The following is a 72,089-nucleotide window of genomic DNA, read 5'->3' as shown; positions in this document are numbered from 1 at the left end:
CCAGCGAGCCATTGAGACATGCCCCAACTGACTCATACTTAGTTATCAAATGTAAATAGTTATGTGAAACAAACATCAAACATCATATCCTTGAAATATGAGGACTCACCATAACAGAGGATGTAGAATAGTATGCCCGAAGAATCACTGTCGAACCTGGAACTGAGCACCTAAACCTACATTTTAAGAAATTGCAGCCCACATCCGAAGATGTGGGTCAGTACCATAGAAAGAAACTGAGTATATGCGGGTGTATACAGTTGTATAAATATTATCATCATAAAAATATGCAGGATGCATGAAAGACTGACATAGCCCAAAGAAAATCATCATAATCATGAGAGGATGAAATAAGTACAATAGCACATATGAGTCATCATATAATTTGTCAATCACTTTCAGTTTCTCAAGAATATCAATTCTCATAATGTAAATATCATTTAAATCTTTTGAAAGAATAACTTTCACAATTCCACTTTCAAATCACTTCACCATTCACCATAGACACAAGGAAACACACACACACTTGGAGATCCTATAATCGACATAGACCATGTGAGCTACATGGATTCCAACGTACAACCCACATTGGGGAGAGCCATTCTATCCTTGCCATCAGAGTAGGACTATCGATATCAAATCCACACAAACTAATGATCACTATATAAATCAGCCTCAGGCTCACTCTTATGGTGGTACGTAGTTCTAGGGAAATAAGGTCTCTATATTCCTCCCACTCGGTGCTAAAGATTTCTTCTGGACTTATCTCAGATTATTTTAAAGACAATCCACAACAAAATAATTTCAATAATATATAGAAATATACATCAGAAGGAATCATGCGTCCCATCTATCAAAATAACTACGTTGTGGATTTATTTCACACTCGAGTTCAAAACAATTCCATTAAGACCAAAAGGTCAAATCATTCAAAATATCTCAAATATTCAACATTAACGTGCTTATAACATACACTTTCTCAAAAAAACATAATTTCCAATGGGGATTCACGACCCAAATATTAAAATCATGATAAATATCATTCAAGATTCGTGCTTTATATCTCCACACATGTAAATTTATCTTTCAAAATCATAAAAATCAAGATTTCATAATAATCATCATAAGATGTGGGTTCATGCTTCAAATTCGTAAAAATCAAATAAAAATCATGCCTTTGTGAAGAAAATTACTTTTGGGCACAAGAACGAAAGAGAGTTCTTGTTGGAAAACCCTACATACCTTGAACGATGAACTTTAGATTGATACTTGTTTTTGAGATGTTAATCGCGCCTTTGAATGATGGTTCTTGGAGTTCTTGAACTAGGAACTTGGAATCTTGAATAAATTTGCAAAATTAATGGTGAACTTTGGAGATTCTTGAAGTTGGATATCGGAGCTTAGCGTTTTCTTTTTGAGGGAATTTTTTGAAATATAACATATAATGCTTCTAATAGGCTTTAATATAGGGTTTGGACGTATTTTGGGTATGGGGGAATGACCAAAATGCCCCTAAAAATCAAAAAAATTCTCGAATCTGTCCTTTGGTAGACTGTTTTGATAGTGTGAAGTAGATCAACAATAACGTTTTACTCCGATGTCCAAATTAGATGAAACCAATTTAATTAGAAAGAGGACTCTCATATATTTTCGTTGATATATATTATCTCACCCAGATCATTGTGTACGAGGAGTTATGATCATTTGAAATTGACCCAAAAATTTACTTTTGATAAGCTAAAGTAGATCGACCATAAGTTTTTACTCCGATAGACAAATTGGATCAAACTAATTTCATTGGAAAGAGGACTTGCAGAGATTTCCGTTGATATATAGTAGATCACACAGATCAATATGTAAAAAGAGTTATGATCATTTAAAGTTGGAGCCAGGCCTCAGTACTTTTTCCTGCATGTTTTACTGTTCACTACTATTCACGGTTCAATCAGAATGTTCATATCTCATCACTCGGGTGTTTGTTTTGGGTGATACTTATATAGTTGGAAAGATAATTCAATACTCTATGCAATGGTGGGTTATAATCTAAGATATTCAATTCAAAAAATTTATAATTAATTCTAGAAGATAGAACCCAACACGTTTACGCATAAAATTTCAATGAAAAATTTCTCGGGGTATTACAATATGCCCCAAATAAAGAAATATAGCTAGGTAGGGGTCCAATCTGTAACCCCAATTTTTAGGGTGTCAATACCGCACCATTGGTAAAGACAAGTAATGGGTGACCCTCATCTAAAAGTGTTCCCAAAAAATAACGGTGTGACCCTCATCTGACAGTGTTTACCACTTCATCAACCCTCATCTGTCAGTGTTGATGTTTCAACCTATACTGGACACATAGTTTTGGAACATAAGGATTGTTTCTATGGATCACACCCTTAATTATCAGCATGTGTGTCCTCATCCTTGGGATAACTCAGTGCTAAATCCTACTCTCATCTGAATAGACACTGAACATTATTAACTGAATTGAACTAGTATAAGTTCATTGAGTTTCATTGACTGATGGAATACTAGTGAGATTACTGAAGTACTAAGCTTTCTGAGATTATTGGTATTACTGAGTTTATTGTTTTTTCTTGAGTCACATGACTGATTGAATTCTACTGAACATAGCTTAACTGAGGATATTGTGAAAACATGACACTGGCTCTAGGCAAATAGCTAAATTATTGGGTATTAAATGCCCCAGGATCGATAGCATAATATGTAAATCATGACACAAAGCCCAATAATGGCTATATACTCATAATTCATTCATTAAGATATTTCAACAAAGACTTGGGGTGTATCACTTGTACATGAATAGGGAATACATAATTGCATAATATATCATGCCATTAATCCATTCTCGTGGACAATTTATCATACACTTGCACATAAGCTAATCATAGCATTTTTTCTTCTCTTATTAGTCGCATAGGCAATTCATTAGGAACATAATGAACATAGTATATGTAGACAACATTGCACAACAAGTAAGCATCATGATTTAATTCTAATTTTACAATTCAAGGGTTTAATCATGGGTTCACATGAATCTACTCATATAATTACTAACTCTAGATAAAATTTATCACCAAACATGGATTAGAATTCAATTGGTCATTCAATATGAACAAAAGAAACCTAATATGGGATTCATAAAATTCATATACTTGAACTTTGAAAAGAGATTCTTGAGCTTCATGGGTGAAAGGGACCCATGAATCAACACTTGACATGCATTGATTGTAAGTTTCTTGAAGTTCTTGGAGAGATTCTTGGAATTGGCATTGATTTCTTGAAAGCTAAGATTTTATTTCTTGGGAGAGAATGTTCTTGATTTGGGGAAAAATTAAGTAAATAATGATTTTAAACATTTTTAGGGATTAAATGCTGGACCTGGATGTGTTAAAACCTTGGAAAATGACCAATTTATCCCTGGATGAAATATTTATTTTTCATCAAAATTTCTTAATTTGGCAGGTTGGTGTGGCGCGGAGCTATCGCTCCGTGTCATTGGGAAATGGAGAGATGGCGTGAAGCACAGCTATTGCGTTGCCACTTTGTTTGCGACCTGGAAGTTTGGTGCAACGTGGAGACATCACAGAGATTTACTGGGAAAAGGACAATTGGGATTTAGTATCCTTCCGTGATGCGGTGTAATTATGGAGTCTTACTGGAAACTGACAAACACCATTTTGCTTATAGCGCAACATGCCACTGGCTAAAATGATGGTGTTTTATGACTGAAACTTTAAATCACGTGAACTTCTTACCCCGTTATCGAATTTAGGAAAATTTGGTATCAATAGAAAGATTATTCAATTTCCCACACAACAAAAAGTAAAAATATTGAAAAGTCCACATATATAAAATTGTATTCATCTTTAAATCATGTCTTTGACATCTTTGGGATAAATTTAAGCTAGGTAAAAGTATGGGGTATTACAATTGGTCCAGATAACCACGTACTTAAGGGGTAAAAGGGAATACCTAAAGTATTTACATGTACATATGTATCAAAAAAGGTGAAGGTTATCAGAGAATCCCCGGCCATATATGGTATCTCTATTTTATACAGCTACATATACTGGGGCCCATCTAGGGGTTAAACTAGACTCATATACCCTATGGGTAGGTTATAACGGTAAACAAATACAACCTAGGTTAAAGATTCTTAATGCATGCTAAACTCGGTTCCCCTTTTCGGCATGATATATATGTATAAATGTATGTGATTGCATATGGTTATTTCCTTTGGTTTTTAATAATGGCATTACTTTATCGTTATTCCTGAGTATATGCTAGTGTTCACCTACTAACCTATCTTTGAATGTATATCCTAACGCGATGCAGGAACCAGCCATACTATCATACCTCCTTCTCAGTGACTTAGTGATTCAGGGATAGATCAAGTCATATTGTAGTGGTGAGCTTTGATTCTTCTGAAGGACCATTTTATGTTATGGTTTATCATATCCGTTTGCTATTCCTCTGACATTTGTTTTTGGCTATGGTGGGGGCATGTCCCGACTAGATATTCTTGGATATTATTTAGAGGCTTTGTGTAGAAAACTATGGACTTGGGTAATGGATGACTTGATATGGATTTGGGTTATTGTTTTGGTTTGTTGGCTATTGGGTGGATTGACTTAGTTGGGTTGGTCTTTGATCCAGACTTTTCGCAAAGTCATTATATTTTCAAATAATCTATCTTGTTATATGTTGCACCCTATTTTCTCAAAATATCTAAATAATTGAAATTTATCTGACTCGGGGTTTATGTTGGTTGGTTGGATTTGGTATATGGGGTGGTATCTGATCCTAGATGGACTTGAGATACCCCATACGGCAAGTCCCTAGTTAAGGTCATGTCAAGTTGGTATTAGATCTTGGGATTTTGTATCATAGGGGTGCCTACGTATCTATCATGCCACACTTATAAAAAAATGGCTAAGAGACATCTAAGAATGTTCCACTTTCTTGTTGTTATGTTAGTGGGCTATAGGGTCTAGGGTCTTGAACTCTCCCCTAAATCTTCTTTTTTCCCTTTTCATAACATGACTTTCCAATGATCTGAAGCTCATGAAAATCATTCATCCCACCCGAGGATGACGTAGATGGATCTCGTTCAGCACATTGGGTAAAAACCCAGTCAAGGGTTACTACTTTTGATTTTCCCCATTGAGTTCCACCGTTCTCTACTTACCCTATTCCGAAAGATGACACTAATTCTCAATTATATTAAGGATATTTTACCAATACCAAGTTGTAATGTTTTATTTATTTATTGACCTAGATAGTGGCCTCCATATCATGCCAATCTGGTCCTATTAGTGTGATAAAGAATAAGGCAAGGTTGAGAAATAGATAGAACAAAAAGTCTCAATATTTAGATTAGGGGAGAGGATAGAGAAATAGTTTTTAGGTGGTGGCCAATGGTATGAGCAAGGGAATCCAGGGAGTTCCCATATGGTTGTCAATATCCCCTATCCTCAGTCTGCTAGTGAATATTTTTTTAGACCGGTGGAGTTTTGTTAGCCCTACCCTATCTTCCCTGTCAGTTTTATGATCTATTGTACCTTGGTTATTTTTATAAAAGAATGAATTAGTGTTTAAGTTGTTGTCAGTTTGGTCACAAGCAGTGGGAGTTTCCCATAAATATTGCCACTATGACAAATAGGATACCGATTTATATCTGCACTAAGGGGTGCTACTTTGGATCTCAACACTAGACGTAACCGTCCTGATATTCTCAATATCTGTAGGAGTCTAAGGAATATCTTGATGTCATGATAGGTATGTTAAAACTTTTTTACCCTGATGTGGACTGCTCACTTGATCTGGGGTCCACTCTATATTATGTGACCCACTTTGTGGCCGTACATTTTGGGTTTGGTCCCGAGTGTAGTTTAGATCCTTTTTCTATTTCTTCCCTAGTAGGTGACAATATGATTGCTAGAATAGTCTATGGGGGGGTGGTATCTATCAGTAGTAAAGAAACTATAGTGGATTTGTTTGAATTACACATGATAGATTTAAATATCATATTAGGGATGAATTGGCTGTACTCGTGCTATGTATCTCTGTACTGTTGGACCCATATGGTCATTTCTAATTTCCCTAGCAAGCCGGTTACTGAGTGTAAGGGTAGTTCCGTAGCTCTTAAAGGGAGGTTTATGTCATATTTTAGTGCCTTGAAATAATTTTCAAAGGGGTGTCTTTACCATTTGATCCGAGTTAAAGATTCTAACTCAAAAGGTCCTTTATTACATTGTTTCCTCGTGGTTAATGGATTTCCTAAGGTCTTCCCTTATGACTTTCTTGGTGTCCTACCCTATGGGGAAATTTATTTTTGGATTGACCTCCTTTCTGAACACTTGTTCTATCCCTATCCCTATTTATAGAATGACTCTAGTTAAGTTAAAAGAGCTTATAGAATAGTCAAAGTATTATTTGATAAGGGTTTGTCTGCCATAGTGATTCTCTATGGGGTGATTTCATTCATTTGTGCATAAAAAGGATGGTTTCCAGTAGGTATATATAGGTTACTAGCGGGTGGATATGGAATTTGGGTTGACCTTCTTGTGGGGTGGACCTTATATGTATATTCTTTATAGGGTACTTGGTCTGTAGTGCATGATGGTAGATAAACACTAAGTTTGAACCATAGATATTTATGTTGGTGAAGGGAGTATATTAGTTCGAGAATACCTAGGTGTGAGTTGTAAGGGTAGGTTGGTATGCTTTGTGGGGTATGCTTAGGAGATGAGGTTGATGACTCAGGGGATATAGGAGTGAGAAAGTTATGGCATAAAGGCTGGAGGTCCATGTTGAACTGATCGATTGGGGCTAATTCATTGAATGGGTTGGGGCATGGGGTTTGTGAGGCTATGCTGGACCCTAGGTAGAATCTAGATAGATGAGTTTTAAGTATAAATATCATAGTGTCACTAGTACATGTCTGTAGTAATACCCATTAGAGGAAAGTATTGTGCTTGTAGGTGTAGTAAGATAGATATTGAAGGGCTATTCTTAAATTTTCTGCCAGCTATAGACTTCAAGGGAATGTTGGGGTAAATTTACTCCTATTCTAAAAATTCCCTTCTATTTCTATTAAGTGGGCTCTCTACAGTGATGTACACATTCTAATAGTTCTTATGCCTAAGGTCCACATTATATTTTCCGCATATGTCAATACTCTAGCCCTTGGATTAAAGGCAATATTGGTCCTTAGAAATTCGAGCTTCTAGGTCTTCAAGCTCAATGCAGTGATACTCATGATTCAAATATTCATGTCTTACGACATGTTTGGTTACAAAATAGTAGTTTCAAGAGGCAATCCTCGCTTCATGCCCTGAATATGAATCTCTCTTTACCCTACACTACCTATGATATTTGCAGTCATGTTTCTTCTAGTGCCCTTTTCTAAGAACTCATTTTACTTTGTGTTTATTTTGGAGTAATCCTTCATTTATAACTTAGGTGGTTGCATTGGAGTACCTTGTGTATATAGTTTCGTATCTCATTTTTGAAGCCTAACCTTTGGTAGTACGACAAATAGGAGTCATAATTGGGAAGTAATCCCCCTCCTTATTGATGTTGATACTCTAGATCCTTAGTGACCCTTCTTATGTTAGGGTGGTAACGTTTGTGGAGGGGTATTAATGTTTTGGACGAGGGAGTAGATGCCATTGATGGTGAAATCTTAGGGGTGGCTGCTAACGGTCAGATTATAAGAGTAGATGGAAGAATAAGATGAAATTTGTCCAATGAAATAGTTAAGGGGGGAAGCTGTGGTGAAAAACTTTTTAATGGTGATTGAAGTTTCAAATTTTTAGGTAGGAGATCTGTAAAGCGGGGGTAGCGAGGCAAGCTTGAATATTGGGGGTTGATAGTTAACCATCTGTTGTGCAATAGGGTTCTAGCTCCTTAATTAAGACCTAAGGTTTATTAATAATATTGATAGATAGGGAGGTATTATCGGAGTTGTGTAAAGTATAGGGTCCCATGGCTTATACTAGCACCTTTTAACTCCCAGCTAGTCTTTAACATGGGATGGACGTGCGGTTAAACTCAGGCCCTCTAAGTATGTTTATTTTTTTTTGGGGGGGGGGGGCAATTGAATAGTTGAGATGTAGAAGTGTTATCTTCATGTTGAATTCTCGGTGATTAGAGTTTCCGTATTTAGAGGATATTAAATTTTTTGATTGAAGAGGATGGAGCTACTTAGGATGCGGAAGAGGAGATGGAGTCCCATGTATTCTTATTTATTATTCATTCTTGAAATTTGTGCATAAGGTATGCATTCTTTATAACATCTTATTTTCTACCTTGGTTAAAGGGAGGTTTGATAGATAATAATGTTCATAATAGTGCTTGTGCATTTCTTTACCCATCATTTGAGGATGGATGATCCAACTAGGAGAGAATTAAAATACCCTGAGTTTGACCCCTGGAAATTTCCTAGTTTTTAAACTCTCTGGCAATCATACGACTTGAGCTTACTAGTCGTATGATGTAGGTACGACTTAGGAACCGAAGTTGTATGGTAAATGGTTTGTCCTATATCACTTATTATCCAAGGTATGACTAGACTCCATATAAGTTATTTGAAGATGGTATGAGGAGAGTAGAGCAATCATGTGATTAACAATGTCAGGCCTTTGTAGTACTGTCTAGGGTACAGGTTAGGGGTACCACTCATAAGATTGGGTACGAGTAAGGTTCCTAAATCGTATCCACCTACATTTATTTTTTAGTTGTTAAGCAGAGGGTGTTTAGGACATTTCCCACCCCAAAAAACTTAATACCCCACGACTTCTTGTAACACTTTATGGCCACTCATAACTCACTTGGAAATATCAAAAAACCCCTAAAACTCTCTCTAAACTCTCTCAAGAAAATTAGGCTACGATTTTCTACAAGTGCTCATCTAAAGGATAAATAGGCAAGTTCTTTTTATGAATCTTCATGAATAAGGCTTCTTACTCCTTCCTCATTGTTAGTTTAACTACAATCATGTTATGCTTAATTGTTTTATGGCATAATTGTGGATTTATGTTGGTTTTGAAATATTTACTGGGGTTTTATTACTAACGGTTGGATAATGTTTCCCTCTGTTTTTGTTATGGTTTTCAAGTTATAATTGTGGAATTGAACATATGGTTTCATACGAATGCTCATTTGGTTCTTGGATTTGGTTTTGGAAACTATATGCCCTTAACATGTTTGTTAAAATTCCTATAAGAGTGGTTTTGTCACATAGTTTGACTTTTATTGAAACTATTGCATTGAATAATATGGTTATGGAACCTAAATTGGTTTAAATGGTTTTAATTTATTTGGTAAGGCCTTGGTGGCCATGGTTTTGGTAAATTGGAAATCATGTGAGGTACGTAGGAATACCCTAAGTGTTGGCTAATAAAATTACTTGCAAGGTATAGTCAATATGACGATACCACTAATTAATACATTAACAGTTGACTTCTAGAATTTGTGGTTTGTTATGTGTTAAATGTTTTCAATTGGTCAATAATAGCCAGTTGTGATAGCTAGCCTAAAAGTGTGAGTCCGAAAGGTTGACATTTCAATCATGTTTGCCGACATAAGGATTGGTCTAGATGGCCCCATACTTATGGGGTACAAGGGAATCCCCGTAGTATATACACGTATATATGTATCATAGAGGGAGAAGGGTAAAAGGAAATCCCCGTCCACGTATGGTATCTCTAATTTATGCGGCTACACGCACTGGGGTCTATCCAGGGGGTAACACTTGAACCATATAGCCTATGGGTGGTTCATGAAAGTAAAGCTACACAAACCAGGTAAGATATTCTTAATGCATGATAAACCAGGTTCCCTTTCTCGGCATAGTATATATGTACATATGTATGTGATTGCATATGGTTATTTACTTTGATTCTGAATAATGGTATTAACTTATCCTTACTCTTTATTACATTCTAGAATTCACCCGCTAACCCATCATCGTATGTTGTATCCCCATGAGATGCAGGAACCAGCCATCTTATCATACATTTTGCTCAGTTACTTGGTGATTCAGGGACAACTTGAGTCAGATTGAAGTGGTAAGCTTTCATTCTTCGTAACGCTCATATCATGTTATGGTTTATCTTATGATTTTACTATTCCCTTGACTTTTTTTTGGCTATGTTTGGGGGAATGTCCAGACGAGATATTCTTGGACAATGTTTAGAGTCTTTGTGTGGACAACTGTGGACTTGGGTATATATATATATATGACATAGCTTTGAGTTATCATTTTGGTTTGTTGCCTATTTGGTGGATTGACTTTCTTGGGTTGGTCTCGAATATAGACTTATCCCAAATTCATTAAATTTTAAAATATTCTATCTTGTTATATGTTCGAAATTCACCTGACTCAGTGTATATTTTGGTTGGTTGGATTGTGCATATAGGGTAGTATACAGTCCTGGTCAGACTTGAGATTCCCATTATGATAACTCCCTAGTCTGGTTCATGTCAGATAATCAGCCTATGCATCAGGTGTCCATCGCGGATTCATAGTTCGCAGTTTGGGGATATCATGGACCCTTACTGGAAATTGCTATACAATTTTTACTTCCCTACTTCGTTCCATGCTTTTCAGACCTTTTTCTAGTGTCTTTGTCTTTAGCGTGTCACTACAAGTGCTTCCATAGTCCAAAATCTCTTTATTATTCCATCAAAGCACATCCAATTGTATCACCATTGAGCCCTGCAACAATGAATCATATCCGTTAGCTAGAGAATACAATTGCAGCTCAAACGCAATAGAATTAACACAATTTACCTTATAGAAAATGTCTAAATATGGATAAATATTGGTACTTGGATGTATAAATGTGCCCAAGATCATAAATAAATCATGCCAATTGTAAATCACATTGCAAAACCAATTATGCAAGTGGGTTGGAGTTCTAGCCAATTTTAAATACCAAAATTAAATTATTTGGCCAATCCTTGTACCCCTAATTACATTGTTCACAATTTTGGGATCCTTCTGCCCCTAAATTTATTCACCATTCCTATGAACCCCAATGAGTGTACAAACTGACAATTCAATGCATAATAAATTAATAGAAATCATGCTGACAACATTCAAATAATTTGTATCCAAAACACTAAAACCATAATTAAAAACCCAACACTAAAGCCCTATGAATAATAAACCAATTTTATGCCATTAAGATAATACAAGTGTAAAGAAAGAGAAACATTCCTTACTCACCAAGAAATTTGAGAGAGTGAAGAGAGTGTTTATATGTTAATATATTGAAGAAGACACTCCTTTTATTATTTATGGATGTGGAGTCTAAGTGGGGAAGGAGGGAAATTACCAAGATACCCTTAAAGAAAAGATGAGAAATCCATAACATGGTCGTTACGGGTCACCCTACGACTGGATATGATTCATGCCCCCAACTCATAGTCATGATAGAACCATAAAGTCCCTACACAAGTTACCTTACATAAGGCACATTGCAACTCGTAATGAGTCTATACGACTCTTTAAGTCTAGTAGTAGTGACATCAGAAGCATTTGATAGTACATTGGTTGGCCTACAATTTGGACTATACCAATTGTAATAAGTCCTAATGATTTATGAGGTACAAGTCATACTCCAAGCAAAAAATCCTGGAAATCATACTCAACAGGCTATGATTTGGGTCTCAAAACCCATATAAGTACCCTATGACTCATAAGGAGAGTCGTAATTAGCACGGTAAGCTCACAACTTAATATTTTTCATAGGCCAACACCTGGGGCATTACATTCATCTCCCTTGGGATCATTCATCCTAGAATAATGGGCCAAGGAATTTTTAGCAAAATTTAACATAGAGCATAACCACATGTAACATTAACAAAGACAAGAAAAAATGTTAAGGAAAACAAATATCTTAAGCACGATTATCTAGAATGGGGAACAAGAATGGATATTTTGACTTCATGTAATCCTTGGCTTCCCAAGTAGCTTCTTCAAACTTTTGGTTTCTCCATAGAACCTTAACTGAAGCCACATCCTTAGTTCGTAACAAAAGGACTTGTCAATCTAAAATCTCAATCGAGAATTTCTCCTAATAAAAGGGATCCAAAATATCCACGCTCTTCAAGGGAAAAACCAAGGACGGATCACCCAGGTATTTATTTACATTGAAACGCAGAAGACCGGATAAATTGAATCCAAACAAGAGTGAAAATCCAACTCATCGACAACATTACTCACTCTCCTCCAAATTAACTACAGACCAACATTAAGGGGACTGAGCTTCCCTTTCTTTCCAAATCGCATCACTCCCTTCATGAGAGACACCTTTAAGAACACCCAATTTACTACATCAAACTATAACTATCTTCGACTCACATCTGCATAGTCCTTTTGGTGAATTTTAGGAGTCTTAAGCCTATCTGAAATCAACCTCACCTTATCCATAGCTTGATAAACCAAATCAGGGCCATAAAACCTATTCTCACGAACCACAAACTACCCAATAGGATACCTACACCACCTACATATAAGGCCTCAAATAGAGCAATATGGATGATGGAATGATAGCTATTATTTTATGAAAACTCTATGAGAGGTAGATAATCAACCCAACTACTTCCAAAATCAATCAAACAAGACCTTAGAATCTCTTCCAAAGTCTGTATTATCCTTTCTTATTGACCATACATTTGAGGATGAAAAGTGGTGCGGTGGGTCACCTTAGTCCCCAAACATCTCTCTAATGAGGGCCAAGAGTGAGATAAGAACTCAATACCTCAATCAGATGGGATAGAAATAGGTGCACTATGCAACTTGACAATTTCCTGAATGAACAACTTTGCATGGTCCTCAGCAGAATAATTACTTCTTACAGGAAAAAAGTGACCCGACTTAGGATGCATTTGGTTTTTTAATATTCAGACTGAATCTGAATAAATATTTGAATGATTAAGATATTGTCTCTAGATCTGAAAACTGAATGATTACGAATGTTTTTTTTCAACATCTAAATGTACAAAAAAATTACTTTTTTATATAATAAAATAAAATATAAAATTCAAATAAAAAACTAATTATATATTAGAAGGTATGTAATTTAATACTACAAAATTATTATTTGATTGAAAAAAATATTTAGATTTTTTAGTGATAGTGGATATGGTTTATAATAGTTGTTGCAGTGATAATGATTGATGTTAGTTATTTGTAATGTTAGTGGTGATAATTATGATGGTTGATAGTGTACTGAATGTTTTGACAGTGGTGGTTGATAGTGGTGGTGGTGATTGTGATGTGACGTTGCTTAATGTTAGTAGTTGGAGGAGTTGATTGTGATGATTGAAAAATGAATGCATGATGGTTGGCGATATGTTGATGTTAGTTGGAGATGTTGTTAGTTGTGATGGTGGACATGGTTGTAAGCTAGGGAAAATGGTCATGGCCGCAGAAGAATGTGTGGAGGTTATGATATATTACTTATAGTTAGCGGTGGTGATAGTTATGATAGATGAGTTGGTCGATAGTAGGGATTGGACGGTAGTGGTTGATGATGGCGGTTCTATTATCGACCGTGGTGGAGGTAAATAATTAGAGTAATAGAGGTAGTAGGTATGGTAGTAGTTCACAATAGTGATTAGTAGTGATATTTGTTATTGATGGTGGAGGTGGTTGGTAGTGGTGGGTAGTGGCTGATAATGATGGCAGTGGAAGAGGTGGTGACTGATGATAATGAATAGAGTGGCGGTGAATTTTATCCAACACCAGAATACCTCTTTAGACCTATTAAGACTTGATTCAAAATTTGGATGATTAAGAAAATTTGGATGATTAAGACCTATTAAAAGGTAAAATCATAATAAAAAATAAATGCACTTAATAGTCTGAGTGTCTGAACCATTCAGATTCAGACCTCTATTAAGTGTAAAGAAATGAACCCTTTGTCATCCTATCCATAATGAACCAAATGGAATCACATTGATGGTGAGACCATAGAGGACTAGTAAAAAAGTCCATATTAATCACTTTCCATTTTGACATCAATAACTCAATCTCTTGAGACATGCCACCTAACCTCAAATGCTCAACCTTCACTTGGCCACAAAATTGGCGACACCCTTCTTCATGTTATTCCACTAATAGATCTCATTTAAATCATGCTACATCTTAGTCAAACTAGGATAAACTGTATACCTCAACTCATGTGCTTTAGCCAAGATTCTCTCTCGCAGCCTATCAATATCGAAAACACAAAGCCTTCCTTAGTGCCTCAAGATACCATAACCACCAATCTTAAAAAGTTTCATCTTCTGTTAACCCACATCATGCTTGATCTATATCAAGATCGGATCTAAAAGCCGCTTCTCCTTCACCTCAGCACAGAGAGATGAACTCCTCTATAATCCAACTAGTGAATATCCTTCAACAACCCTTACTTCTCCTCATCAATATTAGATATGCTCTCCATGGACAACCTTGTAAGAGCATCAACAACTATGTTAGCTTTGTCGGAATGATAATGGAGACTCATATCATATTCCTTGAGCAACTCAAGCCATATCTTTTGCCTGAGATTCAAATTCTTCTAGGTGAACACATATTGTAAAAACTTATTGTTTTATAAGATATCAATATGAACCCTATACATATAATGACGCTAAATCTTTAGGGGAAAAACCACAGTGAGCAACTCCAAATCATGAGTTGGATAATTATTCTTATGCTAATTCAACTTCTTAGAAGCATACGTAACCACCTTGCTATGCTGCATCAACACACAAACTATTCCCACATAGGATTGATCACAATAAACAAAAAAACCATTAGTACCCTCGAGATGGGTCAAGACAGGAGTAGAAGTCAACTTATCCTTTAGTTTCTCAAAGCTACCGTCACAGGCATCGAACCACAGGAACTTTAACTTTTTTTGGTGTCAACTTTGTTAATGGAGCAGCTATAGAAGAGAAAATCTCCACAAACCTCCTATAATAACCAACTAAACCTAAGAAGCTCTGAATATCGATTAGACTCATGGGTCTAGGAAATTTCTTAACTGCCTCAACCTTCCGTGGATCCGCCATGATCCCCTCACTAGAAATAATAGGACACAAAAAAGTATCAGTGTTCAACAAAAATTCATACATCAAAAATGCGGCATTCAAGTGATAATCCTTAAGGGTCTGCAACACTATGTGGAGATGATCAACATAATCTGCCACACTCTTTGAATACACATGAATATCATCCATAAATACAATGAAGAAAAAATCCTAGAACATACAGAATACCTCGTTCATTAAATCCATAAATGCCGCTGGAGCATTACTCAAACCAAAGGACATCACAAAAAACACAAAATAACAATATTGTGTACGAAAGTAGTCTTAGGGATATCTGTCTCCCTAATCTTCAACTGATGATAACCCAAAAAGGTTAATCTTAGAAAACATTCGAATAGACTCACCCTTCTTACACATGACCATTTTTAGACCATGGCAAGGAGAAATACTAGGGCAGATAAAACCCTTATCAAGGAGATCTTTCAATTATTTATTAAGATTCCTCAACTAAGCTGGAGCTCTTCTATAGGGAGGGATAGACAAAGGACAAGTGTATGAGAGAAGATCAATTCAAAAATCAATTTCCCTAATGGGAAGGACACCGAGAATATCATTAGGGAGGACTTGAGGAAATTCATTAATCATAGGAATGGATTGTAGAAATGGAACCTTCGAGTTATAATTTTTAACGCAGACCAAATGATAAAGAAACCCCGTTGAAACTAACTTATGGGCTCTAAGATACAATATGAACCTTTCCTTAGGCACTAAGGAACTCCTTTCCCATCAATAACCGACTTATTAATGACTTGTAAAATAAACTTACGGGCCAAATAGTCTAAAGAGGCATAGCATGAGTGGAACCAGTCCATCCCTAAGATGACATCAAAATCTACCATATCCAACACTATCAGATCTACCAAAGTAACCCTACCATGGATAAATACCGCATCCCTGATAGACTCTTCTAGCCATAATAGAGTTACCTATCGGGGTAGATACCAAAAAAGGGTTAAAAATATGCTCAGGACCAAAACTAAAATAAACAGCCACAGATGGGGTCACACAAGATAGAGTATACCCCAGATCAAGTAAATAGTACACATCATAGGAAAATATTTGTAACGTAAAAGTGGTGACATCAGGAGATGCCTTAGATTATTTGTAGGTGTCAAGAGTATCTATAGATTCCAACAAGTGACGGTAATATAAGTGGCACACTTTGGTACTATAGCTGATGAAACAAGACAATTTCACTATATATGTCTTGGTTGACCAAAATTGAAGCATCAATTCCTTTCCTTACCATAGAAACCATGATGTAACTGACCATAAAATTGACATAGATGATAGATATAGAGTTGTTTGGGCTTCACTGCACTGATATTGGGCACTCGATGCCCTATTCCATCACTGCTATAAAAATAGCGATCAACAGATGTCCTTAGGTATAGGGTACTAGCCATCGAGAAGGACCCAAAATTGATCAACTTCTTCTTAGACCATTTTTCACTATCTCTACCACTCTGTTGCTGACATCCACCCTTATCTAAATACCAAAAATTCCACCATCAAAATTTACTACAATTAGTAGGGTCATATAACAGAAATTTGACCCAGGGTCTAATAATGCATAAACATCAAGATGAAAGACATAAAGCATACCAGTGACAACATCAGGTGAAATCTTTTATTCCTAATGGGATGGTAAAGTATAAAACCTATTATGGTGTTAACCGCCACTGGTAATGAATTATGTGCCCTGAGGATGGATTGTGCGGCCTAGAGGAGCTAGTGTACTAGTAGCCTAAGCCTGGGGATGAAAATCCTTGTTTCCCTGCTTAGAATGCGGACAATCTTTGATTCCATGACCTAACTTACCAAAACCATAACAACCTTTTTGTCCTAATAAACACTTACCAAGATGATTTTTACCAAACATAGCACATAGAGGATATTGGGATTTGTACTCGCACTATTTTTAGATTTATACATAGAAGTCTTACCCCACTGCTCCTGTCTAGCTCTAGGGGTGGGAGCACTAGCTGAATATGGTATTGGCATTGATGGACGATTCTAAAACTACAAATGATTTCCCTTTCCAAACTTTGTCTAGCCATACTCAAACTTCCCTGTTCTAGCCTTCTTATTTCCCCTCTCTCTATTCTTCAAATTTTCTGCTTTAATCTATTAAGCATGAATCATCAACCTAACAAGATCCATGTCCCTAATAAGTATGACAGTCCTATACTTCTTTACTACCAAACCAGATACTCCAGTAACAAACTTACTTATACTCACCTTAGGGTCAGCCATCGTATTAGGGCATACTTAGACAACTAGTTGAACTTAAGACAGTACTTTTTTAACGTCATTGAGCCCTGCCTCAGGTTCATAAAATCCTATACCTTAGCTTCTCTCATTTCAGGTATAAAAAACCTATCTAGAAATGCATCCTAAAATACCTGCCAACTCATAGAAGCTGCATTCTCACCTTTACTATTTTTCCACATAACCACCCAATCATATGCCACATCCTTCACCCTATACAATGCCAACTCTACACTCTTTTTCTTAGTAATATGCATAATCTGGGTGATCTTCCTTATCTGCTCTGAATAAAGTTGTGGGTCCTTAACTGCTTTTGATCCAAAGAATTTAGGTGAATTCATTCTCATGAAGTCTCAAATTTTGGCTGCTACAAAATCCCCATTCTACTAAAGTGGGACTACCACCAAATGGTTGCCCTGAACATCGAGAGTTACAACCTGGGCTAATGCCTAAAAGGCTGCCTAAAATTCAACATGGGATATATTCTCATTCAGAGGGTCAGCAGGCTGGGAAGGCTAGTTATCATTTTTACATGCATTAGCTTGGCATGAAGGAATATTTAACTTTCACATAAGAGAATGAGTTAAAAGCAGATAGTGACACTATAAGTGCGATAGATCATAAATGAAATAGATCATTTCCTAAAAACATCATATAGACTTTTTCTCATAAATGTGGAGCGCTTCATATCCATGATCAAGACTATGCATAAAGTATCTTATCTGACTCCCTAGAACTGTTATAACCTTAGGCTCTGATAAAAAATTTGTAAGACCTCAAAAATGGGTCTCCAACTGCTAAATCTAAATTTCATAACAATGAAAATATAGATATATAATCAAAACTAAAATATGGAATTCTGAATGGGATAAGATGAAAACTTTTGAATATAATATCTGAAAATACTAAACTCAAGAGTCTTAACAATTAATCAATACCTAAATCTAAATCATAACTAGTAGCTTGACAAGCCTCTAATACTAATAACTAGAGATCCACTTGGACAATTCCCCAGCTGACTCAAACTGACTGAAAAATACTGAATCAACTACTTCAAATAACTTGAAAATTTGAATGACTAGGTCCTCGAACTATGAGGATTTACCAACTATCCAGATGTAGATGGAGATGCTTGAAATCACTCACGTGGCTGAAACTGAGCCCCTAAACCTACATTATAAGACAATGTAGTACATAGATGTATATGTGGATCAGTAATTCTTAATTGTACTGAGTATATAGGGGTGAATACATAAGTAAAGACAATATCTCAACATTAGTGTAAATTTTCAAAAGGATGTATGCTAAGTGTAGATAAAACACAATAGCTTGAACAACTGAAAACTGAGAATCATAACCATGAGTAGTAAAGCATATTGTATAAATCTAGTGATTCATAATACTTAGTTCTAAAAGTTGTACTTGTATTCTATTCTATTTTGAAATCATACTATCTAAGTGTTAAAAGGACTAACTTTTATATCTATAAACTAAAAGTTGAAAGGTAGTAGCTAATGACTTATATAAAACAATATCTAAATAAAATTATGAGCCTTTACACTTATCTCTAAAAGCTTTCCTATTGTTCTTTACCCTTTTTTTGTAAGCTATAGGGAGGTTCGTCTAACTAACATAAACCATGTAAGATAACATGAAGTCCAATGTCTACTTTCTTTATTGGAAAACCTTACGTTGGGGGGAGGTGTCATACTCTTTCCAACGAGTATAACTTAATTTAAGTGATCACATCTGTAAGTGTCATCCATATAGAAATGGAAATAATCTGATAATTTGTACCTACGTTTGCTCGTAGTTCTGAAGCATATAAATATACCAACTTGGTGGTAAATACTACTCCCTTTAATCTATATGCTCAGTTTGTAGGAAATCCACTTTAAAACTAGTATAATTATTTATAATGAAAATCAATTGTATATCGATTAATTTAAAATGTAACCAAAATGGTAAAGTTGATTCCATGTTTATAGAATAAGAAAATAACTATTCATGGGATTCTTAAAGCATAGTCATTCTTGAAATATCAACATTCAAACTAGGGACTACTAACCTATGCATCAAATTCATGTTTAATAATCTTAAAGTTCATGCTTGATAGTGAAAATATTGATAATTCAATTCTAAATCTGGAAATTTATATCATATGCATGAAAGTATGAAAATAGACATACAATTCATCATCTAAATCGCTTAAAACCTCATAGTCTTCAAATAGCAGTATTTAGGTATGAACTCTAAATTGAAATTCATGGATAATTATTCAAAATTATGTAACTTGTAATTAAAAAACTAGTTTTCGGCACTAGGATGAAAGAACTATCCTTGATCATAACCCCACATACCTTAATTAATGAATTGTTGAAGAAGCTTGAACATTGAGTTCCTGTTTGTGCTTTTGAAGATAAATTCTTGCATATCTTGAATTGGGAATTTTAAAATTTTGGTTACCTTGGAAAAAAAAGGTGGAATTTGGATTTCTTGGGGATAAAGATTTGAGTTCTAGGGTTTTTTTAGAGTAATTTTGATGAAAATATACATATAATGGTTAGAATATGATTAACTATCTGTTTTACATAGATTGGGGCTTGGGGAAATGATTAAATTGCCCTTTAAAAATTTAACTCAGAACTAAAAGTCTTGATTTTTTGTGCTACCGTGATGCACCGTTATTATGGCGGCTCACTAAAAAAGGGACGAGTTCCATTTAGGCCACTAAAGCGATGCGTCATAATCGCGTTGCACCACTAGAAAGGATGAGTTCTATTTTGCACTCTACCGCGACACATGTCTGTCCAATTGGGAATTTTAATATGATACTGGCTAATCACGGTTATCTACTAGAAAGGGATGAACGAGAACTAGAACTTCTCTACAATATAGGCTAATCACAGTGCTTCCCTAGAAATTGAACAATTATGAATTTTTCCTTCTTCGCGATGTGGTTTCTATCGCGGTATTCTACTACTCTTACTAAAATTTCCATAACTTCTCAACCGAGTATCAGATTGAGGTAAAATTGGTAATATAGGAAAGATGATTCAATTATCTACACATTGGTGGGTCTAGAGATGAAAAATTCTATGCATATTAAGATTTATACACTTTTGAAGTTAACCCTTTACATAGTAGCAGTTAAACTGAGCTAACAAAAGTATAGGGTATTACAGCTTATCCCACTGATTATCACTAGATGCTACATAATTTCATGATTTAGGATTTGAAAGGTTTCCTGTTTCTCTTGTGAAGAATTAGGTGGTGTGGTGTATTCATTGAGTTGCTGTGAAGTGGTGAGCTTCCATCCTTCAAAAGGCCCTATCATTTCACTGGTTTCTTTTATTGACTTATCACTATTGGATTCTTTTCTTTTCGTCATAGTTGGGGGCATGTCCCTACTTAGTTACTATTTTGTATTTAGGGGTTATTATGGACAATTGTGGGTGGATAGTTATTTGAATTCTTTAAGTTATTATTTGATTTATCTATTCCTATTACTATTATCTTTGGTTTGACTGGCTTCAACTTTATTTTTATGATTATTGTGCTCTTTAGGTTAGTCTAAGGGGTGGTCTCTAGTATATGGTGGGCTTGAGATGCCCGTTATGGCTAAGAACTAGTTAGGGTCATGACAAGCTTAGTATCAGAGCAAGGTTTAGGGTTGATGGGTGTCAACAAAGCCTTGTCAAATAAATTCCTTTTTATGGGTGTGTAGCATTCCACACTTAAGGGGGAGGCTATGAGGCATTTATGAATATTTCCCTTTTTTTTTTGTTCTATTCTTGGATATAGAGCCTTCTATTATGACACTTCTCTAACTCCTGGATTCACCATATTTCATATTATGCCTCCTCAATAACCTATTGGTCATAGAAATATTGTTCGAAATTCTATCCCACCTGAGAAGAATGTGAAAGGACTTACCCTATTTATAGAGTGCATACCTAGTCTAGGGTTCCTGCTCCTGACTATGTCATCCCAAGCCAGTGATACTCATGCCTAATCACCTCAGGTAGATATCTCTAATAGGGAGTTTGGTTAGTCTATTCATATGCTTACTTAGTTGGTGGAATTACAGTCCCATCAGTCTAACCATGTTGGTTTTGTTGCTCATTCGTCTGAGTTACGCGAGTTGTCCAGTTTATAAGGTTGAATCCCCCAACCATTACATGCTCTAACATTATGGAGGATCCACAAGGGCTCATTAATGAGATGGAGAAAATCTTTAGGATAATGCATGCTATTAATTTTAAGGGTGTAGAGTTTGTTGCCTATCAATTAAAAGATATTTCTTACCAGTGGTATGAGGAATGAGAATTAACAAGGGGTGATAATGTTATGCACGTGGTATGTGATAAGTTTTCAAGGGACTTTCCTGGTCACTTCTTTCTTAAGGAATTAAGGAAAGCTAAGGTTGAGGAGTTTGTTAATCAAAAGTAGGGTAAGATTAGTGTCAAGGAGTATTCTCTAATTTTTCAGCTTTTTGCTTGTTATGCTCATAGTGATACAAGCATAAACACCACAAAAGAGTACAAGGAATTATCAAACGTTCAAGCTTTGGAATTGAAATGTGATTAAAGGCCTTTTGGAGCATTTTGAAGCCTTGTTCAAGAGAAGTAAAGAGGAGGACTTATACACTCCATAGAAACCTCAAGTGAAGGGCATTTAAGACATTTTCACTCTAAAGCTACACTTAAGAGGCGTTTCTTTTGTGAGTTTCATTAAGGGAAATTAAGTCTTTTATTATGTAATAGTATAAATAGACAATTTTACTTCTCTTTTCATTAGACTTTGATGAATTGAAATTGAGTATTACCCTTAGTATAGTTTTTTTCCGTAGTGTAGGGTTTGGAGAAGCCATCTTAGTGTAGGTCTTGGAAAAGACGTCAAAAACTTTATAGTTTTATACAATTGATGGATTTCACTTGTGTTGAACATTTGCCAAAAAAGGTGTGATTGAAGAAGTATGAGTCCTTTGGTCCATCTAAGAGAAAGGTTTCAGCTTCTATTGGTGAGGTGTGACTGATGGTTTGATACACCATCTTTTGTTAATCACTTGGTAGTAGTAATGGTCTTTCTACTATCTTTATATTTTATGCATTCTTCTTTATCTCCCTTTCTTCTAGTTGCCATTTTTTGTTCTTGTGTATCCATTTTTGGTTTTACCCTTCCTTTAGGCTATCGAAGAGTTGGTTTCTAATATGAGGTCCCAAATGAGAAAGTTTTATTCTAGCTTGTCCATTGATTTGGTATTGGAATGTTAGGCTGTTATATTTAATAGTGATATGAAAATATCTAGTCTTGTGGTTTACATACAGTAGCTGAAGAGTGAGAAAAGAAAGCAGGTAGAGATAGGAGAGGGGCAGGATAAGAAGTTTAGATATTTAGATTAGGGTATAGGTCTCCAAAATAGTGAAAGAGATAGTAGACTATGGACTTAGAATAAGAATTAGGGAAATTTGTGTTACTCTGCAAATATGATGATCAAATATAGGCTAGTAGTTGTCCTAAGGCATAGGGTGCCCAGTCTCAGGCTAATGGAGCTTAGTGAGCCCCACATTATCCTCCTTGCCATTTTTATGGGCAGTTTTACCGTGGATATTTTAAGTAGTGGATAAATTAGTGCTATAATTATGGTCATCTTACTCATAGTGGTGAGATTGTCCTTTATCCATGGTTTACTCTTGTGCTTATAAAGTACCAGTTTCCACTATTTTAGATCCTACACCTAAGGGCACTACTTTGGTATCGGCACTGGCCAAAATTATCTTTATACACTTGCTACTTATCAGGAATATGAGGCATCCCCAGATATTCTTACTACTTTTTTCTTGTGATGTTTATTGTTTGATTGATTCAGGTTCTACCCTATCTTATGTGACCCTTTACGTGGCTTTGAATTTGGGTTTTGGTCCTAATTATATTTCTAACCCCTTTTCTAATTCTACTCTGGTCGGTAAGTGTATAGTTGTTAGAAAAATCTATAGGGGTTATGGTGTGTCAATCTTTCATATGAAGACATAAGTGGATTTGATTGAACTTGATATGGTGGATTTTGATATTATGCTTCTCTGGATTATTAGACCTAAAAGGTCAGTTTTCAATTTCCTAATAAGATGATATAAAAATGGGAGGGGAGTTCCTTAATGCCCAAAGGGAAGTTCGTTCATTATTTTAAAGCTCGAAAGTTGATTTCAAAAGTATGTCTATGTGATCTAGTTTAGGTTAAGGATTAAAATTCTGAAAGTCCTTATTTGTAATTTGTTCTCGAGGTTAGTGAATTTACTGAATTATTTCCCAATGATATTTCTTGAATTTCTCCTAATAGGGAAATAGATATTTGGATTGATCTTCTACCTAATACAGGTCCTATGTCTTTTCCTCTTTAATGAATGGATCCGTCTGAACTAAAGAAGCTAAAAAATATGACAAAGAATCTCTTTATAGGGGTTTCATTAGTCCTAATTCTTTTCTATAGGGTGATCCTTTTAATTTCGTGTGAAAAAAAATGGGTCCCTTCGGAGTGTATAGACTATCGTAAGCTGAATAAGGTGACAGTGAATAATAAGTACCCCTTCCTCAGATTGATGACCTTTTTGATCAAATTTAGGGTGCTAGATGTTTCTCTAACATTAATCTTTGTTCGGGCTATTATCAGTTCACAATTCAGGCGGTTTATGTTCCCAAGATTGCTTTCCAAACATGGTATGGCCATTATGAGTTTTTTTATATGTTATTTGGGTTGACTAATGCTCCAACTGCCTTTGTGTATCTTATAAATCGGGTGTTTAGGTTATTTCTGAATTTGTTTGTTATAATCTTTATTGACGACGTCTTGGTGTAATCTAAGAGTATGGAGAATAATTCCAATCACTTTTGAATTATACGGCAGACTCTTAAAGAATAGAAATTGTATGCAAATTTTGAAAGTGTGAATATTGGCTAAGTATTGTGATTTTTTTGGGGCATGTTGTTTCTACTGAAAGGATCAAGGTCAATCCACCAAAAGTTGAGGTAGTTAAAAGATGGCCTAGACTCACGACTCCAATCGATATTAGGAGCTTCTTTGGCTTGGCAGGATATTAGAAGAGGATTGTAGAGAGCCTCTCTTCTATTGTTTCCCCATTGACAAGGTTTTAGTTAAAAAAAAGGTTAAGATTTTGTGGTCCGATGTTTTTGAGGATAGTTTTGACAGGTTGAAGGAAGAGTTAACTTTCTCTCCAGTTTTAACCCTGCCGGAGGCTAGTAATGTTTTATTGTGTATTCTGATGTGTCTCATGTGAGACATGATTATGTTTTGATGCAGCATGGTAGATTTGTAGCCTATGATTCTAGTAAGTTTAAGGTTCATGAAAGGAATTACCCTACTCACGATTTATAGTTGGAGGTTATGATCTTTGCCTTAAAGATTTGGAATAATTATTTGTGTAGGGTGCATGTAGATATATATTCAGATCATAAGAGCTTTCAATATGTGTTCTCTCAAAAGAAATTGAATCTCAGGCAGAGGCGATGGCTCAAATTACTTATGGATTATAACATGCGCCTTTACTACTATCAAGGTAAAGATAATATTGTTGTCGATGCTCTTAGCAGGTTATCTGTTGGAAGCTAATCCCATATGGATAAGGAGTAAAGAGGATTGGTGAAATACATTAACAGAATGGCTAACTTTAGAGTTTGTCTTTTGGACTCTAAGGATAGGAGAGTGATTGTATAGGAAATGGTTAGATAATTTTTTGGTGTTGAAGTAGAGGATGAGTCGGCATTGGATCACATACTTATGCAGATTAAGGATAATATGGGTCAGCAAAGGGTTATGGCTTTTGAGATTAGGAGAGATGGTATCTTGAGGTATCAAGGTAGGTTATGTGTTCTAATGTTGATGGGCAGCGATAAAGGATTTTGACTGAGTCTCATGATTCCAGATATACAGTTCATCTGGGATCAACTAAAATTTATCATGACTAGAAGTAAATCTACTAGTAAACCAATTTGAAGAGACATATGGCAAATTTTGTTGCCAATATATGGTTTGTTAGCAAGTTAAGGTTAAGAATTTGAGGCCCGATGGAAAGTATTAAGGGATAGAGTTTCCTATGTAGAAGTGGTAGCTGATCCCTGTGGATTTCATTACGGGTCTTCTGCGGGCTCGCAATCAGTATGATTCTATTTTGGTAACTGTAGATAGAATGACTAAGTCTGCTAACTTTTTTCCTATGAGGACTAACTACTCAGGAGATGATTATTACATGTTATCTATTCAAGAGAAGTGTCCATTATTTCAGAATGAGGTATACAATTTTCTTCTCAATTCTAGCATTTATTTCAGAAAGGTTTGGGTACTCAAGTAAAGCTTCGCACCATTTTCCACCCTCAAATGGACGGACAAGTGGAATGTACTATCTAGACTTTATAGGATATTCTAAGGGTTTGTGTGATTGATTTTAAAGGTAATTGAGTTGACGATTTGGCTCTTATTGAGTACACGTACAATAATAGTTACCATTCTAGCATTTAAATGGCTCCTCTTATGTCTCTTTATTGTAGGAGGTATAGGTCTCTAATATGATTGATCGAGATTGGTGAGAGTAGGTTGTTTGGTCATGACTTGGTTCACTAATCCATAGAGAAGGTAAAAGTGATTAGAGAAAGACTTAAGACTGCTAAGAGTTGCAAAATTCTTATGCTAACGTGAGACAAATAAGTTGGAGTTTGAAGTAAGTGATTGGGTATTCCTGAAGTTGTCACCTGTGAAAAAATTCATGAGGTTTGGGAAGAAGGAGAAGCTCTATCCCCGTTATGTTGGTCTATATCATATTTTAAGAAGAGTTGGGAATGCCACTTATGCATTAGAATTTCCTGGATGTTTAGCTTCTTTCAACCGTATTTTTCCATGTGTCTATGCTAAAAAAGTGTGTGGGTGATCCTTCCTTAATTGTTCCTATTGAGGATGTTGGTGTTATGGATTCCTTATTTTATGAGAAAGTCCTAGTTGAGAGATAGGATAGATAAGTTTGTACATTGAGGACAAAGAACGTACCTTTCATAAAGGTCTTTTAGAGAAATAAAAAGGTAGAAGAGGCTATATGGGAAGCTGAGGAAGATTTGAAGGCCAATTATTTGTTCTTCTTCCACGTGTTAGATGAGTGTACGTAAGGTATGAGTCTCATTTCATTCTTGTGGCAATTCAAATTTGACATTTTGTTATGATGTATTCTTGCTATTCTTATGCTAAAAGTGTCCGAACTCATTATTTAGGGATGAATGATCCTAAGGGGGAATAATGTAAGACACTTTAATAATTTTGATCATTTTAATTTTTACCCTCCCGCATGTGTAATGTAGATTTTTGACTTGAATTATGTTTAAGGATGTTAAAAAGGTGTTTTGGGAAAGTTTCAGATTTTTTAGAAGGGGTTCGAGATCATTTGGGGACCCCGAGGTAGTAAGCCTCTATAATAAGACTGTGTCACGGAGGTTAACCTCAATGATATTGGCACAACATAGAAGTCAACCTCCGCGATAACAACGTGCTATTCTAATGTTTTAATTTTATCTAGTTTTTATTTTTTCACTTGTACTGTGGGGTTTTGGTCTTTTTACCCTTTGTATGACCTTATAACATAAAATAAACTCATTTCCTTAATTTTAAAAGATCAAATCATTCTTTTTCTCCCTCAAACTCAAAATCCAAGAACATTCGAGTGTTTTATAGTGAATTCATCATTCGGACTCTAAACTTCAAATTATTTTCAATTTTTTATGTATTTCAGGTATGTTCTTCTTCTCTAAACTTGAATTTTACATTGTGGCATTAACTGAGTGGATTTTTGTGTGATTTAAATTATGGTTTTTGAAATTGGGTTGAGGGGTTTTGGTTGTTATTGATTGAATAATTTGTCCTATGTTTTAAATTGATTATTTATGCTTTAAATTGATATTTTTGGGATTGAATTGGTGCAATGTTAAATGATTGGAAAGAAAGACAAGGGATTCCCCAAATCGGTTGAAATTTGGCTTAGGATTGGCATTAGCCTCAATCAATCTTATAATCTTGGTTTTAAATATTTATAATTTCATTGTTTAACTTGTTTTGAACCCATTACATCACATTAAAGGATAAATGAATGAAAATGATTTTGGATGACCTAAGTGGCCTTGGGTTTGGAATTTAAATTGAACCTGGAAGTCTAATTTGGTTGTATGGATTTGGTTTAGCAAAATTAGTTTGTCTTGGAATTATAATGGTATGACGATACTAAGTGGTAAATGCCCTAATAAATGACTCCTGGTTTAATTTATTATTTTATATGCAAATTGTTTTAATTTGGACATAAAGGGAGTTGTGTAGCTCATTCTGAAGCTCTAAGTCTCGGGGAACGAACACTAAAAATTTTCTAGAGTTGGGGGTCTATATGACCATGTTCTTGATGCACACTTAATGTATATATTTTGGGAAGGCTGTTGCCTTAGTGGATTTAGTTTTCCCTCAGTTCGTACGGCTAACACATACTAGTCATTTCAGTATGAGAAGCTTAATCCATATAGCCCTAGGGTGTCATTAGGACGGATCAAGCTACATAGTTCAGGTTAAATCTTTAAACTCCTATGTTCATGACCCTTGTCTCTATCCCAGTATCCTATGTATGTATATGAATGTAGTGCATATAGTTTATTACAAGATTTTTGTAATTACATTATTTTATCCTTTTCCCTGAGTTACATGCCAGTTCTTATCCCATAGACCGTCCCTGAATGCTACATCATTTAATGATGTAGGGTACACAGGGTTTAATGTTTCTCCTATGCAACATTATGTGTCATGGTGTGTTTGTTAAGTTACTCTATAATGCTGAGTTTCCAGCATTCAAAAGGCTCTATCATTTCACTAATTTCTTTATTAACATAATACTGTTGGATTATTTTCTATTGGTCATGTCGGGGGCATATCCTGACTTAATTGTTATTCTGGTTTTAGAGTCTACTATGGACAAGTGTGGGTGGATTGTTATTTCAATTTCTTTAAACCTTCATTTGATTCATCTATTCTTATTACTATTATCATTGAATTTATTGGCTTCCACTTTATTTTTATGATTAATATGCTCTTGAAAAGAGGATAAGGGGGTGGTCTCTGATCCATGGTGGGCTTGACTTACCTAACACGACTAGGCCCTTGTTTGAACTGTGACATTTTGGAGACTCTTTTTCTCTATTGCCATCTTTTACTGCATGTTTTCATTACACTTTTCATATTAAAGGGTTCAATGGTCTCTTTATCAAACTGATGATTAAGAAAAATATCTTTTAACGCTATTAAATAATTTTTCCTAAGAGTTAGATCTTATATATGATCAAACATATCCAAAAAGTCTTCTTCTATGTATTACTATCAATAATAACATTTATAGAATGACTATCATAGATGCAAATTGTACTGCTATAATTACAATGGTCTATTGATTCAATATTGTCTGAACTATATGCTATATTAAGTTGATTATCATCACTAAGACTTTCTTCAAAAAAAGAGCTATTTTTATTTTCATCAAGCATAGAATATAATTAATTTTTAACTTCGTCCCCTACTTCTAACATATTGATTTTGTCTTTCTTTTTATTTGGAATCTGACATCTTTAGCCCAATGACCTATTTTTCCACAGTTCCAACATGTATCATTAGAGTTTTTATATCCACCTAATTAGTGGCTTGTTTAGATCTTTTAATTCTTCTTCTATAATAAAGAGATTTTTCCAATTTATCCTTATAGCTTTTATGTTGTCTTTTAATTTTCTTGGAAGGTTCATTTGAAGGGGATAATAATTTCATATATCCAAAATCTTGACAAAATCTTCCTAGGGTGGTGATATTTTACTATCTCACTTTAGATAAATATATGATTAATCTGTACATAATTCTTGTCTTGTGACATTTATATAACTTATAATATCACCATAAGTTAAGTGATTATAAGGATTTTTTTCCTCAAATCTAACTTTAGTTTTGTTCTAACTTTTTCTGCAAATAATGTAAATAAACCGCTTATGAATTATTTCTTTCAATAATCATGATTATAGACTTCTCTAACTCTAAACTTTTTGATGAAACTATCTTTGTACCATCTAAAATTGTCTAGCTTTGGACATGAAAAATTTTATAATATTTCTAAACTTCTATCTTGAAAAAGTTGAGGTTCTCTTATAAAATGTTTAGCTATACTATAAATTAAGGTGGAGGTGGCATGTTCTAAAACATGATTTTTAGTTGTTTGTCCTGTCGACTCAGTTTTAATAGCTTGAGTAATAGTTGTGGCATTTAAGATGCTTTTCCTATTATTGAATGTGAGGTAGTTATCCCACCAATATTTTATGGTACCTCTAAATCTTGAAATAATCTGTAATAACCCGATTATTCCTTAAGCCTAATCTGTCTTTTTGAATGGATATGTATGACTTCCAAAGTGATTGATATTTAAACCATGTTGTATTTCGTTAATTTCCAGTTTTTTCATGTAGATCATTGAATAAGCTTTCCATCGATACAAATTTCATCGAAATTCGACATCGTATGAGTGAGTTATGGTCGTTTTACTGAATGCAATCGGATCGCCCTAGTTTGACGGTCGATCTGGTGGACCGTCAGGTCTTTGGTGGACCGTCAAGTGTCCCGTCAAGCCAAGGCAGTAGCTCCCTTTTTGGGATGTTGTGTGATGGTCAAAGTGGTGGACAGTCACAAAGTTGACAGACCGCCAAGGTATCCATCAGACCGAGACAGAATGTCTCATTTCTGGCCCTTAAGTGACAGACGACTTGGTTGGCTGTCACTTTTCTGACGGACCATCAGGTCAACCATCATGTCGAGACAGAACATTCCAATTTTGGTGTTCGAGTGACGGACAACTTTGTGGACCGTCAGTCCCTCTGATGGACCGTCAGGTTCTACCCTCATAGGCCCCGATCAACAATTTTCAACTCTTTTCAAAAGGGTATTTTGGTCATTTCTTCTTCTTTTAAGCCCTATATATATATATATGTATAGAAGAGAAGATCATTTTTCTCTCTTTTCTCTCTAATCTTCCAAGAAATATCTAGAAACCTAGGGTTTCTTCCAAGATCCAAAATCCAATCTTCTTCCAAATAAATTCAAGAATCCTCCATAGTGATTCAAAAACTGAGTTCCTCTAGTCAAAGGCATAAAGGATCTTGGCTCAAAAGTGTTAAGAAGAAGTTCCAAACAAGTTTCTACATCTTCAAAATCAAAATCCAAGGTATGTGGGGTTTGAACAAGAACACTCCTTTCGTTCTTGTGCCTAAAGGTTTAATTTTTACTACTGATTTACATGATTTTGTAAGTGGGTTTACACCCAAATTTCTTTAATTATGATTTATGAGATTTGACTTGAATAAGTTTGATATTTATGATTATCTCACCATCATCTTTCCTAAATTGAGGGTTTATTCCATGAGCGTTATACTATCATTATGTATTGATGATTTCTAAGTAATTTAACTCAAGTGCCATGAGTTGAATATTCTTAATATGAATTTATGATTTTGAACAATTTGAGACAAATGAGTTATGTCTTTCCATTAGAAATTTAACTATTGAATGTATATTGATATGTGAACTTGAGAATCAAGAATGAATATTGTGATGTTTCCATGAAGCTTTTGATATTTGAAATGACTTGATAAACAAATGTATTTGATGCCGAGAAAGATTGTGTTGAGTTGAGTTGATTCGAGTTAGGAATCCACAAGATTTTTATGATTTACAAATGAGATATATTTATGTTTTGGTCTTTATGATAGACCCATGAGTTGATATTGATTTAGGTGGATTTCCTAATGCATTTTGAGCTCAGTCTGGAAGAAGTATTTAGCACCAAGCGAGAAATATGGTATTTCCCTGGAACTACGTGCCATCATAGGATTGATGTTGATAATTGTAGGCCAAAGGCTGAGTATGAGATTGTGAAGATGAGATTGAGGTTGTACTCCCTGGAAAGAGTACAACACCCCTACCAATGTGGTGTTCTCTCCTTAGGAGGGCAAATCGTTGGGCTCCATGCGGCTCACATGGTATAGTCATGTCGGTTGTAAGAAACTCCCATGTCCATAATAATTCAAGTCTCTTGAGTTACCGAGTCACTCTAAGTCTTGAGTCAAAGCTTTTGAGTTGAGTTGAATGATTTATGAGATTTATGAAGCATATGTTATTAGTGATGATTAATGGAAATAATGTTTCAGATAATTCAAGCGAAGATAGTTATTATGTTCAGCATGCATGATTTCTCATACATTTATGATATTATTTAAAATGTTGCATCCACCCTTACATACTCAGTACATTCCTAAGTACGAACCCTCAAACTCTTTTGTATTTTATATTTCCTCGTTATATAGGTTCAGGTGCTCAGTCTCAACACTGACAGTGATCTTTGAGTACCTTCCTCTACACTTCTATAGTTGGTGAGTCGTATGGCTCGAGGACCTGTGTCTCCAATTTTGTCTGGTTTATAGATAGTTGTTTACTTTCAGTTCAGTACAAGTTAGTTGGGGATCTGTCCCAATGGCTCCTCATTCCTATGTAGTAGAGGCTTTGTCAGACTAGGGTACCAGTGTGTACAAAGATTTCTGTATTTTATTTGTACACGGCAGTATTATTTTATGTTTCAGTATGTTCATGACATGGTTATTCCTCTTTATCTTAGCATGATTTTTGCTATAATGAGTTCTGAAAATGATGACAAGTTTAGAGGGTTTGCTTAAGGCCACGTGTGGCCTTGAGCACCATGTGACGTCTCGGGATAGGTTCTTGGGGTGTTACATAATCATTGTAGTTGCTTGTTTATCTGTCATTTTATAAATTTTATATGTCATAATGGACATTTACATTTCATGTAGTTTATTATATATTTGATGTTCTGCTAATCCATCTATATACCATTTGGCAATTTCTTTTCTAGAATGTGAAGTATGTGATAAAAATTTATTTTCTTCATACTATATATCCGAAAATGCGTGCTTTTTATAATAATTACTTTTTAGTGAATATTTAGAACCTAATTTGTTAATTTCATTATCATTTTTCTCGAATAGAGTTCTTATAACCTTATCATTTGTAAATTTTAATTTGGATGTTAACCTTTCATTAATCTTTTCTAAAATATCATTTGATACTTCAAATTTAGGAAATTTATCTTTTGAGAATTTTGGTAATTTAAATACTTGATGAGTGTTCAACTATTTATCATGGTAAGAATAGCTTTGTTTATTGTTAAAAGTTGATTTATTGCTGGCTCCGAGAATCAGTTAGAAACTCTATGTAGTAGTTGATTTGTATAATTATTTTGTTGAAGTAGTCTATTTATATCTTTATTCGTAGGATCACCTCTAGTGTGTATTATATCTTATTTAAAGGGTGAGCAGTAACTACTCTACCATCTACTGGTAAGTTAATCTCTTCTAATGGGGGAATTATAGATTCAACTACCTTGTCACTAGTATACCATTTATGAACAATCATATTTAATGATTCCTTTTGATCATATAATTTTTCTGTATATTCAAACCATTTAAACAATTCACTATATTCATATCATTGCTCCAATTTTCTCTATAAGAATATCTTTTGCTTGATGAATATCTTGTTTATACCATTGCCTTTTGATTGAATTTTTTGGGCAAGTCCATAGTTTATCAAAATATTCAAAGTCAGGTTCAAATGCTTTATCTGACCTTATCATACATTGAGAATCCTTTACTCCAATCATTTCACTAGCAGTGGGACTTACTGATTTTTTAGTTTTTAAATTTCTAGATTCATATTCCACTTTAGGAATTGTTTCTGAGAAATCTACTCTTTTTTATTTTCTTTTTACATCTTCTAATGTTACTTCCCTTTTTTCTAATGACTTGGAGACTAGCGATAAAAAAAAGGACATTCTCCTACTTAAAGAGGCATGATTAAAAGAGTAGGCTCTTAGAAATTTTAAATTTATAGATTGATCTGGATATTGTATTACTCGTTCAACATTTGAATTGTCTTCTTCAATTTTTGACTTCGTTATGGAGTCAAAATACCAATTATCTTGTATTAATACATCATCCCATTTTATCATTTTCGGACACAAGTATTATTATGATTATGATTAGTTTCCATAAGAATGGTAGCTACTTTATTACTTACTATTTTATCCATAGGGGGTGATGTAGTTTTCATTAATCTATAATATACTCTATATATTATGGATATTTCTCTTATATTTGCCTTACCATTCATGTTTTTTATTTTAACATTTAATGTTAATGTATCCATAACATTTTTATCATTAATATCTTTTGTAAAATTAGGATAACAATTAAAGTATACCAGGCCATTGGTGTGGTTACTTTGTAATATAGCTAATAATGACTCATCAAATTTTAATAACCTGTTATCTCTTAAGAGAAGGCATATAGGAACATCTAAACCTCATCTATATAATGGTTTAACTACTACTTGTACAAGATCTATGTGAAGAATCTTATAATTTTTTCTATATTTGTTAATATCTTTAGCTGACAATAATTTAATAGTCTCAATGTTCTTATTAATAGCTACAGCAGATTCAGAAGTTTAAATATTATAATCTTTTACAAAATCAAAGTGTCCAATTTTGTAGACTCTATTAAAACATTCTTTTAGAATATTCCAATTCTGTAAATCACTTTCTATTTTAGCTATTTTATTAGAGGTAGCAAAAATATTAACACTATTTATTATGTTTTGGTTGTTGTAGTATTCTTTGGTTTTTTTGTAGAGAAAACACTATCCTAGGGACAGTATCTACTTTAGATGTTACTCCTTAATAATTATTTCTTTTTAGTAATTACTGATTTTCCTGTCCTACCACTCGTTTATTTTATTCCAATAGGCTTGGCGACGGAAAATCTCTCCGGGTTTGGCTCACTATTACACCACGTACTCAAAGCTAATCCAATGAAAAATTTAGATTTGACAATGTCTAAACAACTATTGAACGACTAACTAACTTAAGAAATAAAAGTAAGAACAGAGATTAAGAACAATAGTAATCATAGAAATGATTATTCTATGAGTATCACTAATTATAATAGGCTCTAGGATAACATAACGACTTAGCAGCTCATACTCATTCTCCTACTTCCTCTTGGTAAACTTGGCTCTGATACGAAAGGGGGACGGATCGGGGAGATAGGATAATTTAATGTACTTCAAACATGTATTTCTATGGGAAAGGTAGAGAATTTACTGAGGGAAGATGGGAAATATGGAAAGTAGTAGAGAGCATTTCTGAATGGGCATTTTCAAGATTCCCTCTACTGATACAAGTTGAAAGCCTTAAATAAACCTAAAAAATGCTTACTAATATCTAACATATACTATCTATTTTACAGCTGTATTAATACATGCTATTATATCTGAAAAAGAGTTATTTTCATTTTCATCAAGAATAGAATTGAATTTTTTTTAACTTCTTTCCCTAATTCTAACATATTTGTTTTATCTTTCCTTTTATTTAGAACCCGACTTTCATTAGCCCTGTGACCTATTTTCCCAAAGTTGTATCATTATATTTCTTATATCCACCCTTATTAGTGGCTTGTTTAGATCTTTTATATCATCTTCTATAATAATGAGATCCTTTAAATTTATCCGTAAAATTTTTATATTGTCTTTTAATTTTCTTGGAAGCTTCTTTTGAAGGGGCTGGTACTTTCATATATCTATATTCTTGACGAAAACTTCCTAGCTCATTTTTTGATATTTTATTATTTCTCTTTGATCATTTTTTAAGTTTAATATCTATACATAATTCTAGTCCTATGACATTTATAAAATTTATAATATCACCATAAATTAAGTTACTATAAGGAATTTTTCCATCAAATCTGTATTTTTATTTTGCTCTAACTTTTTCTGCAAATAATGTTGGTAAATCACTTATAAATTTTTCCTTCCAATAATCATGATTATAGTCTTACCTTAGCCCCTAAGGCTACAATAGTAAGTAATTAAGGAGCTATCATGCTTATGGAAGCTAATCATAATCACAATAACACTTTTGTTCCAAAAATCATAAAATGGGATGATGTATTGTTAAAACGTAATTAGCATTTTGACTCAATAACGGGGCCAGAAATTGAAGAATAAAATTCAAATATAGAATAGGTACTACAATATTTAAATGGATTTGTAGATTTAGAATTTTTAAGATCTCAATATTTTAATTTAGCCTCTTCAAGTAGAAGAATGTAATTTTCTAGACCGTTAGTCTCAAAATCTATAGAAGAAAGGGAAGTTACATTCGAAGATATAGAAAATAAATTAAAAGGGGTAGATTTCTCAGAAACAATTCCTAAAGTGGTATATGAACGTACAAAATTTAACAACTAAAAAATTAGTAAGTCACACTACTAGTGAAATGCTAGAAGTAAAAGATTCTCTATGCATGATTAGGTCAGATGAAATATTTGAACCCAACTTTGACCATTTAAATAATCGATGGACTAGTCCAGAAAGTTCTATTAAAAGGAAATGGTATAGACAAAGATATTACTTAAAAGAAAAATATTCTTTGAGAAAACTGTGCAATGATATGAAAAAAATAAGTTGTAATATTTAATTCTTTAAATAGTTTGAATAAAATGGAAAATCAGACTATCAATAGGAATCATTAAATATGATTCTTAATAAAGGGTATACTAGTGAAAAGGTAGTTGAATCTATAATTCCCCCATTAGAAGAGATTGGAATTGTTAGTGCTTCACTCTTTAAATTAGATACAATAGACACTACATGTGATCCTAAGAATAACTATATAAATAGAATACCTTAACAAAATAATTATACAAATAAACTACTACATATAGTTTCTAAACAAATTCTCAAAACCGAGAATAAAACAACTTTTAAAGATAAACCATGTTCTTCTTACCATGATAAAAAGTTGGAAACTCATCCAATATTTAAATTACTAGAATTCAATAAAGATAAATATCCTAAATTTGAAGAAAGGTTTGAAGTAATAGATGACATTTTAGGTAAGACTAATGAAAGGTTAAAACTCGAATTAACATTTACTAATGGTAAGGTTATATGAACTCTATCTCAGAAGAATGATAATGAAATTAACAAATAAAGTTCTAAATATTCAGTAAAAAAGAATTATTATAGAAAGCCCACATTTCAGGATATTCAGTATGAAGAAAATAAATTTTTATCTCATACTTTAGATTCTGTAAGAGGAATTGCCGAGTGAAATATAGATGGATTAGCAGAACATCAAATATATTATAAGCTACATGAAATAAGAATGTCCATTACAACATATAAAATTAATAAAATGACAAATAAACAAGTAGCTACAATTATTATACTAGGATTTAAATGTACCATACATATTGGAGGGATAACTACCTAACAAATAATAATAGGCAAAGCTTCCTAAATGCTACAATAATTACCTAAGCTATTAAAACTGAGTCGACATGACAAAAAATTGAAAATCAAGTTTTAGAAGATACCACCACCACCTTAATCTACTGTATAGCTAAACATTTTACTCTTTACTATTTTCAATATTTGCCATCCTCCCTCTGTAAGTTCTCTATATTTTCCAAATTATTAAGAAGTTTTTGTAAGTAAAAATATCTCTACTAGTCTCTACCAGTATCTTCTATTTTCCTTTTCTTTTATTTAGTCTGTATTTTTTATTTTAAAGTTGATTTTCAAAGTTGAAAGTACTTTGTAAATTACTTTAAATTGTTACTTTGGTATAGTTTTCTCGACCCCATGGGGAGATGATGGTCCTGATAAAAACCTTATCTATGAGATCTTTTAATTGTTCCTTCAACTCTTTAAGCTTCGTTGGAGCTATTTTGTAAGGTGGAATTAAAATAGTTTGGGTATCTAGAAGGAGATCTATTCCAAATTCAATTTTCTTGTTGGGAAGAACTTTGTGTAGATCTTCTGGAAAAACTTCTGGAAATTCATTTACCACTAGAACTGACCTAAGATTTGGAGTTTTAGATTTTGAATACTTAATTTGAACAAGATGATAGATACTTACTTTAAAGATCAACTTTCTATCATTAAGATAAGAGACAAACCTACCTATAAGTTCTGAGGTACTAACTCTCCGCTCTATGACTGGATTAATTTAATGTTGAAACTACACTACACTATTTTCAAAATCAACTGAGGCATAACAAGAGTGGAGCTAATCTACTCCAAGAATGACATTGAAATCTACCATGTCTAGCTCTAAATGATCAATCGAGGTGACATTCTGGGAAACTGTAACTGCGCAATCTTGGTATACCTATTTACGTATAACTAAGTCACCAACTAGAATAGAGACCGCAAAAGTTTCTAAGAGTAATTTGGAACTGATATCAAAAGTATACTGGTATGTATGGAATTACAAATAATTCATAAACATTAATATGGAAAGCCTGTAAAATACCTATGACTACATTAGGAGAATCTTCCTAATCATGTCAAGTCCAAAGGGAATCAAAATCATTCTAAGATTATTTGGCAGCTGTACTAGATGAAGCACCCTACTAAGTTGGGCAATCTGAGAGAACTTCTAAAGAATTTAACTCACTTTATACGCGGGCATCCCCATCTATCTAGAATGCCACATGATATTCCCTAAGCTTGGTGCCTGGTTCATACCCAAAGTGCCCATCACTATTGGCCATAAACTTACTCTTGTGGTGTCTCCCAATTTCATACATATTGGGTTAGCACGAAAAATGCTCACACTACCCCGAGACATAGAGCTGAGTGCCCTATCATGATGATACTACCTAAACTTCATTAGTGCACTAGCAGAAGGAGTGGATGGATGTAAAAATTTCTAGCAAAGCTAAAATTAGTTTCCATATCTCACCTTTGTTGAGAGAAATTGAAGCTACCTATTTTGGAGCTCTTACTCTCACTTTCCTTCTCCATAACTTTTTTTTCCTCTACATACTAAGAATGAACCATCAGTCTAGAGTTGTATACATCCTTCACCAATGTCATAACTGATGAGTAGGAATTTTACCACTCATCCACACTCAATATTCGTGTACATTACCTTGTTTTGAATTAATAAATGAGACATATTTGTGAGTAAATGCACTATTATCCACTCTTTATAGGCATAGAGTTGAAAAGATAGAAAGATATGGATTGGAGCTTAAAATGGTCAAAAGGAAGCAAGAAAGTGTAGCTGAAGACTTAGAATAGGAGCTAGCCTCAGTTACCGCGATCGCGATCACTTATGGTAGTCAAGAAAAAGTCAATCAACCGTGATCAAGGAAGATAACCGTGGTCACATAGACACAGTCGTGGCTACATACGCGCGATTACATCTTATTGGAAGAAAGCAGCCTAAGGGTAAAGCTAGAAATGCCCATGGCTGATCCCAATTTTGTCACAAAGACTCAAACCTTAGAATCATGAGGATATTCCATCTTCTCTAATTTTAGGTTTAGCTCTTGATTTTGTATCCTCTATACTTGGAGAAGAAACTTGTATAAAGTTTGGGTTGAAGAATACATTGGAGACTTTCTATGTAGAGGATTAGCTCAGTTCTATTGTTTATTTGTGGGAGTGCCAAGTTTGAAGTAACATTAACTTAATCTTCAATAAGTCATTTCAATGGAGATTTTGGGTATATCTATTCTTATTTATCTTATGTTAAGCTAGATCTTCCTGTTGGGGTTATGTGTGAATGAAGGTTAATAGTGTGTGTTGTTTATTATTGTTAGCTTCTATTTAGTAGTTCGTGTTTATGGGTTTTATCATTGCTATGCTAACTTTTTTGGGATTTATGGGTTAAAGCCCCAAATACCCACATGGGTTTGATAATTGAAAGCTCAAAACACTATAAAGCTCAAGGCCATCTTTGAAAGAAGGGTTTTGGGTGAACTTTAGGAACCTATATCATCCTTGAAAGAGGGATATAAAGGCCAAACCAATGATAGGCAATTATGTGTGTAGTTTACTAAATTTTATCTATCTTAAACATAAGGGTGATTGTGAAGTTCACTATACCATGGGTGTCATCCAAGAAATAGGGATGCCTAGATTGAAGTTGTGGTTACCAATTATTGAACACACCCGTTAGATATTTGAAAGAATCAATGGGTGAAAGTGTGGTGTTTTGTTGAAAGACTAGCATCAAAACCTATAACCAAACCTACCCATACTTGATCTACTAATAATGAAGTTATCTATTAACATCTGCCTGACACTTTCTTAGTAATGCATAATCCCAAGATCCGTGCATAATCTTAAAACTCTAATTAATCATATCCCCAAATTTATACTAGAAAAATTAAAAAAAAAACATTTGTGTAGACACTTGTCTCCCCCATTTTTATCTTTTTGTTCATTGATTTGAATTTAGCTTGCATCTATTATTTTGAATTAACTTGATTGCCACTCACATTGTTCCTCTTGGATTTGACCCAAACTCCAAAGTTGGGTAAATATATTGACGATGACCGCCTTCCACTTAAATTGACGTGTAAGTTGAGTATTATCAAAAATGGCATCGTTGCCGGAAAAAAATTTGGTGTATTAAGTTAGTTTGGAATTTTAGCTTACATGTTTGAATTCAGGCATGTATATATTTGTTTGTGAATTTCTTTGTAGGTAGATTTTATTTTATTTTTTACTTTTCGCTATGGCATCTTCCAACAAATATGATTTTGATAGTTGGAATGCCTATATTGATGGTCTATGTCTATATTATCATGGACCACACTTAAAGAATGATTGTAACTACGCTTCTTGGAAAGATAAGGATTCACCATCTCGATGCGATAGGGAGTATAGTTGTACCTCATGTAGCAGTCGAGATAGACATTAGGATGATTGTCCAAATTCCCCCTCCCCTTAGTATGCTAATCGGGTTGGTAGTTCTTCTTATGATCTTGATAGGTTTTATCATGTAAAGACGGAAGAGCAACATACCAATTTTAATAACTTTGACCCAAGGATACTAGCTATTTTGGATCGGTTGGATAAAATGGGGGAGAATCTAGAAGACATGAATCAAGAGGCATTAGGAAGGACAAGTGTCAAAATAGAGGAAATGAGCAAAGAAGAAAAGCTTGAAACCTCCACTACTTTGCCCATTATCCAAGAGGGGGTTCATCAAGAAGAGAAACCAAGCTATGATGATGAGCTTGGTTGAGAATAATCCTCCTTAACTTCCTAATCTAGCTAGACATATGAGGAAGAAAAAGCCCAATTAAAGAAAATGATACAAGAGTCAAAAGAAGATTCAAATCTAATCTCTTCTGATGACTCTAGCCCTTTTTGAGGTGAAAATGCTTTATAGGAGACAATCCCAAAATTAGGGGTTGGATATCAATCAAACCATTTCTCAACATTGTGCTTAAAGGATTTGATGAGAATCTATATACCTAGGCAATTGACGAATTATGGAGAAAAGAAGGACCATCCCTATATTTTGGAATTTGATATTCCAAAGGAGCATATAGAACCCCATCCATCAAAGTCCAAGGAACACAATTCCCAATGCACAACAATTGGCCTATTGATGTCCTTACATTTTCCCAAAGAACCAATCTAGAAATTTGATGTGAAGTTAGGTAAAAGGTTCAAGTCTTTAAAATTGTAAGATCAAAGCTTGCTCGCCATGTCCTCACATTTTCAAAGTTTCATCTTGGAAGATTTGAATCTTTGATCCCTCTACCTCCCATTTCATATTGAACAAAAGTTGGGACAAAGATTCAAATCTTCTAAGTGGAAACATAAAATGACATCGTGACAGTGTCGTTCCGTGATGTTAAACTAAGTGCTAGATGGGAGGCAACCCATCATGCCATGAAAATTAAAATGTATCCTTTTTATTTATGCATGATAGAGTAGATTTCATTTTTGTTTATTCATGGACAATCCATTAAATATTAGTGCTAAGAGAAATTTTAGTTGTATTTGAAAAGGGAACGTGTGAAATTGGCAATTTAGGCTAAACAAGAATGTACCGAAAACCAAATTGTTTGATCTCATTTACCATGATTGAGGTTCATGCCACCGCGATCGTGGAGGCTGCATGACCGCAATCGTTGAGGATGCATGACCACAATCACGTAACTAGGACCGCAACCGCAGTCAAATCAGTGTAAAAGACCATTCGAATGCCACTTTGCCCCACTCTTTTTTTCAATTTATTTCAAAATTCTCTTCAATTTTTGGCATTACATTGCATATCCAAGCGTCAATTCATCCCTTGCATCATCTAATTTGATAAGTTGTCTGAATTTTCTTAGTTTTTATATAATTGCATGCGTAGAACTCGTAGTATCGACAAAGGATTGAAATAGTGTTTTTATTACAAAATACATTCTTAGTAGTGATTATTGTTGTGGTTAGATGTTGTATTTAGTGTACACGCTAACGAGGAAGCCTTGAGTACCCAAACTTAAGCTTTAAATAGTTGAAGTGATTATGTACACCATGTGTTTGACTTAATGCCCCAAGAAGTTTAATTTGAATTCCTTCAAGTTTGGAGGCTGTAATCACACATTTTAGGCTTTAACTCATTATTTAAAATGTTTTCATTCCTAGATGAAACAATGGATTAGGGTAAAGGTGCATTTTGAGAACTATGCAGAAACTGTCAAACCTTGTCTCAGGTACTGCGACTGTTGTCTCGATTATCGTGATCATGGCACCACGATTGCAGTGAATACTCTGCGATCACCTTACTGGAGGGCAATTTTTAGCAGAAATAAAATTTTTGCACATTATTGGTTGCCCCCGAAACCTCCCACAATACTACTACACGAGGTTATCTATTTTATCTAGCATGTTTTGGTTATGATACTACTAATGTTGGTCGAAGTTTCATTGCTTACAGGTTCTCAGCCTCAAAGATGGGAGATTTTGATGACACCAGATTCATGGACGCACAATGCTAACACCTCTACTTTGCAGGTTTTCATAGGATAAAGCTACTACCTGTAAGGGGTATTATCTTAAAAAATATGGATGAGAAGCTCCCAGAATTCTATGCTAGACTCACTGAAACCTAGTGGATGTGCTTTGCCTCAAAACATTGCAATACTAATGAGTAGTGGGTATGTGAGTTCTATACAAACCTCAGCGTAGTTATTATCACAAACCCAGAGATGAAATTTTAGGTTAAGCAAGTGAACTTCGAAGCGGAGATGATTAATACGGTGTATGGGATCCTAGATGCTGACATGGGGCAGTTTCATGCTAATGTGTGCAAGCCAGGGACCTGGATGGCTAATATCTTATGTCCTGGAAAAGCAGTTCCCTGGGCAACCACCAAATGAGAAATTCTGATGAATGATTTCAAGGCTGAAGAAAGGTTGTGGCTGAATATCATATGTAGCAGAGTCTCTCGATGCACTCATATAACTATTTTCATAGACACGCAAGCTTGGATGATGGCTTGTATTCTATCTTGCATTGCTCTGAATATAGGAGATATTGAGATTTCAGAGTTATGGTACTTTAAGAACCATGGAGGTACTTATCTTCTCTTTTCTTCCCTTATCACTGTGATATGTAAAAGGGCAGAAGTAGAGGAGTATGCTACAGACACCTTGGCATGTCCAGGCTCCTTCATCTGCCCACTTAATGTAACACCCCGACATCTCATCCCAAGATGTCACATGGTGCTTATGACCCCAAAGGACCACAAGCTAACCCTTTATTGATATCTATACCTATACACTGCATAATGTCTAAAATAAATATAGAAACTAGCCATAAGGTTCAACACATCTATAAATACTCATAATATAGAAAACTGAATACTAAAACATCCATTTGAAAAGTCTCTAAACTGTCTGAACTGTGGAGTTGATGGGACAGGTCTCCAACTAACTCCGTCAACTGAAAATAAACAAAATCTAAAACAATAATAGTAAACTAAGATTCTTCCTCAAAAGAAGAGGACTCACTGCTACTGCTGCTGACGGGGACTGGACTGCTGAGGATAATTTGGATCCTGTGCCTCTGAACCTATGGTGTCAAATAAAACACCATAGCGCAAATGCGTCAGTACAAAAATGTACTTAGTATGTAGATGGGGTAGGCTAATGCAAGAGTTCATGCATCTGCAATATCTAAATTGAATCATCATGAAAATGTCATATGAGAACACATACATGAATGTACAGAACATAAACACAATTATCGCATCTCTAATAACTGAAACTCAGATACCACTTTACTACAGACTGAACTCACTACTGACACTGAGATAGTGAATCACTGACTCATCTGATACTGATAATTGAGGTTCTGGATGTGCTTACATCAAAGACTAAATTCTTGGTCTTACTACTTTTGATTGATAGTATTAGAGATCAACCTTTCTAACAGATGAATTCAGAAGCTTTATCAATGATAAAAATATGATTATATCTGAATCTGACAACAAGAATACTCAATAGAAATCTGATACTGTGATCAAGCTTGTCTGATGGCATATCTCTGACTATGATATCAAATAACTGATGTGATACCAATTCTATCTGATGGGATGGCCCATAAATCAATGGAACTATCTGAGTTCCTCATAATGATAGATGATTGTATCTGATAGTCCTGATTTCTAAATACTGATTCTAAAACTAAAACTGTGGTTGGTATTCACTTAACCGACATGCCCTGACCTACCACTGGTGGGGTCCAACCAGTACCCCAGTTGGAAGAGTGTCATTACTGCGCCACTAGTAAAGACAAATCTATGTGACCCTTATCTAGCAGGTCCTCAAGTGAGATCGGTAGAGCCCTCATCTAGTAGTTCATGCCACCTCATCTACCCTTATCTAGCAGGTATGATGTCTCTCATCCACCCTCAACTAACAGGTGTGATGTCTTAACCTATGCTGGCAACATAGTTCTGGAGCCCAAAGATTGCTTCTAAGAATCACACCCTCTACTAGTAGGAGAGTTCCCATCCTTAAGCTTGCTAAGTGCTAGTTTCTACTCCTAATTGGAATACTAAGAACTAAATTCTTAACTAAACACTGTTTTAACTAAATCTGACACTGATCATATTACTCAAAAGGTCTGACTGAGTTACGCTGAGATCATTTGGTTCCATATCTAATGGAAAAGATGTTGAATCATGGTAGCTGACTAACAATATAGAGCTTGAATAGATTAATTGAAATGCTTATGAGGTTAGAATTGAATCACTTGAATACTATTAGAACTGAGTTGATTGTAGGTCGGAGGCTATATTACTAGCGATACAAAGATTACAGAGATAACTGAGATTACTGAGCTTTATTAAGCTTCACACTTGTTTGAGGATACATAGTTCTATAGGTCACTGAGTTCTGAGAATCATGGATTGATTAGAATTATCGAGAAACTAACACAGGCTCTAGACAACAGCTCTATTTTTCGGGTATAAATACCCCAAGACTTGATAACATAAAAGTAAGACATAATCATTCTTCATCACAAATCATTAATGCATCATCACGGTTATCCATTCATTCATCGTTACAAGCATTCATTCATGTATTACAAGTATTCATTCATCATTACAATCATTCATATGTTATCACAATCGTTAAAGCATCACTTCAAGTAGTTGGGCATCATAACATACTTTCCCTCTCAAGATCCTTAGGACATCGCATTAAGCATTTAGGAAACATAGACCTCTATTCATCATCACAGCCACCAAAGGGTCACTCCAAACCTTTAAGGAGAATCAATATCGGTTCACCATCATATACTAGCCTAGGGAAGGCATGCTATTAGATTATACCCCATTCAATGAGATATTACATCAAGTACTTCATACCTATATCGGTCTCGTCATGTATTTAGATATCACTTGATTTGGGGAAAACTTTATACTAACATGTCACTATTTTCTTATTAACCACATGACATGTATTAAAAGCTTAGCATATATCAAAGAGCACAAAATCGCGGAATCTTACAACCATTATATCTCGACTTGTTCACTAGGGTCTTTCAACATCCACTAGACATGACCGATTTTACCCCTACTTGGGGATTTCATGATAATTTGCACATTTCAATCACTAAGGCATTTTATTAAACTCTAGGCATGCATAGGTTAGCTCACAATTTGGAGTTTCACCTTCAACATATTATAGTGTCTCTTATGTTTCAACTAATCTCTTTATTGAACCTATGGGAACATTCTTCACTTATTCAACCATTTCTATACCCAAAAGTCATGAACACATCACCTGAAAAAATAACAACTTCAAGAGGGTCTATCACAAACATCACATGAGTTCCACATACTAGGATCAAAGCTCATAAATCTTGAAGAAAAACATAAATCAAAACTCAAAAACACATTGAACATCAATTTCAACTCATACAAATTATTAAAATTCATAAACATAAAAGTCTTTGAGTTTTGAAAAAGGGTTTTGAGCTTCATGGATGAAAGGGACCCAAGAATCAACATCTACTTACCTTGACCTTTGAAATTGGATGAACTCTAATGTTTGAGACTCTATCCGTACTTATAAATAATAATTCTTGAAGCCCACACTATGAGAAACTTTATTCTTGAAGAAATATTAAAGAATTTATGGATGATTTTTGGAAGATTAGGGTTCTTGATTGAAACCCTAGTTATTTCTCTTCTCAAGAGAATTGAGAGAATTGAAAGAGAGAAATGTTGAAATTAGGTTTTTGGAAGAGGTTCCCATATTTATAGAGGCTCAAGAAGGGTGGAAAATGACCAAACTACCCTTGCAAAAATGTCTCTAAGTTGCTGAAAAAAAATGGCTGACGACATTTATGACAGGCCGTCAAACCTGTGACAGGTCGTCACAAAATATCATCACAAAAAGGGTGGATTTTATGATTTTCTACCTAGGGCTGACGACATCATCAGAAATGTCATCTAAATCTGACGACGTCATTAAAAAGGTCATCAAAAACGTGGTAGCACGTCAGAAACATCGTCACCGTTTTTCAGCTTGATAGGCTGGAGTAAAATGGGCATAACTTTTTGTTCCGTTATCGGATTTAGGTAAAATTGGTATCGTTGGAAATTTGATTCAAAGATCTTTCATTTGATATATAGAAAGACACCCATTTCTCTATATACAACGAGTTATGGTCGATTGAAGTTGACCTAAATTTTCACTGTCACTAAAACTTGAACTATAGGAAAGCTTTCAACTCGACCATTGGTTAGGGGACCTCTATGATCTTAATTCATGCTCAAATAGATTATCACACAATTCAAAGTATTTCATACTTGGGAGGATATTTTCAAAACATTTTGACTCGGATTTTCGCTTTACCAAATAGTTTCTAAGGCTTAGACTGGAAAAGGATTTTGTAGGGCATTACATTATCTCCCCCTTGAGAACATTCGTCTTCGAATGTCGTTTGATAGACTGAGAATATGGATCAACAAAACTTATCAAGAAATGAAAACATCTCAGATCAAGACTACGCAACTGGAATGACTGACTTATAGAGTTCTCACACTGGGCATCATATATGATGCATGGAATACTCGATTGATGATACTTATAGCTGAATTCTCATAATACACATGCATATATGATGCATGGAATCATAACCAGGTTGATCTCATGAATACACGACTGAACACACACTGACAAGCTGACAAGCTGACTTTTGAAAGCACGACTGACAATGCAACAATAATTGATGCTAACTTTATAAAAAAAATCTGAACATGTATCTAGATGAATCTAATGGCATGCAACATCATAATTACATGGGGTATCTCCTCCTTGGGACTCTATGTCCCTCTAAACACACTTAGCTAAAATACCGGAGTGGTGAGTGGGGCACCTACAAATTGGATCATAATTGACCGATCAAGATCTAAAACTTATGCATGTCTCATGAAAACATATAATCTCAAAATGAGAGAAAAGGATCTATCAATGCATAACATAAATATGAAGGGATCATAACATACCCGGGTCAATTTCAGGGGATCTTTCCTGATCAAGGCGAGCCTGAAGTGCATACAATTTATTATGAGCTGAAGGATGACTACGCTTACTTCGGGGACCTGGCTTAGGATAGTCTTGAACTTTGTGACCAGTATCGCCACATCGAAAACACACATCACTACCGGCTCAACATACACCCCTATGATTCTTACCACATTATTCACACAATGGGTAGGTAAAAATACCACTAGTACTACTCTGTGCTTTGGAGATTGGCGCTCCTTCAAATATAACACCCCCAAACATAGGTGCGAGTACACTAGCTGAAGATAGAGATGGGACTAAAAATCTCTGACCATATAGAGAACTACTACCACCTTGAGACCCTGCCTGCGAGAAACCATGACTACCTATCTTGGCTCTCTTACTCACTCTCTCTCTGTCCTTCATCTTATCTGCCTTAATTTGTTGCACATATATCATTAGCCTAGAAAGATCCATATCTCTATTAAGCATGGAATCTCTACACTCTTCAACACATAACTTAATACCGCAGTCAAAAACTTACTCATACTCGTTCTAGGGGCAGCTATCAAGTCGGCAGTATACTTAGATAATTGGTTGAACTTAAGACAATACTCTTTCACGGTCATAGAACCTTGCCTTAGGTTTATGATCTCTTCTACCTTAGATTTTCTCATTTATAGCGGGAAAAATCTATCTATAAAGGCACTATGAAACTCTAGCCATGTCACGGGAGCTGTATTTTCCTCTCTACTCTTCTCCCACATCACTACCCAATCATGAGCAATATCTTTCAGCCTATAAGATACTAAATAAAAACTCTCCTCCTCTGATACATGCATAATCTAGGTGATCTTGTTCACCTCCTCAAGAAATAACTCCAGATCCTCACCTACTACTGACCCAAAGAATTTGGGTGGGTTCATTTTCATGAAGCTTCTAATCCTGGCTGCGGAAGAATTCCCATCTTGCTGAGGTAGGACTGCAGCCTGACGGTTGCCATGAACATTAGTCACCACCTGGGCTAGCGCCTGGAAAGCTGGTCGAAACTCTGCATGTGAAACACTCTCATTTTCAGGATCTACTGGCTGAGGGGGATGATCATAAACCATATGGACAAAGACTGTGTGAGAACGCATACTTTGTTAATGAAAGAATGAAGTGGATTAGACTGAGGATCAACTTGAGCTCATGCTCATTCACACGAAATGATCACTGAAAGAAGAGGAACTGCTCTTAAGAACATCTTGTAGCCTCTTGTACATAAATGTGGTGTGCTACATACCTATGCACAAGACCTTACTAGATGTGTCTTTTCATACTCCCTAGGATACTCTTGAACCTTAGACTCTGATACTAAGTTAGTAACTCACTGAGATCTCATCCCCAGACGTCACACAGTGCTTATGACCCTGAAGGACCATAAGCTAATCCTTTACTAATATCTGTAACTGTACACTGCACAATGTCTAAAATAAATGTGGAAACTAGTCGTAAGGATCGACACATCCATGAATACTCATAATACAGAAAACTGAATACTAATTCATCTGTCTGAAAAGCCTCTAAAGTGTCAGAACTATGGAGTTGATGGGACAGGGCCCCAACTAAATCCATCAACTGAACATAAACAAAATCTAAATAATAATAGTAAACTTAGATTTGTTGTCGAAAGAAGAGGACTCACTGCAACTGCTGCTGATAGGGACTGAACTACTGGGGATAATTCGGATCCTGTGCCTCTGAACCTATGGTGTCAAATAAAATACCAGAGAGAAAATACGTCTGTACAAAAATATACCCAGTAATTAGACAAGGTAGGCTAATACAAGGGTTCATGCATATGCAATATCTAAACTAAATAACCTTGAAAATGTTGCATAAGAACACATACATGAATGCACAGAACATGAATAAAATTATCGCAGCTCTAGAAACTGAAACTCAGATACCACTTTACTACAGATTGAACTCACTACTGACACTGAGATACTGAATCACTGACTCATCTAATACTGATAACTGAGGTTCTGGATGTGCTTATATCAATGACTGAATTTTTGGACTTACTACTTTAGACTGACAGGATTAGAGATCAACCTTTCTAACAGATGATTTCAGAAGCTTTATCAATGATAAGAAATACGATTATATCATAATCTGATAACAGGAATACTCAATAGAAATCTGATACTGTGATCAAGCCTGTTTGACGGCATATCTCTGACTATGATATCAAATAATTGATGTGAGACCAAGTTTATCTAATGGGATAGCCCATAAATTAATGGAACTATCTGAGTTTCTCATAATGATAGATGACTGTATCTGACAGTCTTGATTTCTAAATACTGATTCTAAAACTAAAATTGAGGTTGGTATTCACTTAACCAACATGCCCCGACCTACCACTGGTGGGGTCCAACCAGTGCCCCAGTTGGAAGGGTGTCATTACCGCACCACTGGTAAAGACAACTCTATATGACCCTCATCTAGCATGTCATCAAGAGAAACTGGTAGAGCCCTCATCTAGCAGTTCAAGCCACCTCATCTACCCTCATCTAGCAGGTATGATGTCTCTCATCCACACTCAACTAATAGGTGTGATATCTCAACCTATGCTGGCAACATAGTTCTGGAGCACAAGTATTGCTTTAAATAATCACACCCTCTACTAGTAGGTGAGTTCCCATCCTTGAGCTCGCTCGGCGATAGTTTATACTCCCAACTGGAAGACTCAAAACTGAATTCTCAACTAAACACTGGCTGAACTAAATCTGACACTGATCATATTACTCAAAAAGTCTAACTAAGTTACGCTAAGATTACTTGGTTCCATATCTGATGGAAAAGATATCGAATCATGGTATCTGACTGATGATATAGATATTGAATAGATTACTTGAATCACTTCTGAGTTTAGAATTGAATCACTTAAATACTATTAGAACTGAGCTGATTGTAGGTCTGAGGCTAGATTACTAGTGATATAGAGATTACAGAGATAACTGAGATTACTGAGCTTTATTAAGCTTCGCACTTGTCTGAGGATACAGAGTTCTATAGGTCACTAAGTTTTGAAAATTATGGCTTGATTAGAATTATCGAGAAACTAACACAGGCTCTAGACAACAGCTCTATTTTCAGGTATAAATACCCCCAAGACTCGATAACATAAAAGTAAGACATAATCATTATTCATCACAAATCATTCATGCATCATCGCGGTTATCCATTCATTCATCATTACAACCATTCATTCATGTATTACAAGAATTCATTCATCATTACAATCATTCATGTATTATCACAATCGTTAAAGCATCACTTCAAGTAGTTGGGCACTATAACATACTTTTCCTCTCAAGATCCTTAGGACATCGCATTAAGCATTTAGGAAACGTAGACCTCTATTCATTATCACAACCACTAAAGGGTCACTCCAAACCTTTAAGGATCATCAATATCGGTTTAACATCATATACTAGCCTAGGGTAGACATGCTATTAGATTATACCCCATTTAACAAAATCTTACATCAAGTACTTCATACCTATATCGGTCTTGTCATGTATTTATATATAACTTGATTTGGGGAAAACTTCATACTAACATGTCACTATTTTCTTGTTAACCACCTGACACGTATTAAAAGCTTAGAATATATCAAAGAGCACAAAATTGAGGATTCTTACAACCGTCATATCTCGACTTGTTCACTAGGGTATTTCAACATCCACTAGACATGACCGATTTTACACCTACTTGGGGATTTCATGCTAATTGGCACATTTCACTCACTAAGATATTTTATCAAACACTAGGCATGGATGGACTAGCTCATAATTTAGAGTTTCACCTTTAACATATTATAATGGCTCTTATGTTTAACCTAAGCTCTTTATCAAACCTATGGGAATATTCTTCACTTATTCAACCATTTCTATACCCAAAAGTCATGAATGCATCACATGATGAAAACAAATAACTTCAAGAGGGTCTATCATAAACATCACATAAGTTCCACATACTAGGATCAAAACTCATATCTTGAAGACAAACACAAATCAAAACTCAACAACACATTGAACATCAATTTCAACTCATACAAATAATTAAAAATTCATAAACATAAAAATCTTTGAGTTTTGAAAGGGGTTCTTGAGCTTCTTGGATGAAAGGGGCTGAGGAATCAACATCGACATACCTTGACCTTTGAAATTGGATGAACTCTAATGTTTAAGACTCTATCCGCACTTATAATAAATAATTATTGAAGCCCACACTATGAGAAACTTTATTCTTGAAGAAATCTTGAAGAATTTATGGATGATTTTTGGTAGATTAGGGTTCTTAATTGCAACCCTAGTTATTTCTCTTCCCAAGAGAATTGAAAGAGAAAAATGTTGAAATTAGGTTTTTGGAAAAGGTTCCCATATTTATATAGGCTCAAAAAAGGTGGGAAAAGATCAAAATACCCTTGCAAAAATGTCTCTAAGTTGCTGAAAAAAAATGGTTGACGGCATTTGTGATAGGCCGTCAAACCTGTTACAGGCCATCACAAAATGTCGTCACAATAAGGGTGAATTTTATAATTTTCTGTCCAGGGCTGATGATGTCGTCAGAAATATCATCAGAATCTTACAACGTCATCAAAAAAATCATCAGAAATGTGGTAGCCCGTCAGAAACATCATCACCGTTTTCCAGCTTGACAGGTTGGAGTAAAATGGGCATAACTCTTTGCTCTGATATCGGATTTAGGAGAAATTGGTATAGTTGGAAAGATAATTCATAGATATTTCATTTCATATATATAAATCCACCCATTTATTCATAATCAATGAGTTATGATTGATTGAAATTGCCCCAAATTTTGACGGTCACTAAAACTTGAACTATAGGAAAGCTTTCAACTCGACCATAGGTTAGGGGGCCTCTATGATCTTAATTCATGATCAAATAGATTCTCATACGATTTAAATTATTTCATATCTAGGAGGATATTTTTGAAACATTTTGACTCAGATTTTTACTTTACCAACTATATTCTAAGGCTCAGACTGGAAAAGGATTTTGCGGGGCATTACACTTAAATTCATAGGCGAGTGTGCCCCAGGTCAAAGTAAGAAGAAGAAGATGGACATAGGAAAATTAGTCCTAGAGGACGTAGACTCTTGTATACCCTCATCAGCTACTATTTTTTATGACATCTCTATTTAGATGGAGGTGGTGAGGGAACTATTGTCCAAACTGCCTCAAGCACTGGGAGAGCCCTCCGCTACCCATCATTCATATGTAGCACAATCAGATTATGAGAAGTGTGTGACAGAGTAGTAGAATTAGGGTTCCATAGTAGTCAGTATAAGGAGAGCCTTTTTGGCCTTAGATTCTTCTCATAGGAACCTCAAGTACTCACATGAGAAGATGGTGAGAAGAGAGAAGTTTTTTAGAAAGATATGGAAGGGAGTGAAAGGCATCTTTAAGGTGCTCAAACCTCACCAACAACTACCTTCACTGAGGTTGTGTAGTGAGGATGAGGCCCCTACATATTTGTCAGCTGATGATGTTAGTGGTGGTGATGTCGAGTCATCATAAGAAGATAGCTCTTGATGCAGATCCAAGGAGACCCTATTACTCTTACTTTCTGGCACATGCAGTGAGGATACTACATTCTTTTTAGTTGGGGTGCCCCTAAATTTGTACTATTTTGGTGATGCACTGCTTGATATATCATTTTGAAGTTTACTGTTTTGGGGTGATATTTTAGATACTATTTTTATTTTTTTATTAAATGCTATATTTTTGGGTACCCGATTGGTGCCCATGTTTTATGGATTAAATTGTTTTTCTTCTAGTATTAGTTTTTCTCTTTTTAATTTAGCCTTTAATTTGATGTTGATGATTCATGACAAGCTTTGCCTTATGATGGATTTAGTGACAACATTATTAAGGGTAAAGCATCATGTTTGGGTTTAGAGACATAGGTGCAGGGGAATTCTAAGTACCATATCATAAATGTCATGAATACAGGGGAAGTCTAAGTACCTGTATCATTGTAAAGTGCATATTTGGGATCACATTATATGCCATTGGCAAAGTCTGAGTAGCCATGCGGTTAGTTTGCTCGTTTTGAGATAAAATGTGAGGCTAAGGCTTTGGTTGTACCATAGTTTATCAAATTATGCGTGGTGACAATGAAAAATGAACAATCATCTTTGTCTAAATTTTTTTGAAAATCAAGGGCATGGACGTGATCAATGTTGTAACAAATATTTTTCTATTTTTGTGGCTTCATTAAATTTTGATTTGTTAATATAAATATATACTCCAATGTTGTCTCTAGTAGGAGGGCATTTGATCTCCCTAGGCAAATTTTTCATGCCATGTATGGTGAGTTATTTACATTCATCTCTTGTAGACATATGTTATCTAGAACTTGCCCTGTTAGTCTTTCCAAGATAATTTTGGTTGTATGTGGTTGGAGAAGTAATCTTAGGCCATCTTTGTGAGTTTTGAAACTACTCTAGCCTAAGAATCCTACCCATGCATGATTGTAATCCCTACTTACCCACTTTGAGCCTTTGGACGCTTTTGTTGGCAAACTCATTACAAATTGTGAACCATTCTTTTTATCCCTCTTTTGAGCCATACGCTCCTTTAACTTAAAGATGCAACTTGAAGATAAAATCCTAATTTAGGGGTGATGAAATTTGATAGAAGGAAGTTTAGGGCCACAAAGTGTTAGTAAAATGCTGAATCTACCTATGTGTTGAAAATAAAGGAATACAAAAAAAAAGGATCCAATAATGGAACAAATTGGACGTAAATTGCAAGAAAAAGAAATAGAAATAAAAATAGGTGAACAAAGAAAGAAAAAATTAGGCATGCTAAAAGAGAGAAAACAAAGAGAAGTGGTCCATAGTCAAAAAGGAAGATTGAATAATGTTACATAAATGTTCAAGGAAGGTAGTAGCCATGTTGTTCTCCAAATAATATCCTACCCTGAACCTACGCTACAAGATTAGAAAGTCTTTTGAGATCCCCATCCATTTACTTTCTTTGAAGTAGCAAGTGAAAATAGGGGAAAGCCTATGGTATGACACTTGTTGCATACAGATTCTTTTATGAGGAAGAGAGTTTTTGCACTTAAATTTCCTTGTTGCATAATTGGTTGCTCGGTGTGTGGGATTTTCTTTCTTGTAAGGATTGGCATGTGAAACAAGTTGAGAAAGGTGATTTTGCCACCTTTCTAATAATGAGATAAAAGGATTATATCTTAATTGTGGCCAAAAGGGAGCCACTTCTAGAGAATGGGTTTTTCTTGCTTGGATGCTCTTTAAAGTCTTAAGTATCCTTGAATGTTGCATCTTATAACGAGGGTTTACTAGAAATTAACTTAGCCCATGTGCAATGAGCTACTTATGGTAGTGACTAAAGTTGGAGTCATTGTGATCTTTAAGGCATAAAGTTTGGGCATGGATAATTGTTGTCTCATGGTAAGAGGTAATGTTGCTTGAGGACAAGCAAAAGCTTTAAGTTGAGGTGTTGATGAGTGGTAATTTTACTACTTATTTGCACTCAACATTTGTGTATATTACCTTGTTTTGAATTAATAAATAAGATATATTTATGAGTAAATACACTAATATCCACTCTTTGTAAGCATAGAGTTGAAAAGATAGAAAGATGTGGATTGGAACTTAAAATGGTCAAAATGGAGCAAGAAAGTGCAGCTGAAGACTTAGATCAGGAACTAGCCTTAGTTACCGCGGTCACAGTCTGGTGACTGCGATTATGGCAGTAAAGTAGAAGTCAATCAACCGCGGAAGCGGAAGATAACTGCAGTTGCATATACGCGAACATGGCCATGCGCCCACGATCGTGGCTTAGAGGAAGAAAGAAGCCCAAGGGAAAAACTGGAAATGCACGTGGCTGATCCCAATTTTTATATAAAGACTCAAACCTTAGAATCATGAGTATATTCCATATTTCGTAATTTTAGGTTTAGCTCTTGAGTTCATAACCTCTATACTTGGAGAAGAAAATATTGTATAAATTTTGGGGTGAAGAATACATTGGACTTTTTAAGTTTAGGATTAGCTCACTTCCATTGTTGATTTATGGGAGTTCTTTAAAGTAACATTATCTTAATATTCAATAAGTCATTTCAATGGAGATTTTGGGTATATCTATGCTTATTTATCTTATGTGTATCTAGATCTCCCTCTTAGGGTTATGTGTGAATAGGGGTTAATAGTGTGCGTGGTTTGTTATTGTAGGCTTCTATTTGGTAGTTCATATTTATGGGTTTTATCATTGCTATGCTAACTTGGTTGGGATTTTTAGGTGAAAACACAAAATACACACATGGGTTTGATGAGTGAAAGTTCCATACTCTAGAAAGCTCAAGGCCATATTTGAAAGAAGGGTTTTGGGTGAACTTTAGGAACTCATAGCATCCTTGAAATATGGATGTGGAGTCCAAGACAATGATAGACAATTATGTATATAGTTTGATAAATTTTCACTATCGTATACATAAGGGTGATTGTGAAGTTAACTTTACCATGGGTATCATCTTAGAAATAGAGATTCCTAGATTGAGGTTCTAGTTACCAATTGTTGGACCCACCCGTTGGATATTCGAAAGAATCAATAGTTGAAAGTTTGGTGTTTTGTTGAAAAACTAGTATCAAAACATATAAGCAAACCTACCCATACTTGATCTACTAATAATGAAGTTAGCTATTAGCATCCTCATGTCACTCCCTTAGTAATGTATAATCTCAAGATTTTTGCATAATTGTTAAAACTCTAATTATTCATAGCCCTAAATTTCTACTAGAAAAAAACTCAGAAAGAAACATTACTGTAGACACTTATCTCCCGCATTTTTATCTTTTCCTACCATTGGTTTGAATTTAACTTGCATCTATTATTTTGAATTAACTTGATTGCCACTCACATTTTTCCTCGTGGATTCGACCCCGACTCAAAAGTTGGTTAAATATATTGACGACGATCGCCTTGACTTAAATAGACGTGTAAGTTAAGCATTATCAACAACCCAAAATTTATAGGTCATGATGGAATTTTTAATGGTGAACCTTTAGAAGTAAGCCTGTCACACAAACCAATACACGAAGGGTAAGAAGACAGAAATAACCCCATGGTATGACTTCTAAAATAAAACCGACATATGATATTCAAATATGAGACAAATTTTGTCTCTAAAAAGAAAGTAAATATATTGTCTATAAAGAAAGGTATCAGAAGACATCTGGACACCTAAAAATCATCAACTACCTCAAAAGCTCCAACAGTCGCCAGAGTCGAGCAACATAGGGTTCACCTAAACCTGAATTTACACCAGAAGGGTAGAGTAGGAGTGAGTACGGTCCACTTGTACGCAATAAGTATAATAGGCCGACCAAGCAAATTAGAAGATAAAGCATGCAAACTACACACAAAGGGCATGTCATCAACAATAAGAAAATATCCCATAACGGTAGCCCACACTGCTTCCACTAACAGTTCTAATATATAAAAAAAATACAACAACAATACAGTATGTAGAACACAAGTATACATAATATCACAAGAAAGTAGAAATAGAGAAGAACATGTATCTACAAGATAGTTTAGTATAAACAACAGGATATAGAGCAACCAGACATATAACAAGTCAATATGGCAATGCAATCACAACATCAATCACAATAAAGAAAATGCAATGTATAAATGATGATGATGATTATGCACGAGGTTGGAACACAACCTTGAGGTTGGAACACAACCTTGAGGTTGGCACTCAACCTTAAGATTGAAACATAGTCATTGCGTCTTCTCTAGCATAATGCTTCAAAGAAGGTCAATAGTATCCAATATTTGATACCAATATTCACTATTTTCTAGGTTTCTCATAATTCTAGTATTGTAATTATTTCTAGTGTTTCTAATATTTTCAATGTTTTTAAAGCACATACATACCATAAGACACAAATTAAGCACACATACATAGCAATAGGTAAAGATAAAGCAATAAAAAAATAAGTGAAATAATGTATATGATGATATGAGAATAATCATACAATGTTCACAACCAATCAAAATAAGTATTTCCACAACCAATATACATGTTGTATTTCCATAACCAATCCAATATGATATATTTTCACAACCAACCACAATGTTATAATTCCACATACACATGAGCCAATATTCATTCATTATTTACACAATCCATGAAGTTTCAATATGATTAATATGCCCACAATGTATGGATATATCACAATATGCTGAAGGCATACAACAGGCCATTCTAACTACACAATACAATTTTTTCCATGTATTCCAGGCTATAAGCATAACAAAAGACCCTACATGGTCGCACATATCACATGATATCTCAAATTCAATAATTATACTACATTTACTCCCCCACACAAGCACAATATATAGATAGCCATATTTCATTATTAGCTCTCTCCCTTAACATGTATTCTGGTATACAAATTAACTACCCAGCCCAGTATGAAGAGTTAAGCCATAACATACCTCGAATGTTGGACTAGGTCTGCTACACTTTGATTATAATGTCCTACTCCTCATGAACACTACCATAATCACCTAAAATAGAGAAATATAGAATCTACGCATCAAAACAAATCCAATGATACCTATATTGTCTACTTTTAGTTTGGATCAAAACGAACCCTCGAAATGAATTTTTGAAAAAGAAGTGAAAAATTAGAAATTTATTTCAAAAATGTGTTTTCCATACTTTTAAGAATCTACAGCTGAAAACTCAAGTCAAATCAAGTCAAAATGAGGTTCAAATTTAAGACAACCCATTTTAAATCTTTATCAGATGAAACCTTTGAAAATTATGTTACAAAAAACTTTGAAATCTGTGTTAAAATCAAGAATCGAAGTTGTTTTGAATTAAAATAAAAAACCAAAGTTGTTTCAAAGATGAAATCAAGGAAAAATAAGTAATTATAGGATTAGGAACATTATTCAAGTTAAAAAGAATGAAATTTGAAGATAAATCAAGTAATAAGGTTTTTGGAGTTTTGAACAATTAAATCAATAATTAAAGTATTAAAAGGATGAAACCTCACATTAAATCCATAAAACAATCAAGAAATATATGTTAATCTATCTTCCAAAGTACCCATAAGATTCAATGTTAAGCTCTCACAATTTTTAAGTTTTAACTATCAAAAGGCAAGGTGAAAGAATGAGCAAATCGTTTAAAAGGGGCTATTTATACTCAGCCTGAGTTACCAGACATTTAAACCATAAATCAGCCTCCCCAAATAAGTTTTACCCTTTGTTTTCCATGTTGCACTAGCAACCTGGTGCACCAAATTTTTATGTCCCAAAACGGACTTAGATGCAGTGTCTGGGATTTGTTTTGAGTCCGATATATGCAAATGAACTACGTAACCAAGCTAAATTCAACGCTCCGCACTCAATAGAGATATCAAAATTTTGAAAAATGCTTTTGTCACAAAGTTGACCCCCAAAATCCGAAATCATAATTTTCAAATCTAGGGTGGAAATGATGTTACTCCCCTAAATCGACATTCCAGATCTACTGATACAATTTGTTCAGTCATCTGCCGCACAAGTAAAAAGATAACAACAATAGTCAATAATAACACTCTCGGAGCCCCCAAAAACTACAAAACTACACAAAAGGCACTAAAATGAATCGAGAACCATGTCAATTACCCCCTATGCCATAAAAATACCAAAATGCAACTATGGGGAGGGGTAAAACTAAAAAATCCCAAAAATCACATACTTCACGTATTTCATCAAATTTTCTAGATCGTTACATCATCCATCACTAAAAATCTAGTATGTCCTCGAACTAAGGCAAAGAAATACCTAAATCAACAAAGAGATGGGGATAAGAACTATGCATATCATACTCGACCACCCATATAGCCTCATCTATTGGTTGATGTCTGCATTGAACCTTAACCATAGGGATAACTCTAGAGGACAATCGTCTAACATCCCTAGCCAAAATGGAGATAGGCTCCTCAATAAAAGATAATCACTCATCTAACTGAACCGACTCCAACAGATGACATTAGACTAATAAAAAATATAAAGGCAAAGTATAGATACATAAAATCTGGATGAACGACAAAAAAATCTAGGGGTAAAGACAACTCATAGGTCACATCACCAATTGTCCGAAAAATCTAAAATGGACTAATATACCGGGGGCTAAGCTTGCCCCTCTACCCAAACCTCATCACACCCTTCATGGGTGAAACTCAAAGAAAAACACGATCACCAATACTAAGTCTCAAGGCACAAATCCTATAATCTGCATAGAACTTCTGCCTACTCTGAGCTACTCTAAGTATGTCCTGAATGATCCGGACTCGGTTTGAAGACTCACAAATCAAGTCTGGACCTTAAGGTCAAACCTCAGAAATATTAAACCAACCCACAAGTGAGCCATAATGACTACCATATAATACCTCAAAATGAGCCATATCAATACTGAAATGGTAGTTATTACTATATGCAAACTCTGCTAATGCTAAATGCTTTCTCCTACTAGATACCCAAATCCATCACACAGGCATGGAGCATATCCTCCAAAACTTGAATAGTCTATTCTTATTGACCATCAGTCTCGGGGTAAAACGACGTGCTAAAATCAACTAGAGTAACTAACTCATCCTAAAAAGACTTCAAAAATTGAGATGTGAATATAAAACCTTGATCTAAAATAATAGACACAGGTATACTATATGGATGCACAATTTGATAAATGTAGATACGGGCCAATAGCTAAGTATGAAATAAGACCTGAACAAGAATAAAATAAGCTGACTTAGTCAATCTATCAACAATAACCCAAATACTATCAGAACCATGAGATGTATGAGGTAAACTAGTGACAAATACCATGGTCATCCATTCCTATTTCAAGTCGAGTGTGGGTAGCCTCTAAAGCAAACCACTAGGTCACTGATAACATCCCATAAGTAGTGCTATCTCAAGTTATACATTTTTATCACTGATGCACCATGGAAACACGGCACTTTCGATGCTTAAAACAAAGAATTTATTCTTGGACTTAGGTTATTTTACTAGATATGATGTGATTTTGTGGTTGTTTCAGGTGAAATAGGTGAATACTAGTCTTAGAATGAAATTGGAAGAAAAATATCTAAAAATATAAAGTTTGTGCATCATTCAAATCAACTTACAAGTCGTCAAAACATCATATGGCTCGTAGCTTTACTCGTAAGCATAATAGTAACAAAAGTCAAGTAGGGAAATTAAGTAAAGAGTGGATACGACTGGTGAGTATGAACTATAAAATGAGGCTACGAGTTTGGAGAAGTGATAAGTTATCAGACATGTCATCACCTAAAAGAAAAATTCTAAATTCTCAATTTTAGATTTTTTGTAAGTTACGAATATAAATTAAAGCTTTTAGGGTTCATTGAGGGGCATCATCTTGGACATCTTGAAATGAATGGAACTCATTCCAAAGGCCAGTTTACCTTTTTTTGGTTCTCTTAACTTAGAATTCAATTTTTTTAACTCTTTGATTTGGTTGTGAGAATTTTCTCTTGAACTTAGAAGAGAATCAACTTCAGACTTTATCCTTTGTAAGTTTAATTACTTTGAATAAAGAATATAATTGTTGCTATGTCTTTCTTTCTCATGTAGATCTAAAACCCACAACTAGGGCTGTGGGATCTATGATTATTCCTCCATGTATTTAATATTTGGTTAGAGTTCGAGTGATTGCGGTAACATCTTAATAATTCTTTTGTATTAATTATTTTTTGTTAGATGCAAATAATAAGCCTTGCTTACTGTTGATTTGCTTGAGATAAGAAATCAACCCTAGTAAGAAGTGAATTATCAACAAGGATTTAGGAAAGTTAAGTTTTCATCTAATGATTAATGTTGTAACAAGATAGATCAACTTGAGATAAAATTAGTATGAATAGAATGCTTTCCTAAGTTCAAGAGAATTAGGAAGTTCAACATCTAGGTTGGTTGAGAAACATTTAGATGGACTGTCGAAACTGATAATTTGGTGTTTCCCATAAGTCATGAGAATCCAATACTACAACTGGTATTCAATGGAGGATTACGAATCATAGTGATCACAACTTTAGTTTCTGTATATCATTGATTTGAAGTATTATAGTTTATGATTTGAGCTCTGAAGCAAATTAAACTTTAACATTTGTTTGATCATTGATAACCCCTATTTTATCTTTTCATATCATTTATTTGAATTTAACTTGTAGCTTTAGTATCAAACTAGTTTAATCACCATTCATATTGTTCCCTATGGATTTGACCCCGACTCCAAAGTTGGTTAAATATATTGACAACGACGTCTTGCACTTAATTGATGTGTAAGTTGAGCGTTATCAAAACAAATCTGATAAGTTATCAGAGAATGTCATCAGGTCCTTTTTATCTGTCTGACAACCTGTGTGACGACTTATCATAAGTTTGATAAGTTATAAGATTTATCGTCAGACTTTACTTCTAATTTTTACCTTTTTCTTCTGAGTGATGACATGCCTAACGGCTTGTTAGAGATCTGATAGCTTATCAAGATATGTCATTAGAAAATCTTCTATTTTTCTTGTTCTCTATCTATGTGTAATGACATGGTCTGGTCTGATAGCTTATCACAGATCTGGTAGTTATCAGACCAAGTCGTCAGAAGAAATTTTTAAAACTTTATTTCTTGCATCTTTCACCAAAAATCATCTTTCTTGATGGATCTTTCATGTATTTTCATGCATCTTGACTTTTACTACAATATTAAAGAGAAAACAATCAAAAACAACAAGAGTTGCTTAAGACTTTGCAATTATTCTCAGTTAAAAGGCTCAAATATGTTAGCATCTGCTCACAGATCAAGAAGAAAATATGTTAGCATCTGCTCACAGATCAAGAAGAAGTCGTTGAGAGAACAAAAACCAAAGTTAAAGTTATAGTTTAAGTCACAAAAAAAGATGAGTTTTAAGATATGAGTACAACTCATAAGGATAATTCATAAAGAAACCAGTGTCCAGAGCATTAAAAGATTAAGTCCCAGGTGGTGATGAATGAATACCACGAGTCGTATGGTCAAGGTAAGGCTCATGAGAATGAGTTATAAAGATAACCGAAGCCTGAAGACTTGAAAAGATTAGTCACTAAAGTACATACACAAGCAATGTACCACTCATAAGAAGAGCTTACAAGTGGACTACATGAGTCATACCTTGTGCTGACATACTTTTTCTATTTCATTTTAATAAGGATTTCTTTGTTATTTTGAGATACTAAAAATACCTTAGGGTTTTTACTTTATTAGGATATGCACTTTTACAATACTTTTACTACTTTTTATATACTTTGATCCTTGAGGTTTTGTTCTTGAGATTTTTGATTTTTATTCAATTGATGACTTTGGATTTACTTCTTCTTATTCTTTTTCAATAAATTGCATGCGTTCTTTATTGATTATCATGGATTTTTTCATAAACATGAGTGGATTATTTCCTTTTCTAGAGTTGTGGGAACCATGGAGAACTAACGACATAAAGGAAGTAGGAGATTCATCTATTCTAACATAGTTGCATGCATCTTTATCTTCTTCATTTTAATTGACCTAAGAGCTACTGCAGAAGCTTGAGGATGGTCTGTATTTGAGAACGTCCTCACAAACGAGTTTCATATTAGGAAAAGAGGATTAAGACAGTAATTTGAGATTCACGTCCATCTTATTATTTTTCCATCTCATCAAATCAACTTTAGACCAAAAATATGAAAGTTGAACTGAATCTATTGACAAGGTGTAATAAGGATACACCCTGAGACTCACAAGTTAAAGGGTGATATTATTTAATGAGTTCACAAGATGGTTGATAATACATAACTTGTCGTCTTTACATGTAGAGCAAAAGAATAGGCGATTGAGCACGAAATATTTACAGAGTTGAGAAGCCAGGGAGAACACAATCCTAGTGTTTATCTTCTATTGTTTACAAACTTAAAGAATTCAAGTTCGGTGACTACTTACTATTAATTCCAAATTCCCACATCTACTTATCTGGACTGCTTGTGAATTTCATCAACGTAAGCAAATGTTCAACAATTTTCCTGTGGTTTTAATCCCAACTTGGTTTGGGTTGATATATTTGACATCGACCAAGAATACTCTTTAGAGGTTAGTTTTTGGCGACATCAACTTTTGGCATCGTTGTTGGGAAAAATGGTGTGAATTATTTAATGAATTTGGTGAAGTTTGTGTGTTTTATTTGTAGTTCTCAAATTTTCATACATCGTTGTATGCTAAACACTAGGAGAAGAGGACATCCCTTACTACCTTTTGATCCAGAACCTGAAAGAATTCTTCAAACACCGCGAAGGATGTCAGAGCAACTTCATGATGATGTTCCTATTGGGAATCGAGACACTCAAATTGTTCCTCCTTCTCTGCTAAATGATCCTAATGCACCACTTGATCATGGTCTAGGAGATCCCTAGAATATTTTAGATTATTAGTAAAAGTAGTAAAGGAGGCATGTTTACCTGAAGAGGCTAAGGTAGCCCAGCAAGCAGAACTAATCAGACCAAGACATATAGTTAACTATTAAGATAGAGTAAAAGTAGGCAGAGCTCTAATGATTCCAGCATAACACCATCTTCAGACATATGATGAAGATGAGGACATGGGATATATTAAACGTAATAAGATAGGAGCTATCATTCTTCCTTCTCTACCCCCAATGTTAACTTTGCATTACTAGTGTAATGATCCAACTACTAAACTTTAAGAGTGTGTTCTGAAGATAAGAAATGAATGATGCAAACATGCATCTTGCTAATTTTACTGGGATCTGTACATTGTATACCATTCCAAGGGTGAACGAGGAAGCCTTAAGGTTGAGGTTGTTCTATTGTCACCGGCTGGAGAAGCATCACTATAGTAAGGAGAGCGTCTGTGAGGTTTAATCACTACTTGGTATGAGTTGCGTAGACAATTTTTTAATAGGTTCTTCCCTACTGGAAAAATGTTACAGTTGAAAAATTATATCTATAATTTCTGACAGCTACCTCTATAATCTATGTATGAGGCATTGTTTTGGCTCAAAAGAAAACTGAGCATAGTACTTTATCACAGAACTACAAGATCTGACTTATTGGAAATCTTCTATAGATCACCGAATGTCAGTTCCAGAGTAATAGTAGATATGATTTTAGGAGGTGTATTTATAAAGATACGATGGGAAGCTATGTAATCAATGTTAGATGATATTTCAGTTACCAATCATGGTTGGAATTCTAGAGATATTGAGCATAGTGTAGGTACATATACTATTGGAGTAGCAAATGATTATGGAGCTGGTCATATTTGGTTGCATAACAACTTCGAACAGACATTGGGCTTCTTACAAAAAATTTGTAATAATGAGTACTAAGAAAGTAAATGAAATAGAGGTACAGAGTTCTACTTCTAGAATTTACTAAACTGAGTATGAAGAGGAAGCAAAGTATTTTGATCATCAGTTTGAAGATTTTTTTAGAACAAGGGCAAGGGAATCAAGGTCAGAATTATTATAATGTTAGATACAGAGACAAGAGCAGAGACTGAGATGGTTATTATAGATACAAAGATGACTTCAAAGAAAAGAGTGAAAGATACTTTTCACTAGGTAGTTGAGATACTGAGTTTATAATAGAGGCAATATTGTAAAAATTAGTTAAATTCTAAGAAAGTAAAGAGACCTATCTTAAGGAGATTAAGGAAGTCCTTTCAAGGCTAAATCAGAAAGATGAGTCACATGCAACTACAATCAACCAACTAGAGCAGCAACAAGATCAGATGTCGGCCACATTGAATCAAAGTGAACCTAGCACTCTTCCTATTAATATAGTGGTAAATCCAAAGAATATTAGTCATTTCCATGCCACTACCACGCATAGTGGTAAAACCACCTTGGATCCACATGCACCCTTTTATATTGATTCAATGAATAAAGATGATCTTGTTGTCATTGATAATAGTAGCGAGAAAAATAAAGAAAAGGATACGGTCAAGGATCCTATTTTGAAGACTATCTAAAGACCTCAAACTTTTCTCAATGGCGTAAAAAAAAGCAAAAAGAGGTAAGTATCAGAAATTTTTATCAATATTAAAGCAGTTGTCAGTCAACATACCACTTGTAGAGGTATTATAAGAGATGTCAGGATATGCAAAATTCATGAAGGACCTAATCAACAAGAAGAGGTCAATCAGTTAAGAACCGACTGACAATATTCATCACTGCAATGTTGTTGCTACTAGATCATTGGAAGAGAAGAAGAAATATTATGGCTATTTCACCATGTCTTGTAACATTGGGTGTTTCAACTTCACTCGATCACTATGTGATTTAGGAGACAGTTTTAACCTTATGCCAGTAGCCGTATTTAAGAAGTTGGGGTTGGGAGCTCCTAAACCAACCTCATGAGTCTAGTATTGGTAGATCAAACAGTGAAAAGCTAGTTGGTATTCTACATGATGTATTGTGAAGGTGGCTATTTCATTTTTCATATTGATTTTATGATATTAGACTATGAAGTGGACTTTTAAGTTCAAATAATTTTTGAAAGACCATTCCTGGCTATAGGAAGGACGTTGATAGATCTGGAGATAGAATATTTGATATTGTAACTCAACAATGACCAAGTTATATTCAATTCTATAAGGTAGCCAGATAAGCTAAGGGTGATATTTTTGATTGATGTATTTGATGAAGAGATGGACTCATTCCATGATGTTGATCCAGTGACTATTTAGGATGATAGTTCTAAGGTTGTTCCTTTTAAGGAAAGGCTGGGTGTTGAAGCCTTGGCAGTCGTGATCATGAACTTCGATAGTGATGGTATTGATGACTATGATGAGATGTTACGTGCACTCTATTGGAGTGATTCTTATACTTATGCCCTAAAGAAGCTTGATTTGGATTTGAAATATTAAACCACTTTACCTGCTCACCCACCTATTAAGGAGTCACCGATCATAGATTTAAAGTCCTTACCTTCTCATTTCCGATATGAATTTTTGAGGGCCAACAACACTTTGTTGGTCATCATTATAGCTGAATTAAGATTAACAGAAGTGGAAGCTTTGTTATCAGTGCTACAGTAATTCAAGAGGGCCATAAGGTGGCAGATATTGTGGGTATCTTGGCTGATATTTGTACTCATGAAATATAAAATTAATTGGATTGTGTTCTAATTATAGAACATCAGTACTAGCTTAATCCCCTACACAAGAGGTGGTGAGGAAAGAGATAATTAAGTGGATAGATACTAGTGTAATATATCCCATTACTGATAGTAAGTGGGTGTGTCTGGTAAAATGTGTTCCAAAGAAAGGCGGTATTACTATTGTACCTAATAAGAATAATGAGCTAGTTCCAATGAAGCTATTCACATGATGGAGAGTGTGTATGGACTACAAAAAATTGAATGCATGGACTCAGAATGACCACTTTCCTATAGCTAAGGGTGGCAATGGTGTGGCGTGGTGCGGCTGTGGTGTGGGATTTTTCTAAACCTGTAAATTTTAAAACCGCACAACACCGCACCGTAATATCTTTAAACCCGCATAAAACCGCCCCACACTTATACCTACGCATACCCACACCGTACCAACCCATATTTTTTTTTCTTTTTTGAAACATTTGTAACTCCACTAAAAACCATAATATTTTCAATACTAGGAAATAGTAACAATCAATTTCTATTATATCACTTTTCACTAAGAAATTACTAGAAAAGTATCACATATATAAGTAATGATCAAATATCAAATTTTCATTAAAATGAATAAAGAAATTAAAAAAGTTATAAAATTATTTATTTGTAGTGTTATACATATTGTTACCAATATCATAAAATTTTAAGTGAAGAATACATATAATTTTAGGTAGATTTATGAGAATAATACTAATTTTAAACTTTTTATTAGTTTAAACCCGCATATACCCGCAACCCGTCCCTCCTCGCACCATTTAAGAAAAACATACTTAAACCCGCCCCACACCTACACCGCACCCACATAGTCTAAAACTCACACCACCCCACACCCGCACCGCCTCATTGTCATCCTTACCCATTCCCTTCAAGGACTAGATGCTTGATAGGCTTACGGACAAAGAATGATACTATTTTCTGAATGTGTATCAGGGATACAACCAAATAACTATTGTGTCTGAAGACAAAGAGAAAATAACCTTCACTTTTCCTTATTGGACTTTAGCATTCAAAGGTATACCATTTAGGTTATGTAACACTCCAGCTATATTTTAGAGATGTATGATGTCAATCTTATCTTACATTGTAGAAGATACCAATGAAGTATCTATGGATGAATTTTCAGTAGTTAGTAATTCTTTTGATGACTTCTTAGTTCACTTGGCAAACGCTCTTCGAACGTGTGAGGAATGCAACTTAGTACTTAATTAGGAAAAGTATCATTTCATGGACAAAGAAGTTATTGTTCTTTGGCACAAGATTTCAAAAATGGCGCATATACGTGGATAAATATAAGATAGAAGTGATCGAGAAATTACCTTTATTAATTTATATAAAGGGTGTTCAAAGCTTTTTAGGACATGTTGGGTTTTATGGATGATTCATCAAGGATTTCTCAAAGATTGCTAACCCTCTCTGTAGGATTCTTGAGAATGAGGTAAAATTTGATTTTACTAAAGCATGCTTGAAAGCATTGAATGTCTAAAATAGAAAGTAATGATAGGTCCTATCATTGTGTCCCCTAATTGGTCCTTATCATACAAGGTTATGTATGACGTAAGTGGATTGGCCTTAGGTGTTATACTAGGCCAACGAAAAGAAAAGATCCTTCATCTCATCTAATATGACAACAAGCCACTAAACCATTCTCAAAAGAACTACAAAGTTACTGAACAAGAGTTGTTAGAAGTAGTTGTTGTGTTTGAGAAATTTAAGTCATATACGATTGGGACAAAGATAGTTTTACACACAGATCATGCAATATTAGGTACTTATTGGGGAAAAAGGATGCAAATCCTAGACTGGTTAGGTAGGTTCTCTTGCTGCAAGAGTTTGATTTTGATTTTAAGGATAGAAAAGGCATTCAGAATCAAGTTACAGATCATTTTTCTTGACTTAAGAAGGAATCTAGGAATAAAATTGAAGGTGGGCTTGAGATGGATAATAGTATTCTAGATGAACATATATTGGCTTCTTCTTAAGATCTGATTCCATGGTTTGCTGATTATCCCAATTATCTAGTAAATGATTTATTCCCAAACGATCTTTCCTTCTATTAGAGAAATAAATTTATGTATGAGGTAAGGAAATTTTTGTGGGATAAACCTTAGTTACTCAAAATCTATGTGTATTAGGTTATTCATAGATGTATCCCTGAAGTGAAGATAATGAGAATCCTTGAGGCTTGTCATGCTTCACCAATTGGGGGTAACCATTAAAGAACCTGCAAAACCCATAAGATCTTACAATGTGGGTACTACTGGCCAACAAATTACAAGGACGCTCGTTAGTTTGCTTTAGCTTCTGATCAATGTCAATGACAAGGTAACATATCTAGGCGTCTTGAACTTCCTATGACTTCTATTTCAGAATTAGAATTGTTTGATGTATTGGGTATGGATTTCATGGGACTTTTATAAAATATATCCTCGTAGTAGTGGACTATGTCTAAAAATGGGTGGAAACAGTTGCGCTCCCTAATTATAAAGGAAGAGGTGTTACGGCCTTTTAAAAATATATCTTTTCAAGATTTGGCACAGTATGTACAATCATTAGTGAAGGTGGGTAACATTTTTGTAATCGTCTATTCAAAAGTCTACTTGAGAAGTATGGAGTCAAACACAAAGTGGAAACACCTTATCAGGTATAGACTAGTAGACAGGTTCAGGTGTCCAAGACAAATTAAGTCCATCTTGGAGAAGATAATTAATGCCAATAGGACAAATTGGTCAAGACTTCTAGACGATGCATTATAGGTATACCACACAACTTTCATGATTCCCATAGGTGTTTCTCCTTATCAGTTGGTGTATGGCAAATCATGTAACTTGCCTATTAAACTTGAGCACAAAGCACTATGGGTATTGAAGAAGATGAATTTTGAGTGTCATGATGCAACAAAGTCAAGGATGAACAAGATGAATGAGTTGGATGAATTTCGACTCTAGGCTTATGAAAGTTTTGCACTTTACAAGGAAAAGATGAAGTTGCATCATGATCTCCAAATTAAGAAAAGTATATTTGAGAAAAGGGACCAGGTATTGATCTACAACTCAAGACTTTGCTTATTTCCAGGTAAGTTGAAGTCTAGATGGTATATGGTCCATTTACCGTACTAAGAGTATTCCTATATGGTGCTTTAGTGTTAAAGCGGGATGGTGATGCCCCAATCAAGGTAAATGATCGATGAGTAAATAATTCTATGGCTAACACTAAGGAAATTAATTTGATTTTTCAGATAGACCTTAGTGAAGTCTAAGTAACCAGGGCAATTACATCATGTCGCAACATTAAATCAAGCACTGCATAGAAGGTAACCCATGAGGCTAGTTAGTGAAATCTAGTATCAAACTTAGCCATGTCGTGCCGTGATCTTAAATCAAGCGGTATGTTGGAGGCAACCCATTTTTGTTCTTTATAATATATAGGGTAATATGTGTGTTCACTGTACAAGGTTTAAGATTGTAGAAGAGAGTCAGTAATTCTAGAATTCAAGTCATACGGACTCTTCATGGGTCATACCTTAATGTGAAGACTCATGAAAAGGAGTCATAAGGACCTGGGACTTGAAACATATCTAGGGAAAAAGGTTTTGGAGCCTTTACAACTCTTAGAACGAGTCATAACATAAGGTTACACTTCCTCACCTTGATTCATACCGACTCTAGAATCAGGTAAAAGTTCCCAATCTTTACGGATGGAGGAAAAGACCCATAAGCATTGGTTACGAGTTGTAACCAAAATTACCAGGTCGAGGGTTATGGGTCAACTCGGCCTAGAAATACCTTTTAAACAAAATAGGGGAACACGAATTAGGTACTTGACATCACAATCAATGACCTGCCCCCCACCCTCTATTGTTACCAATTTTGAAGGTCTAAAATACAAACACACTCCATAACACACACTAATTCATTGGTTTCTCCCATATTTCACAAATTTCTCATGCATTTGGGATAGAAAGGTGTTGAAGTCAAGAAACCTAAACGCTCAAAAATCCAAGTAAATTTTGAACTTAAGCCTTTTTGAATCAAGATTAAATCTAAAAATGGTTTGGAGTTTTAGATGTTCTTCAAGTTAAACATGTGTGTATGAGAATATTTGAACCCTATTGATTGAAATGTAGCTTAGAAAAGTAAAAGTAGGTGTGAACTGAATTTTTGTATTTTTCTTATGTATTTTCTTATGAATATGGGGTAGTAATGAATTAGATTGAAGGGTAAATTGGGGATTGTATATTGGAATCACTTACAGCTAAACATTTATGTTGCAGTGCATACAGGTCTCCTGATGACTTGGACCTACATATAATGAGTCATTACAAAACTCATAACCACATAAAACATAAAGGATTATGAGGGTGTAGGTTCTAGTATGTATACAACTTGGCTATATGAGGACTCATTAATAGAAGTAGTAAAGACTGGGGGAATCTTTCATAAGAACAAAATGTTTCTGATTAGCTTACGAGTATTGGTAATAAGTCATAAGTTAACCTTACGACTGGTTTGGAGGACTCGTAACCTAACCAATAAACATTGATGTGTTTTCTATTTATCTTACGAACCAGTCATACGAGACTTAACAAGAGTATATAACTCATACCCCCTATCACAACATGAGCAGAATATGCACAGTAACACCTAACTTTCTTATTTTTCTTTCTTTTCCTTTCTATTTACTAATAAGTGTGTGTAAATTGGTACTATGTCTCCTAAAGTCGACTCCTTAAAGAAGAATACTAAAAATAAGTAGGCTACCAATGCTAATTACCATCTGATAGATAAGGAAACATGTGAATCAAGTGGTGACCTTTTAGAGTACCTAATGAAAAAAAAGCAAACCCAAGGGAGAAATGAGTCATCACACCAGAGGACACACCTCCAAGGAGGCCCAGAAGAAAAAATCTGAGAACTTCCCCACCGCACTCACCATCCTTGGAGGATGACAATAATGAAGATGATGAAAATATAGAATAAGAGGGTGATACAGGGGAAGAAGAGTCTAGCTGATATGAATAAGACTCAGTGAATGCAAGTTTAGCGGAGTAAGATGCGACCCAATCGATGTTCAGCACCAATCACTACCACCATAAGCTCAGTTAGCCATTGCACCTGTTTTGGTACCCATTGTTGAATGGTGGGGGTACCCCAAAATGTAGAACATATATATCTTCATGTTGAGGGTGAATACAGCTGTAGGAAACACAAGAAAAGGGATATATATATATATATATATATATATATATATATAAAAAGTCTAATTACTACGGAGATGTCTGCAGTGCCTGTATTTGAGGCTAAATTTCAATAGTAGGGGTTCTAGTGGATTACTTCAGCACAAAGAAGATTT

The sequence above is a fragment of the Capsicum annuum genome, chromosome 10, assembly GCF_002878395.1.
Source record: "Capsicum annuum cultivar UCD-10X-F1 chromosome 10, UCD10Xv1.1, whole genome shotgun sequence".
Classification (NCBI taxonomy): domain Eukaryota; kingdom Viridiplantae; phylum Streptophyta; class Magnoliopsida; order Solanales; family Solanaceae; genus Capsicum; species Capsicum annuum.
Note: the sequence above shows the minus strand (reverse complement) of the source record.